Source organism: Oryza brachyantha, chromosome 1 (assembly GCF_000231095.2).
Source record: "Oryza brachyantha chromosome 1, ObraRS2, whole genome shotgun sequence".
Taxonomy (NCBI): Eukaryota; Viridiplantae; Streptophyta; class Magnoliopsida; order Poales; family Poaceae; genus Oryza; species Oryza brachyantha.
In genome coordinates this window covers 21,629,612-21,698,988 of record NC_023163.2, presented here as the reverse complement: position 1 = coordinate 21,698,988, position 69,377 = coordinate 21,629,612, and the positions used below count along the sequence as shown (strand labels likewise).

At 39.5% G+C, this 69,377-nt stretch overlaps 8 protein-coding genes and 1 long non-coding RNA gene across 12 annotated transcripts; 4 read left to right on the top strand and 5 right to left on the bottom strand.

Annotated features, from left to right (window-relative positions):
* Positions 1-2,764: 2,764 nt before the first annotated feature.
* Positions 2,765-4,596, top strand: LOC102720373 (two-pore potassium channel 2-like). Its single transcript, XM_006644499.3, has 2 exons — positions 2,765-3,820; positions 4,201-4,596. Exons 1-2 carry the CDS (start codon positions 2,769-2,771, stop codon positions 4,343-4,345), a joined length of 1,197 nt encoding a protein of 398 aa, XP_006644562.3. The 5' UTR covers positions 2,765-2,768; the 3' UTR covers positions 4,346-4,596.
* A 19-nt stretch (positions 4,597-4,615) lies between these two features.
* On the bottom strand, positions 4,616-6,527 carry LOC102706990. Its single transcript, XM_015834181.2, has 4 exons — positions 6,295-6,527; positions 5,786-5,985; positions 5,009-5,466; positions 4,616-4,884 (listed from the first exon to the last, which is right to left on the bottom strand). Exons 1-4 carry the CDS (start codon positions 6,494-6,496, stop codon positions 4,824-4,826), a joined length of 921 nt encoding a protein of 306 aa, XP_015689667.2. The 5' UTR covers positions 6,497-6,527; the 3' UTR covers positions 4,616-4,823.
* A 1,670-nt stretch (positions 6,528-8,197) lies between these two features.
* LOC107305056 (transcription repressor MYB5-like) lies at positions 8,198-9,565 on the bottom strand. The gene is made up of 2 exons (XM_040519896.1): positions 9,156-9,565; positions 8,198-9,042 (listed from the first exon to the last, which is right to left on the bottom strand). The coding sequence occupies exons 1-2, from the start codon at positions 9,464-9,466 to the stop codon at positions 8,526-8,528; spliced, it is 828 nt and encodes a 275-aa protein (XP_040375830.1). The 5' UTR covers positions 9,467-9,565; the 3' UTR covers positions 8,198-8,525.
* A 6,311-nt stretch (positions 9,566-15,876) lies between these two features.
* On the top strand, positions 15,877-22,629 carry LOC102711652 (ABC transporter B family member 4-like). 2 transcript variants are annotated; one of them, XM_040519895.1, is made up of 13 exons: positions 15,877-16,096; positions 16,193-16,247; positions 17,021-17,196; positions 17,744-17,965; positions 18,059-18,096; positions 18,196-18,297; positions 19,003-19,528; positions 19,620-19,893; positions 19,994-20,627; positions 20,719-20,947; positions 21,041-21,307; positions 21,400-21,663; positions 21,926-22,629. In XM_040519895.1, the coding sequence occupies exons 1-13, from the start codon at positions 15,932-15,934 to the stop codon at positions 22,568-22,570; spliced, it is 3,597 nt and encodes a 1,198-aa protein (XP_040375829.1). In that variant the 5' UTR covers positions 15,877-15,931; the 3' UTR covers positions 22,571-22,629. The 2 variants fall into 2 exon arrangements, with proteins under 2 accessions (XP_040375829.1, XP_006644533.3); XM_006644470.3 differs by having other exon boundaries at positions 18,059-18,297.
* Positions 16,082-23,492, bottom strand: LOC107303463. Of its 2 annotated transcripts, none has more exons than XR_001549437.2 (3): positions 23,210-23,492; positions 17,006-17,091; positions 16,082-16,349 (listed from the first exon to the last, which is right to left on the bottom strand). It is a non-coding gene; the product is annotated as an uncharacterized LOC107303463 (long non-coding RNA). The 2 variants fall into 2 exon arrangements; XR_005810975.1 differs by having other exon boundaries at positions 17,006-17,079.
* Positions 23,493-32,093: 8,601 nt separating this feature from the next.
* LOC102711924 (ABC transporter B family member 5-like) lies at positions 32,094-39,609 on the top strand. Its single transcript, XM_040521672.1, is given in 12 exon segments — positions 32,094-32,589; positions 32,677-32,731; positions 33,899-34,074; positions 34,489-34,710; positions 34,809-35,047; positions 35,950-36,008; positions 36,011-36,474; positions 36,553-36,826; positions 36,927-37,849; positions 37,966-38,232; positions 38,319-38,582; positions 38,860-39,609. Coding segments are annotated over 12 exon segments (3,840 nt in total). The 5' UTR covers positions 32,094-32,337; the 3' UTR covers positions 39,505-39,609.
* On the bottom strand, positions 38,565-49,283 carry LOC102712400 (ABC transporter B family member 9-like). Of its 2 annotated transcripts, none has more exons than XM_015842039.2 (12): positions 48,757-49,283; positions 47,202-47,256; positions 46,681-46,856; positions 46,018-46,239; positions 45,698-45,936; positions 44,400-44,925; positions 44,032-44,305; positions 43,261-43,894; positions 42,950-43,178; positions 42,463-42,729; positions 42,117-42,380; positions 38,565-38,640 (listed from the first exon to the last, which is right to left on the bottom strand). In XM_015842039.2, exons 1-12 carry the CDS (start codon positions 49,039-49,041, stop codon positions 38,620-38,622), a joined length of 3,192 nt encoding a protein of 1,063 aa, XP_015697525.2. In that variant the 5' UTR covers positions 49,042-49,283; the 3' UTR covers positions 38,565-38,619. The 2 variants fall into 2 exon arrangements, with proteins under 2 accessions (XP_015697525.2, XP_006644534.3); XM_006644471.3 differs by lacking the exon at positions 38,565-38,640 and adding an exon at positions 40,779-41,696 and having other exon boundaries at positions 48,757-49,217.
* Positions 49,284-56,435: 7,152 nt separating this feature from the next.
* LOC102712672 (putative D-cysteine desulfhydrase 2, mitochondrial) lies at positions 56,436-63,751 on the top strand. The gene is made up of 19 exons (XM_040526940.1): positions 56,436-56,833; positions 56,917-56,959; positions 57,206-57,517; positions 57,818-57,947; positions 58,356-58,532; positions 58,965-59,183; positions 59,541-59,603; positions 60,213-60,390; positions 60,547-60,571; positions 60,673-60,794; positions 60,894-60,980; positions 61,300-61,416; positions 61,502-61,590; positions 61,842-61,893; positions 62,374-62,469; positions 62,582-62,626; positions 62,720-62,809; positions 62,886-62,957; positions 63,374-63,751. Exons 1-19 carry the CDS (start codon positions 56,516-56,518, stop codon positions 63,500-63,502), a joined length of 2,364 nt encoding a protein of 787 aa, XP_040382874.1. The 5' UTR covers positions 56,436-56,515; the 3' UTR covers positions 63,503-63,751.
* A 187-nt stretch (positions 63,752-63,938) lies between these two features.
* On the bottom strand, positions 63,939-69,107 carry LOC102706434 (glycosyltransferase BC10-like). Its single transcript, XM_015842172.2, has 11 exons — positions 68,728-69,107; positions 68,510-68,626; positions 68,290-68,390; positions 67,627-67,698; positions 67,438-67,519; positions 67,262-67,342; positions 65,899-65,940; positions 65,431-65,469; positions 65,166-65,231; positions 64,925-65,071; positions 63,939-64,480 (listed from the first exon to the last, which is right to left on the bottom strand). Exons 1-11 carry the CDS (start codon positions 68,986-68,988, stop codon positions 64,313-64,315), a joined length of 1,176 nt encoding a protein of 391 aa, XP_015697658.2. The 5' UTR covers positions 68,989-69,107; the 3' UTR covers positions 63,939-64,312.
* Positions 69,108-69,377: the final 270 nt, after the last annotated feature.

The following is a 69,377-nucleotide window of genomic DNA, read 5'->3' as shown; positions in this document are numbered from 1 at the left end:
CAAGCTGCCGTCGATCGATCGATCGATCGAGCTCATAGCCAACAGTTGAAAAGTTTTGGTAGGGTTTACGGGGGGTGTCATGTGCTCGTGTTTATGGTTTAGTACTTTCTACAACATAGATACGACGCCGACACACAAGAGATACTCAAGCATATAGATGATTACACCCTCCGGTTTTTTCATGTAAGTTGAATTTTATATGTACGTTTTTACCATTTGTTATACTAACATACATAATTATTAATTATTTTACTATATTTGTATTTGATTTACTAAAAAGAAAACTTTAAGCCTAATTTATAATTTTACATATTTAAAAATATTACATAAAATAAATAGTCAAACTTAGATTTAAAAGCCAACGACGTTAAAAAAATCAAAGTAAGTAACACAGAAAAGCAAACTTTTTCTGCCGGGTAGGCCCGAGAACAACCAACCGAATTTCATTAAAATTAGGAAAAATGTACAGGCAGAAAAGAAAACTTAGTAGGCAAAACTGGAACAAAGTTCACTGAATGGTACCCCGTACCACGTTACCACAGAGAGACGTGACATGCTCCAAACTTCTCGGCCAGAATACGCAAGTCGCGCGTGTGAGTGACGGCGCAGGGATCGCAAGGGCATCGATCGCCATCGCCCATCGGCGAGACGCTGACGTCTAGCTAGCCCGCCGGGCCAGCCTACAGCTTTGGTCGCTTGCTTCCTCCCTCGGCGGCCAGGCGGCCCAGGCCCGCCGTGCGGAGGGCCGACGCAAGGCCTGACGCACTAGCCCGCAACGACGCGTAAGCTCAGGCTGCCGTGCCGTGTCGTGGGCTTGCTTGCTGTGTAAACTTCGGCATTGGAGAAGCTGCAGCTGCAGCTTCGTACAAAATCTCCACAAAAGCTTCTCTCAATAACACTTACTCCCTCCGGTGATACTTGAGATTAAGCAAATTATATCCTTTTATCTTACAGGCTTTGAAATCATGTATTGTCCTAGGGAGTGTAATAGGGTTGCACATGCATGTGCGGAGGTGGGATCTAATTTGAACTCGTTTGAGATGTCCAGCTGGGAGGGAATACCTCCGGGCTTGGAGTGTCTCGTATCCGGCGGTTCAGCTAGATCTATGAATTAATGAAAGTTTTGTTTCAAAAAAAAATAGCACTTACTCCCTCCGATAAAAAAACAATAAAAAATATTTGTCCTTTAGGATAAATTTTGATCAAATTTCTAAAAACACGATAAGCAATTATTTCTAAAATGCTAAATTTAAATACAAGAGAAATAACATATATAGATTATTTTCAAAAAGTAAATATCATAAACATATTAGGTTTTATAAAGTTACTTAACACAAAATTGCTTATCGGAATTTTATAGGTTTATTCAAATCTTGTTCTAAACAATAAATTTTTTTTTACCAGAGAGAGTAGCTTTTAAGAATTTGCGGTTGTAGATCAAAATTTTCTTTTTCAGATTCTCATCCTAGCTACTTCCCATAACCTTAAGCTCCCCAAACAAAACATTCGCCTAAGTCTGCTGTGTGAGACGACCGTAGCCTGACTGGCAACTGGCAAGCTTTAGGCCCCCATAAACACCAACAGTCTTGCCAGGCCCATCCTTACCCATGGCCACGAAATGATCAATACCAATCAGATGTAATGTAATGCCGGATTGCCGCTCTAGCAAACAACGTGAAGATCTGGTGATGGTAAAAGTATTACAGCCTCTGATTAAGTACCAGATTGAGGATCCCAGCAATCAGTCATACGGACTGTATCTCAATCAACCAGATAGATGATCAAGCTAGATAAGTTTGATAGTGGCTAACAGAGATCCATGGCGACTAATTCATCTACATTTATGCCAGGAAGCTTGAAGAATGCTTGCTTGGTCTGGGCTCTCTTCAGTCTGCTGTTAAATTCGAGAGAAGGCCTTACAGTTTCATATGCATCCTTTTCTTCAGACGTATCATGCACAGACTGATCATCAGGGTCAGAGCTACTTCACTCAAGATCCATCAGATAATGACAGATCGAGGATACATAGATGGCACGGAAACAGGCTTGATCTCCAGCTTGAGAGGCTTTCAGTATGTGCGGTATATACCTCCGTCGGCGGCAATAAGATATCATCGCCACAACTTGACATGTTCCCATCCATGAAAAGGCAATCCCCAACTTGTAGAACAGAGTCCTGCAGAATATGGCATTGTCTTGATGCCAATGGATCATCCCACCGAAGGTAAGTCCAACTCGCAAAATCAGAATGCTAATAAGACATTGTCAATCTTGATATCTGCAACATAAAATGTAACATGATATTTATTTCAGGAACACCTATTAGTGCACGTGCACGAATAGTGAGTCGGTGCAAGATTATCCCTGCTACAACACAGGTAACTACGACAATAACACCTTTTAGCCAACATACTGATGTGGACAGCATATGTGAAATGAATTGTTACAAATGAGCATTGGCAGCATAGTTATTCCAATTTAATTTGGTGATCAATCAAGTAATTCTGTTTCAGATATCGAAAAAGAGAATATGCCCATCTTTTCCTTCCCTTTCATCAGTTGCCTCTTGTATCAGCTACGATGCAAGGTACTGGAAACTACATGATATAAGTGTTGCAATAAATAGGAAAGATATGCTTGTAGATTTGATACACCCTTTCATCCCAGAAGCAGGGAAGTGTACATCCTTGATTGACCGTCTCATGGTTACCAATATCATCACCAAGATCACAGCAGAGACACCATGGATATAAATGGGTGAGTACACCATGAGAACTTCAAGCTGTCAGCTCATGAATCCAAGATCTAACATGTCATCCATGGAAGAGCACCTGCTGCCTTTAGTCCACCGCGATCAAATATACTCTTCAAGACAAGACAGGAGATCCTCTGATGTCCCAGACAGGTGCGCAACTTCCTTCCACCCAAAGAGCAAAGGTAACCCCAACACTCCCAATCATCCATCACCAACTAGCAGAAATGCCAATACAGTACCCACACAAAATTTCCAGCGGGTGCATTCTTCTCCTTCTATGTTCACACCAATCAAAGAAACTCCTTGTGCGAATGAGTTTGATGAGCAAAGCCATACTGCAGAACAAGTACCATCATTTGCAAGGCAGGCTATTGTTAGCGTCATCTTGTACATCTCAATAGGAGTCCTTGTATACATCACAAATGTTGAGGGCTTCAAGGGGAGATCCACACTGAAGTTAGTGGATGGCCTTTACTTCACCATCATAAGCTTGTGCACCATAGGATACGGTGACATAGTCCCTTGCACTACCTTCACAAAAGTGTTCACATGCTTGTTTCTACTGATCGGTGTTCGCTTTGTTGACATTGTGCTAAATGGGCTGTTGACAAACGTACTTGACAAACAGAGAACAGTCTTACTTAGCACAATGGATGATAACAAACTTAATAAGGTATTTGATACCTATATGATCGATGCTGAAAAGAAAAGGTCAAGAGGGAAGATGAAAGTACTACTTGCATTAGGGGTTGTTGCAGGCACTATCTCAATTTGTACAATCATAGTGCATGAGGTGGAGGGTCTAAATTGGATTGACAGCTTCTATTTATCAGTCATTTCTGTGACAACAGTTGGTTATGGGGATTATGGCTTCTCAACACCAGCAGGAAGGCTCTCTGCAACTGTGTGCTTGCTAGTGAGCACTTTGGCAGTTGCCAAGGCCTTCATGTTCCTAACAGATTTAAGGATGGATAGAAGGAACCGCAGAACTACAAAATGGATCCTCCAAAAGAAAATGGACAATGAGCCACTGGCTGCAGACCTGGATCATGATGCTTCTGTAAGGTATTGCACAATTTTCCATGAAACCATACCTGATATATTGTTTAACATGTTTTCATGTTTTGCAACAAGAATCAAGAATTGAATTACCAAAATGTAAGAATAATTTTCTCTGCTAGTGATGAAGCTGGGTATGGAGTATTTTATTTAGTTGTGTATATATATAGATAGGACACTGGGACACATGCCTGTGATGCAGGTGACATCATGAAAATTAAAACCTCACAGATCTTCATGAAACTTACTATTGCTACCTTTTGTTTTTTTCCTTATTGTATAAATCCAAATGAAAGTTATTATGTTGAATTACAGTGAGACTCTCTTTGGTATTTAAGTCAATTATTTACTCCTAACTCTGTGCTATGTTTCTTCTTATGCCAAAGCAAATCAGACTTTCTGATCTACAAACTCAAAGAGATAGGAAAGATCGATGACAAAGACATTGAAATGATCTCAGACCAGTTTGATCAGCTTGGCCTTGCAAAGTGTGGAAAGATCACTCTTGCTGATATTATTGGAAAATTATAAGTATGACTTATTGATTTGTACAACGCATATGAATAGATAGAATAGTGATAGTTGTTGTCTGGTACTTGGTACTTTGTAAACAGACACTAAAGCATTCACATGTGTGGGTAACCTATTAAATACCCACTCTATAATTAGTACTCAGAAGTTCAATTATGTATTAAAGTTAAACTCAAAGTCCCATATTATTGTACCATATTTGAATAAATAAGTCCTTGTTCTGGTTGAATGAATTCAATCATAACTTCAGGTTCAGGATTTCTTTCATATATTTTTTCAGATTGTATGGTACTTAGGTATTCTGGCAGAGAAACAGGTACAAAATAAACAATCAATAATAAAGAATCATAAGTTCATCCCATACAATCAATAGGGGATAATCTAAACTATGTGCAGTGAAATCAAAATAATGAAACAACTTACTAAGTTACAAATGAAAGAAACAGGGTGCCATCGATACATTGTTTTATATACTTTGCTATGACCTCAGGTCCTCAGATCCAGTCTCCTTCACTGCATTATCCACAATCTTTGCAATCCTGAAACCATTGATGGTAATGAAGCTTAAGCATGCAGTAGCCATGCAACAAATGCATAATTAAAAAAAATCATGCCCTTTGAACACACTACACACTGTGTTCCTCTTCCTCCTCCAAAACTCACCTTTCTCTAGTTTCAGATATAAGCTTCAATATGCCAGACAATTTCTGCCATTTGCCATCGATTGGCTTCTGAATGTCCACCTGTTTTGCTAGTTGGGAACTGATATATTGTTCAATTTCACATTCTAACGAATTCAGCTGCAAACCAATATGTTCTAGAAAATCATCGTAAGAAGAATGGTTTGTTGTGCCATTTGGTGGATCATGCTCACTAGAAAATTTGAACTTATCGGATGTCTGAAGTTTGCTTTGTTCCAATTGGCCAGCCATGCTTGAAAGCGCCACATGTTTCAGATCAACTGCCTTTTCAGATGATTTCGCAGGAGAGACAGTAGTCTCATCAGCCTCGTCACCAACTTTGCCAGAAAAAACTCTTATGTTGTCATTTGATTCTTTGCCATTAGACATCCCTGGATGCAATGCATGTTCAATTAACATGTTCTGCTTCATTGAAATTGCCTGAATCCAACAAAGTAACAAATAGGAGGACCATTTACATCATCTCATTTCAAATGCATAGAAGAAAATGAATATGAAATTTTGGTTCCTTAGTGGGAATGGTCTATGTGATCGTTAATGGTATTATTCTTTAAAGGGAAAAAAATGTAACTTTTCATACTTAACACAATCAGGAGAATTACCAATATAGCATAGCAATATTATGACAAGTTAATGCTGAGTAATGGTTTGCACTGGCTAGGTATCATGAGCTTTTGGCACAAACTGTCATTTGTGTTTAAGAAATAAATTCGGTACATAGTAATAAAAATGACATCACCTCACTGATCTTTGTGGAAAGCTTATCAAACACCTCAATCCGCTGTTTTATGCTCTCGAGAGCTCTGGTCAACTTCTTCTTTTGCACAAGTAAATCCACTGCCTCATTCTCTTTGCCCATCCGGATACTGACCGCGGCTCTTTTCTTCAGATTCTCAGCAGCCTCAGTCAACCGCACAAGCCTTACCCTCGCACTATTTGCTACAAGAACAAACCACGAATTTGAGTGCGGCAGGTGCTACAGTGATGTCCACTCAATTAGCATGCATATACCCAAACAATCTCATCATGTCACTCTAAAATCATCATTTCCGAACTGAATCGATTTGACATGGAGCATACTGTAATTTAGGTATCACACTTATTATTTGTAATGCACTAGCACAAGTCTGGAGCCTATAATAGATAAATTCGCCTCAGTCCCCGACGGATTCATCATTCCAATCCCCGAGCTACTGAAATAGTAAATCCAGTGCGAGCAACAGCCACGGGACGCTGGAATAGGTATACCTTTGGATTGAGTGAGGTCGGCTTCTGCGTGGAGCTGTAGGAGCTGCTCGCGTAGCTGCTCGAACGTCCGCGGGGCCGGGTCGCCGTCGCTGGTTGATACAGCCAGGGCGAATCGCGGAGGTGTTTCCCTCGTGCGCCTACCCCATGCCGCCGCGGGCGAAGGTGGAGGCGGCGCTAGCGGCGGCGCGACGGCGAAGGCCATCTCCGGTGAGTGAGCGCCACGGTAAGCGAGATGGCTGTCACCAAAAGCGGCAAGCTGGGAACTACAGCAACCTCCTTAAGGCCTGTACCTGATGGGCTGGGATTTCGGCCCATTACACGACGTCTCTCTCTCGCGCCCGCCTTAATTGTTTCCAAGATTTTTCGAGATCTTTTTATGGGTGGATTTGAAATGAGCATACTCATCTGGTTCCAAACTAAATTTATTTTTTATTTTATAGATATAATATTTGACTTTTCGTCTTATTTAAATTTTTTATTAATGTTTTTTATTAGATGATAAAACATACTATTTTACACGTGACTAATTTTTTTAGTTTTCTTATAGTTTTTTTAAATATGAATAATCAAACGTTTGACACTTTACACATTAAAAAAAGTTTTTTTTGGACGGATGTAGTAGCATTTTTCTTCGGTTATAGGCGTCTTACACTTTTAAATTTTAAGTAGATCGTGTATAGTGCAAGTGCTATTTCACTCAATTTTTTTCGCTGTTGCTTATATTTATAAGCCAAAATTTAAATTTTCAACGTTAAATTTAGAGTTATTTTTGGGGATTTTTTTACCAAAGTTTATTTTTGTTAGCATTGTCTTTTAGATCACTAATAATATTTATATAAAAGAATTATTTTTTATTTGCAAATATAACATTTGACTTTTTGAATAAAACGTATAAAAGTTTTATATTCACATTTCAGAGAGTAAAATGTTTGTTTCAGAAACTGCAAGTTGGTAGCTACCGGTCAATCCAACTGAACAAATTAATATACGGAGTAGCTTTGATACCTGGAAATCAGCAATCGAACACATTACTGTCCAGATATAACGAGAACAATGAGTTGCCTGAAATTCATGGTCCAGTCCAACCTGACAGTCCATTTCTACCTCGACCAGAGTATCCTCTATACATCATCCACACGCCCCTCAGCGTACAGTGCCCTGGCTGCTAGTGTGATCCGTCCCTCAAAACTCCACAAGGTCACGTACTCGCATCCTTGTCTTGCAAACTTGTTGAAGGGATTTTGCATGCCCAGGAGGAGAAGCACGCATGCAGCAGCAACGCAAAGCTGGACGCACGAACGCCGATTCTTGCATGATTGATTGATTCAAAAGGTGATCATCTCCTGATCTCTCTGTTCATCGTCTACCTCTACTAGCTTCATTTCAAGTTTGAAGCTGTTGTTGGCTGTGAGCCTGTGATTGATGTTCGTTCACTTGTGTTCTAGATGCTAGTATAAGATGTAGGGCACTCCGTACATATATTAACTTCATGTTTTTCAGTTCAGCGTTATCCTTGTCGTACATTTGAATGCTCCTATTTCCTGCTTGCAATTGACATTATTGTGGGCACCGCACGCGCTGTTATGTTAATGTGATGTATGTACTCCTCCATCCATTTTATGTTATAAGGTGTTTTGGTTTTCCATTGATTCAAATATTCATCTATGAGTTAATGTATATGTTATATATATAGATTTATTAGTAGTCATATGAATACAGAGAAAACCAAAATATATTGTAACTTGAAATGGAGGCAATATTGTAATACATGGAAACCTGAAATGAGGTGGTAGTTAATCCTCATTGTGTTATCTCCTGGTAGGTGTTTTCTGTTCACTGAATCCACTCAACAGTTGGATGACAACTAATCAACTATGGAACTATGTTCTGGGATAAGAATAGATATGGCAAACTGCAAACAGAATAATAACCAAAAAAAAAAAAAGGAGCTGTGGATACGCGCATATATAGACAGACAAACCTGCAGGATTGTGAGCTGCAAATGCTCAAATTGATCACCCAAATAACGCACACATCAATAGTAGGTTCAGGCATTAAATCGCACTTACGTGTTCTTCCATCTTATACACATCATGCGTCATGACTCAGCACTCGGCATAGAGAAGCTCTTCTTACATGTTTGCTCATGATCAATTTTATTCACTGATCTCTGATCAATTGATGGTGGATATGATAAAACATTCCAAACGATCGAAGGATTACTGTTTTGATTATTCTGCAGCGTTTCCCTGGCCAATCTCACCATTGCCATGCTCGTGATCATTACCCTCGATGACAAAGCAATCGAGGAACTGCTCGTCGTTGATCAAAGAATTCAGAAACGAGGTGAACTCGTCGTCACCCGCCATGGCGGAAGCGGAACCCATGTCGTCGAAGCCACCACGAGCTGCATCCTCGCCACGGAGCTGATCGCCAAATCCTCTGAAGCCCTCAGCAGCATCGGCGGCACTCACCATCGCTGCAAAGTCGCCGCCAACGTCGGCCGGTCGGGCACGACCGTCGTCGCCGCACCCGATGCCAGCGGGCGCCGGCGAGGATGGTCGCGCTGGCGGCGGCTTGGCCGGCACCGCCGTCTTGGGAGGAGTGACGGCGGCGGGTGCTGTCAGCGGCTTGTGCGTCCGCGGGTCGATGCCCTGCGCGATGAGCTTCCTGCTAAGGTGCGTGTTCCAGTAGTTCTTGATCTCGTTGTCCGTGCGCCCCGGCAGCCTCCCGGCGATCAGCGACCACCTGCACGTACACCGCCGACGACGGTCACCGGAGCAGTTCTTGCACCACCAGCGATCGCTGAAATGCACGTACGTAGCTAGCTAGCTAGCTAGGCGTATCATGAATAGCCTAACCGGTTGCCGAGGAGGCGGTGGAGGCGGAGGATGAGGTCCTCCTCGTCGCCGGTGATGGGGCTGCGCTTGATGTCGGGCCGGAGGTAGTTCATCCACCGGAGGCGGCAGCTCTTGCCGCAGCGCAGCAGCCCGGCGCGCCGCGGCAGCGTGCGCCACCTCTCGCACCCCTCCCGCGCCACGAACCGCGCCAGCACCTCGTCCTCCTCGGGCGTCCACGGCCCCCGCTTCAGCGGCGGCGCCGCCGCCGCTGCCGCGGCCTCCTCATGATCAGTACCAGTACCACCACGCCGCGCCGGCCGCTTCCGCTTCATCGATCGATCGATCTCTCTCCGCTCACGGTTTGGATGGCCTCCTCGAGATGGAGAGGAAAGGCGACAGTGTCATGACTCAGAGAGGAGGCCATGCCGCCATGGTCGCCTTCTTTTTTTTCTTCTCTCGCCGTGCACCGCAGCGGCACCTCCCCGGAGAGGCAACGGTCGGTGGGGGTGGTTCGTTTCCTTCGGCGCGCGGTCCGTGGCGTTTTCCTGGAAACGGAAAGAATTCATTGGGTTGGGCTACATCCTGTCACGCTTTATCCGTAAAAAGCACTGCAATGGATTATGCAAAGTGTATGTGAGGTGATTGGTCACTGGAAACAAAATTTCTGCAGGATTAGAGCAGGTACAATAGCAGCTATAAGCCAGCTATAAGCATATTTTAAAGAGATAAAAGGTGAGAGAGAAGAGAGGTGTGCTATTAATTTGTAGCCAGCTGCACACGGGCTCCAAGACAAAATGTGTGTATGATATGTGAGACCATGTATTGATGTTTTGTAGCTAACTATTATATGCATTGGCTATTAGATTGAGTATAGATAAATTGGAGTCAGTAGTTAGCTATACTATTGAACTTGCTCTTAGAGCAAGTTCAATTAGGGCAAGTTCAATAGTATAGTCAACTACTAGCTCTAATTAATCTATAGTTAATCTAATATCTAATTCATACAATAGATGCCTACAAAACATTAATACATGGTCCCACATGTCATACACACACGATGTCTTGGAGCCCGTGCTGTAGCTAGCGACAAATTAGTAGCCTACTCTCTTCCCTCTCTCCTCTTATCTCTTTAAAATATATTTATAGCTGGTTTATAGTCTACTATTGTATCTGCTCTAGCATGAGACCTAATCTAAGATGTTACCATAGAATTTGGACTAAACTGAATAAATGTAAATATGAACATCTATGCATAAATGTTTCACATTCTATCTCTTTTCGCAAACAAATTTTACAAATAGACTCCTCCAAAAACATTATCCAAAAATTAATTCATTTCACGGCCCCAAGTAACATGGTGCTGGTGTATAAAAGCTCGACGCCATGATGCGTATTAGATCACAATCAACTCCACCTCAGCACCACGCATCGTGGCGTCAAACTGTTATACCTCGGCACCGTGAAACGGACCATTATTGATAATGTTTTTAAAGATGTTCATTTGTAAGATTCTTTTTATAAAATAGGCTAAAATATGAAAAAAAATCAGTAACCTAATACTTAGCACCACCGTCTGCTGATAACTCCACTAGCCGCCTTCTTTTTCTTATGCAGTTAAGGGGGTAAAATCAGAATTCCACCTATAGTTAACGGGCTAACATGGACTTCCGTGTTCATTTCGGCCCCATCCCAACGGATGATTCTTGATGTTCCTAATAGGCAACAGTCTATCCCAACGGTTTTAAACTGTAACTGAGTTGGAGATGGTTTTTGAAAAAAAATTTAAAAAACTAACAAGGTGAATTAATATGAAATATATCACTCTACATGTATGCAAACTCAAATTTGACTTTTACAAGTTGTAATAAAACAACAAATTAATTAAACTGAAACTGATATGTGCACATTAATAATTAAATTTATTATTTTTATTATAACTTATAGAAGTCAAATTTGAACTTGTATATTTGTGAAGTGATACATCTCATATTAATCATCTTTTTTTAAAAAATAATAATTATTTAAGTCATATGCAATAAATAAATGCATATACAACCGAGTGATGAAAATGCTTTTCCAAAATGAACTGTTAGTATAGATTAAGTTTGAAGCTATCGCTCGATCTCGGTAACTATACATAAACGCCTCCTAAAACCAGATCATTTTTTCTCCTTCAATTGTTTTCATCATGATTTTATCCTACGTGGTGCTTGTGTAGTGTTAGATTCCATGGTTTTGTTTGATGTGGCACATTTGAGGTTGGTGTACACATGCTGACGTGGCCCTTTTCCATGGTGATTCTACAAAAAGAAAACAACCGTGGACCCACATATTAGTTATAAGAAGAAAACATGTCCCCATGTGTCAAGCTCCTACCCCTCTCTCCGACAAATATTGAACATTCTCTCCCTAGAACTCCCTCTGCCTTCTCTTCCTTCTTCTTCTTTTCTCCTCTCTTCCCCCTCTCTCTCTCCTGTAAGTGGAGAGTGGCGAGCGGGAGGCAGAGTTTTAGCAGTGTGGAGAGAAGGAGACTGCCGTTGACACTAGGGACCTAGTTGTCTTCGCCATGACCTCTATAGCAGCCAATAAGGCTAACACGGACCCCACATGCGACGACGAAGCTGGAGCTCTCCGTGGCTCATGTCGGGATGACATCAAGGAGGCAGTAATAAATCATGCACCAGCCTTTGTCTACCCCTATCACTCATGCCGCCGATTTATGATCAGGTGCTCGGTATCATTGTGGGAAGTTGTCGCGTTTGTGAGGTTTTTATGTGAAACCACCACCACCTATACCTTAAGGCTGCCATGTAAAGCCATCGAGCTTTGCTTCCTCCATCGGACATCGGCGTCATAGGGTATCAAGGCACAATGTGTCGCCACTAGCTCCAGCGAGTGCACGCTGCCTCAATCCGCCGACGGCAAGGCCTCATCCTCGCCACCTTGCCAGAGCTGCACCTCCCGCTAGGTCGTCTTTGCCCGCCTTCCCCACTTACAGGAGTGAGGAAAGAGAAGCTTGAAGGAGCTAGAGAGAGAGAAGGGGGAGAGAGAAGGATGGAGGGATGACACCTGGGCCCATGCAAGGGTGAAGCTAGACTAAAATGTTGTTGGTGTTATCTTTATTACTTGATAATATCAATACACGTAAAAACAACATGATACACCAAGTTATAATATGGTTTTTAAACTTTCTTTGGTATAACGTGACACCATAAAAAGCCCCCCGCTCTGCCCCTAGGGCCATGTTTTTTTTCTTCTTATGACAAACATGTGAGTCTATGATTGTTTTTTTTAAAAAAATTGTCTTGTTAGTGTGTAGACCAATGTATTTATTCACTTATTCTTATGCTTATAAACTTAAAGTTAAAATTTTAACTTTAAATTTGAAGTTGATTTTGAGGTTCTTTCATCAAAGTTTATTTTTAGCATTACTTTTAGATCGCTAAGAATACATATGTAAAATTTTTATTTTTTGTTAGGAAATATGCCGTGAAAAAGCCAAACAAATCACCCCTATGTCATTTCAAACAAAAACTATTAACACCCTTATCTTTTCGTTTATGTTATATTTATAAGCCAAAATTTTAATTTTTAATCTTAAATTTGGAGTTGACTTTGGGTTTTTTAACCGAAGTTTATTTTTTAATCTTGGTTTTTAGATCAATAGGAATACATATATAAAATTTTTATTTACAAGTTATTTTTCTTTTGCAAATATGTTATTTGGCAATCACCCCTGAATGTAATACCACACAAACACCGCATAGGATAAAACCTAGCTGAAAATTGTCAAAGGAGATAAATTGCTCTGGTTTTAAGAATCAGGGGAGATGTTACATCTGTTTTTCCACGAGGATTTTGTTGCTTGCTTCTGTTGTTCAGCGGCTCGGGTACTAGCAAGTAGCGACGGCAGCCTCTGGTATCCACTCGTTCTCTCTTGACTTGTCTCCACCTCGAGTCGCATATTCTCAGCTTCCCTGCCGGTCAAAGTTGACGCGATGAGGCCTACTCAAACCAGTCTTGCCGGCTTGGTGAGGAAGCCACGTACGTAATAAGGTGTGTTTAGGTTGATAAAATTTTTAAGAGAAATATCACGTTAAATATTTATCAGATGTCGGAAGGGATTTTTGACACGAATAAAAAAATAAATTTTATGGCTAGCCTGGAATCCGCGAGACGAATCTTTTGAGCCTAATTAATCCGTCATTAGCACATGTTGGTTACTGTAGCACTTATGGCTAATTATGGACTAATTAGGCTTAAAAGATTCGTCTCAAGATTTCTTCCGTAACTGTGCGATTAGTTTTTTCGTTCATCTCTATTTAATACTTTATTTAGATGTCCAAAAATTTGATATGATGTTTTTAGAAAAAAATTTAGAAACTAAACAATGCCTAAATACATGACCACAGATGGCGCACACGTACAACATCCTCACGGCCGTTTCCAAAATTTTTTTTCGTAAAAACATCGTATTGAATATTTGAACACCTAAATAAAACTTTAAATATATGTAAACAATAAAATTAATTATATAGTTACAAGAGAATCTTCTTAGCCTAATTAATACATGATTAACCGTAAGTGCTACAGTAATCAATCTATGCTAATGATAGATTAATTAGACTCAAAAGATTCGTCTCATGGTTTTCAGACGGAATCTAAAATTTCAAATTTTATAATTAGACTACGTTTAATATTTTAAATATGTGACCGTGACCTCCCTCTACATATGATATGACCTTCCTCCTAAAAATTTTTAGGAACTGAACGCACACTTAGCTAAAAGCCTAAAAAGAACATGCACGGTCACTGGTGCAGGTGCTACGCGCACCCTCTCTTATCTTTATAAGCCAAAATTTATTTCTTTTACCAAATTTTATTTTTCAGTATTAGTTTTTAGATAAATATATATATAATTTTTATTACAAATATATTATCCCTAGCATGGAAAACGTAATAATAGATTAGTATATGATTATTTAATTATTAATTATTAAAAAATATAAGATAGATTAATATGATTTTTAAAACAACTTTCCTATAGAATTTTTTTACAAAAAATACACCGTTTAGTAGTTTAGGAAGCGTGCGCGCAAAAAATGATAGGGCTTAGTTAACTACTGTCCCCGTCCGAAAACAAATCAACTTTTCAGTTTTTGATACAATATTTAACTCTTCGTCTTATTAAAAAATTTACGATTAATAATTTTATTTTTATTAGATGATAAAACATGAATAGTACTTTATGTGTGACTAATTTTTTAAAATTCTTAAAAATTTTTTAAATAAAATGGATGATCAAATGTTTAACAAAAAAATCTAAAAGTTGGTTTTTTAGACAGAGGGACTACTTGGCTAGGACGAACGCGGCCTCAATCAACTGCGCTATCTGCATATACTGTGTTGCCCTCAGCCAGCCTCGATCACCGGTATATGGCCGTACGTGCCCCGGAGGCCGCGAGGAAGCTAGGGTGTTCATCATTTGTTTTTTTTGGAAAAAAACAAAACCATATATTTATAAAAAATAGTTTATAAAGAAACTTTTATATAAATGTCCTTAGCGATCTACTGATCTAAAATCAATTATAAATTTAAGATTAAAAAATCAAAATTTGTTTCATAGCTCAAACAGAAACAAAAAGATAAAGAATATAAAATTTTGAGCCAGTCGACAATTCAGCAGCAATGGTTTTGCAGAAAAGTAGCACAAATGCTGAAGAAAATTAACACAACTCCTGGTCCTCGCCGACTCATGCACGTACCTGTGTAGGAACGGTAGTTCTTAGGCCCCATTTTGGCTCCTTTAGATTGCAAAACATTTTTACAAAAACATCATATCAATTTTTTGACGTATATTTAAAGTATTAAACGTAGTCTAATTATAAAACAAATTTCAGATTCCGACTGGAAACCGTGAGACAATCTTTTGAGTCAAATTAATCTGTCATTAGCATATATTGTTACTGTAGCACTTATGGCTAATCACGTCTTAATTGTTCAAAAGATTCGTCTCACGATTTTCTCCATAACTGTATAATTAGTTTTAATGTTCATGTATATTTAATGCTTCATTTATGTATCCAAAGATTCGATGTGATGTTTTTGAGAAAAGTTTTTGAAACTTAGTTTCTAATTTTTTTTCCAAAAACATCGCATCGAATCTTTACACACATAAATAGAGCATTAAACTTAGATGAAATAAAAATTAATTGCACAATTATGAGAGAAATGTGAGACGAATCTTTTGAGCCTAATTAGTGTATGATTAGCCATAAGTGCCACATTATCTAGATATGTTAATGACGAATTAATTAAGCTCAAAAGATTCGCCTCACTATGAAATTCGTTTTTTCATTTGTATCCGAAAACCTATTCCGACATTCGATCAAACGCCTGATATAACATCTAAATTTTTTTCTTTTCACCGACTAAAGACACCCTAATCACTTGACGTGGTGTAAGCGGTACCACAGTGGTCTGCGCCTTTTTCTCCCCCATCACCTTCATCTCGCCGCCTTCCCCGTCGTTTCCATTTTCCCAGCATCATAATTCTGTAGTGAGTGAAGTGGTGGTAACAGGAGCACGAGTAAAGGTCAAAAGTTCGGAACAGAAAATGTCTATATAATCCGGTTACCTCCACCACCACCCAATGATTCTCATACAGTAGCTCGAGGCATAGCTAGATGATGGCCAGCGAGAAAATGGACGAGCCAGGCAGAGGCAGAGATGGCCGGGAGACGAAGGATCCTGCTGCTGCCGCGGCGGCGAAGAAGAAGAAGGTGCCGCTGCTCGGCATGTTCCGGTACGCCGACCGCCTCGACGTGCTGCTGATGGCGCTCGGCACGGTGGGCGCGCTTGGCAACGGCTTGTCGGAGCCGCTCATGTCGGTGCTCTTCGGCAACGTCATCAACTCCTTCGGCGAGAACACCAGCCGCACCGTCCTCCGCAGCGTGACCAAGGTGAGTGTGTGTGCCGTGCCGGTGCCGGTGCCGCTCGATCAGTGATGGCGTGACAAATTTAACGCTGGATCTTCTTCTTCCTCTGGCCTCCTCCAGGTTGTCCTGAACTTCGTATATCTGGGCATTGGAACGTCAGTTGCCTCCTTCCTCCGTAAGTAAAATTGTAAAAAAGAGAGATATATGGTCATGTCCTGTTTCTGAATATTGATTGCAACCCTTTTCTTTATTGTTTAGACTCTTCCTGCCCCTTTTGCTGAAAAAGAAAAAAAAATAGAGGAGCCTGTAGATTCATATTATAGTACTCAGGAAGGAGATTAATAGGGAAAAAGTTCTGAGAAGTCTTTGAATATCTATTTTTCCTATTCCTTCCTTAGCATCCACAATATTCATCATAACATCCTACTTGTCAGTTGTTACTGAATGTTAGAATTAGGCATTTCATAGTGGTGTGATTCTCAACTGTGATACACTAGCACAGTAAACATCATTATGAACTCATCCCGTGGGAAGTACCGATTGCATTCCCTACTATATAATTCTCAGAATCTTCGATCTAATATGTTCAGTTAAATACTCCCTCTGATACCAAATATGGGTCGTTTTAGACTTGGGTACAGTAATTAAGAAAACTATCAGATGGCTTCATTGCCCTTCGTGGACAAGGTTAGATGGAATATGACAATCCATGTTTTATTGAATGTTATAATGGGAAAGATGGATCACTTTATTTGTATGATAGATATCATTTATTACCAAGGGTAAACAAGAAAGAATAGTTGAAAAGTTGCTTAGAAGTCCTAAAACGTCTTATATTTAGCAAAGAGTTGGGAAGGCTAAAATGACCTATATTTAGAATCAGAGTGAGTATACCTTATGCTAATGCTACAACTGCCAGTAAAAGGGGCTCACCTTGATTTGTCCCAGAGGTGTCATGCTGGACGATGGCAGGAGAAAGGCAGTCTGCCCGCATCCGTTCTTTATACCTGAAAGCAGTTCTGAGGCAGGATATCTCATTCTTCGACACAGAGATGACAACCGGCGAAGCAATTTCTAGAATGTCTAGTGATACCCTCCTAATTCAAGGTGCTCTTGGCGATAAGGTAATACTAAATACCTAGTGGCTCCCTTGTAAGTAACACAGTATAAGCTGCTACTAAAGAAACATATATTTTCATCGCCGCGAAGAAAAAAGTATGCACAGACATAAGTTGATGGCAGGCATAATTATTTGCATATTTAGGAAAATATAACATGGATATAGTTTTCATATTAGCAAGGTGTATTATTTCATATATTCAACTATTAAGAGCATCTCGAAGAGTAATCTAAAATTAATCCTTAAAACTGAATTTTAGAAACTAAGCCAGAAAACATATCTCCAACAAATTCCCAAAATCTATTTTCAATATTTACGCATACCTAATATCAGCTCTCTCGTATTAGATTTGAGGCATATATATGCGTTCCCGATATATGGTATTCAATTTTGGACTTCTTTTAAGGGAGGGGATAATTTTTAGGCCCAATATATTTTTGGGTGGACCTTATACAGGGTTTTGGGAAGTCAAGTATATGAGTTCTCTTCGAGATGCTATAACATGCACCTTGTGTTGCTGTTCCTGATGTGTTTAAACCTGCGCTTTACAGGCAGGGAAGCTTGTGCGACTGTTATCAAGCTTTATTGGCAGCTTTATCATAGCATTCGCACAAGGATGGCTTCTCACTCTTGTCATGCTAACATCACTACCACTAATTGCTATTGCCGGAGCAATTTCTGCACAGGCCCTAACTAGAGTTTCTAGCAAGAGACAAACATCATATAGTGATGCTGCCGACACAGTTGAACAGACCATTGGATCTATAAGAACAGTGAGTTCACGTTATATGACTTGTTTAATACTATAATGCACTCTTTTTTTGGAGTAGAAGGCAGCAAGTTTGATAAATATCTCGTGTTAACAGGTTGTGTCCTTCAACGGTGAGAAGAAAGCAATAGCAATGTACAGTAAGTTCATAAAAAAGGCATACAAGACTACCATTGAGGAAGGCATTATCACTGGTTTTGGCATGGGTTCTACGTTGAGCATCTTGTTTTGCAGCTATGGATTAGCCTTCTGGTATGGTGGAAAGCTAATAATCGAGAAAGGTTACACTGGAGGAAAGATCATTACTATCTTGTTTGCCGTGTTAACTGGTGCAACGTAAGTTTCGACAATCTTGTCAGTGAAAACTTCACTGTTTATACATGCCCATTAGTATAATAATGAGCCTCCAATATATTCATGTGTTATTTGAATTGACAAAAATATAATAAGACATTTCAATTTCTTCAAAATCAAGAAGGCCGTTTTCTATAAGCATGCAACATTTAGAAGTGCAATGGCTTTTGTATTCCTTTCTAAGGTATTTTTAAGAATACCTTTCAGGCTTTCAAGATGATTTACAGAATTACCTTGAATTTTTTCAATATCTTAATTACCATTTACAAGAAAGAAAATGCTAATTGTCAATGAGTAAAATGGACATGTTTCTTGTAAACACTTAAAGTTTGACAGTCAAGTCGATTGCATTACTATAAGCTCAAAATTGCTCGGCCCTGTTACCATTTTAGGCAGACATATATACTAGTTATTTATTCCAGATAATAAAAGGGACCATGAAGTAAGAAATAGAAGCAAGTACTTAATGGCTAAAACATGGTATACCAATTGTAACCCCCCCAATCGTTAAATGTGAATTGCTTTCTTGCTATAACAGTTTACTCAACAAAAAGACATACACGAGTTGAATCAACATCTTTGAAAGACATTTATCGGTGTGAAACAAGAAAATGGTCATTATAATTTTATCATTGGATATGATATGGTAATGTTCTGAACATGGCACTTTCCAATTGTTTGTGACAGCTCATTAGGTAATGCAACACCTACAGTTGCTGCAGTTGTGGAAGGTCAATCTGCAGCATACAACTTGTTCAAAACAATTGAGAGGAAACCAGAGATAGATTCAGATGATAACAGTGGCATGGTTTTAGAAGATATGAATGGGGATATTGAGCTAAAGGATGTGTACTTTCGCTACCCAGCAAGACCTGAGCAATTGATATTGGATGGATTGTCATTACAAGTAGAGAGTGGAACAACAATGGCTATAGTTGGAGAGAGTGGAAGTGGCAAGTCAACAGTAATCAGCCTAGTTGAAAGATTCTATGATCCACAGTCTGGCGAAGTTTTGATAGATGGAATTAACATCAAGAAACTGAGACTTGATTGGATAAGAGGGAAGATCGGTCTTGTTAGCCAAGAGCCTCTGCTTTTTATGACCTCCATTAAAGATAACATAATATATGGTAAAGAAGATGCAACATTTGAAGAGATCAAAAGAGCAGCCGAGCTTGCAAATGCAGCAAATTTCATTGACAAGTTACCTAATGTAAGAAAGTAAAGATCGACTGCTTCAAGTCCTCGAAATAAAGTTTAGGTTACTGAAATAATCAACTAACTATGTTTTCATGTCATATCAGGGTTACGATACATTAGTTGGCCAGCGTGGTGCTCAGCTTTCTGGAGGACAAAAACAGAGAATTGCAATTGCAAGAGCCATCCTTAAAAATCCAAAAATCCTTTTGCTAGATGAAGCAACAAGTGCACTTGATGTGGAGTCTGAGAGGATAGTTCAGGAGGCACTAAATAGAATGATGGTACAAAGAACCACACTCGTCGTTGCTCATCGCTTGAGCACTGTGAGGAATGTAGATTGCATCACAGTCGTCCAGCAAGGAAAAATAGTTGAACAAGGTTGAATTAACTTGAAAATGCACTAATTTTTTAATTACATAAGTTTTCTATTATCAAACTTAAATGATTCATTATCCCAAAACATATCCTGTATACACAGGTCGTCATGATGCACTGGTGAAGCATCCCAATGGGGCTTACTCCCAGCTGGTTAGGCTGCAAGAGACTACTGGTGGTGAAAGGCATACACTACCAGATTCTGGAGTGCCAGATTCTAGATCAAAAAGTACTAGTCTGTCATTCAAGAGGTCAAGGACTAAAGATTCTCTCAGCAAAAGCAACAGGTATTCTTTCAAGAACCCCTTAGGATTGCCTGTCGATATACATGAGGACAGAATAACAAGCGAACAAGAAAAGGATGACCACTCAGACAGTGAGGCCATTAAGAAAACACCATTTGGACGACTATTTAATCTTAACAGGCCAGAAGTGCCAGTTCTTCTGTTAGGTTCCATAGCAGCTTCAGTGCATGGAGTCCTTTTCCCAATATTTGGTCTAATAATGCCAGGTGTTCTAAAATCTTTCTATGAACCGCCTGATAAGCTGCAAAAAGATTCTAGATTTTGGGCATTGATGTCGGTTGTTCTGGGAGTTGCTTGTTTGATTTCAATCCCAGCAGAATATTTTTTGTTTGGAATTGCTGGGGGAAAGCTTATAGAGCGTGTCCGCACTCTGTCATTTCAAAGCATTATGCACCAAGAGGTTGCTTGGTTTGACAACCCCTCAAATTCCAGGTGTGCTACTTAGATGCACTTTTACCAGTTTATCTTTTATAATCGTGTTTATATTTACTCCAATGCTCAGAGGCCCTTTTAATTCTTACAGTGGGGCACTTGGAACAAGGCTTTCAGTAGATGCATTAAATATTCGGCGTTTAGTAGGAGATAACCTGGCCCTTATAGTCCAGGCTGTAGCTTCATTAATCACCGGCCTTGTCATAGCTTTTACAGCAGATTGGAGGCTTGCATTGATCATCATGTGTGTAATTCCTTTAGTGGGTGCACAGGGTTATGCTCAAGTTAAGTTCTTGGAGGGATTTAGCAAAGAATCTAAGGTAAAAATATGCTTACTTGTTTATTGAAAATGATCTACCCAAGTGATCCTTGAATTAAATTGATTGCCATGATAATATGATCTTATTATACAGGACATGTATGAGGACGCAAACCAAGTTGCAGCAGATGCTGTAGGTGGCATCAGAACTATAGCATCTTTCGGTTCAGAGAAAAGAGTGGTGGAAATATTCAACAATAAATGTGAAGCTTTAAGAAAACAGGGAATTCGAAGCGGAATTGTTGGAGGGATTGGCTTTGGTTTCTCATACTTGATGTTATTTCTGACGTATGGTCTTTGCTTCTACGTTGGTGCAAAGTTTGTAAGCCAGGGAAAAACTACTTTTCCAGATGTTTTCAAAGTAAGAAATCCTAAAGTATTTCAAGTAAGAGTAACAGTTATCTATGAATATTAATTTTATTATAATTCACAAATGGGCTGAATGCTTTTCAGGTTTTCTTTGCTTTAGTTTTGGCAGCTGTTGGTGTTTCACAGTCAAGTGCATTGTCTTCTGATGCAACAAAGGCAAGGGATTCTGCCATTTCCATTTTTAGTATTCTAGATCGGAAGTCCAGGATTGATTCAAGTAGCGATGAGGGAAGGATAATGGAGAACGTCACTGGGAGCATTGATTTCAATAACGTCATTTTCAAGTACCCATTGCGTCCTGATGTTCAAATATTCAGTGACTTTACCCTGCACATTCCATCCCAAAAGGTGATCCTACAAGCATCTATTGTCTTCCTTTTTCCTATTTCTCACAATTAGTGCATGCCCAAAATTTCCATCAGAAAATCAACTTGATTATTGAACTATTTACATAAAACTAATAGCATATGGTTCAAAATGGATGTGACCCATCCACTTCCGTGACATCATATGTGCTGATACACAACTTTGGCCACTTTATTTTTAGCATCTCAGCATTTTCGTGCACTAAAATAGTTATGATTAAAGGATTTTCCTTTCTTTTGTACAGACCATAGCACTTGTTGGAGAGAGCGGTAGTGGGAAGTCCACAATAGTTGCTTTATTACAGCGTTTCTATGATCCTGATTCTGGTAATATCTCACTAGATGGAGTCGAAATTAGAAGCTTAAAAGTCAGCTGGTTGAGGGATCAGATGGGGCTTGTAGGCCAAGAGCCAGTGCTTTTCAATGACACAATCCACGCCAACATAACATATGGAAAACACGGCGAGGTAACAGAGGAAGAGGTCATGGCTGTTGCCAAGGCAGCAAACGCCCATCAGTTCATATCGAGCCTGCCACAAGGATATGACACAGTGGTAGGTGAGAAAGGGGTGCAATTATCAGGTGGGCAAAAGCAGAGGGTAGCAATTGCAAGGGCCATCATCAAGGACCCTAAGATATTGCTACTTGATGAGGCAACCAGTGCTCTGGATGCAGAATCAGAGCACATTGTTCAAGATGCATTGGATCGAATAATGGTCAGCAGGACCACCATTGTAGTGGCACACCGCCTCTCCACAATCAAAGGGGCTGATATAATTGCAGTCCTCAAGGAAGGGAAAATCGTAGAAAAGGGAAAGCATGAAGCACTGATGCGGATCAAGGATGGAGCATATGCTTCACTTGTACAACTCCGCTCTAGTTCCGAGTAAAATGATGTATATTTTGACTATTTATTGATCTGTACAATTCATTTGGCCATAAATTCTAGTTGTTACTAGAGGTCTTGGTGTTCTTTCCGGTAGTTTGTTGCATGAAAGACCAATGATTCTGAATTTCTGATCATGGTAGCCACGTACAGTAAATGATGAAGTGTTTTCCTCAAAATCACAAGATTGAGCAAGTGAACAGCATAATCTTACATTGTCCCTCTTAATGAATGCATAGAGAAGAGACCAAATTTCACTAGCTCCATATAGTTCCCCTAAATCTAGGTTAGTCGCCTGTCGCCTACAAATCTGCAGGTGGCAATGAGCAACTGCTGTCTCTTGGATTCTTAAAGAAGATGACATGCGTTCGAAAAGATGCAATCATATGGGGAAGGGGCGATATGGGCTAAACTGCTAGACACGCCTACAGTACCAAATACTCCTACATTAACCTGATGCAGTTTTAAGAAGCATTATTTTTGCATTATTCTCTTATTTATTTTTGCATTATTGCAGAGAAGGCAGTTTAGAAGTCAGAAGCCCCTGCTTGCTTCCAACAAACCAATCAATTTAACTTCTAACCATGCCAAATAGCAAATCAAGCACACAATAAACATCCAAATGGCCAAGGTCCCCACTTACTTGCACATTTTGAGGTCGGTATTGTGTTCATGCCGGGTCTCCTCACTGCCTCCACCAGCATCTCCCTCCGGCTCCACACGGTCCACGCCACCAGCAGCCGCTGCCGCCGCCGGCGTTCGCGCTGGAGCTCGACCCGCGCTGGAGGCAGTGGCAGCCGCCGCAGCCACCGTCGCCCCTTGTAGCCATGTGTAGGGGCTAGGCAGAGTAGTAGGCGGCGCGTGCGATTGCACGTCCCCAGCCCGTCACTGCCGCCGCTCGCCGCTCGCCCAGTCGCCCCTCGTCCGGCGTCGCCGCGCTCGGGCCTCGGCTGATTGACAGATTGCCCAACCCAGCAGGTTGATTAATGTGCGAAGCCCACAGTCACACACACGCTCCAACAGACGCCAGGTTAGCTAATGGGCCAGGCCGCCAGGGAGACGCGACTCGACCAGTCCGAACTCGTCCGAGTCGCCGCCGGCCGCACGACCGCGTCCATGGGCCCATGGCGGCTTCGTTTCGTTTCCCCGGCAGGTCGGGGTCGATCGGGGACGAGGCTCTTTGTACGGGCACGCCGCACGCGCCAGGAGGCTGGTTACGTTTTCGGTTTTCCTCGTATTTTTTCTCGATTTTTACGAATATATTTTCTGAGTCATTAAACAGTGTATCTTTTAAAAAATTATATTAAAGAACATCTTTATAAAGTAAATTTTAGCTTTATAGTAGTTAATTACACTATTGATATATATCATTAAATAGCTATAAAAATAGAGAATATTTATCTGCATAAAAAAAAGTGACCTTCGCACGTGCTATGGCACGTTAAACCCTCACATTGTGTCTCCTAATATAATCGTATTAATTATTTTCTATAATAAAATAGTAAATAAATATTAGAGTTGAAAGTTTCAAATTTTAGGTAGAGTTTTTAAAATTCTCATACCAAAGTTTTCAAATTTGAGTAGAAGGTTTCAAAATTATAATTGAAAGTTCCTAAATTTGAGTTGCAATTTTTATATCTTTAGATCATCCTTAGGAAATACTTCATCCCATCCTCAATCATGAACATAAAGTATGTGAGGGGAAAATTGTTACTCCAGCACATAATACATCAATCCTCAAATATCATCTATATTGAAAAGAAAAACTTTAAATATAGATGTTATCTCTCGTCCCTCCATATTTCGACATCCAATCACAAGAGGATAAAACAATAATAACATGAGAAAATGTGATTGTAAATATTAACAAAAAATATATAAATGATGTAATATGGATGTTTTGTTGGAGTGATAATCGATATGAATCGAGAATATATTTTGGATGGTTATTTAAATAATAATAAGTATGGTCAAATTTGGATGGATTGTTAGGAATGCTGATAGTAGAAAATTTACTCGAACTTCCAGTTGAAAAGATGGTTCACTCAACTTTCAAAAATCATTTATTTATTATCCAATCGAATTGTTGAAAACACATAAAAAGGGGAAAAGGTCTAACACCCTTATTATTTTGCTTTTGTTTATTCTTATAAGCCAAAATTTAAATTTTAACCTTAAACTAAGTTGATTTTTGAGTTTTTTCTTTCAAGATTATTTTTCAGCCTTAGATTTTAGTTCCATACAAATACGGATGTAAAAAAATCATTCATAACTTATTTCTCATTTACAAATATATTGTTTAGTCTTTTCACAAATAAAAAAACTAAACAATCGCTCCATCTCAACATTACTTGCATACGCCATTAATGTGGACACGGACGCATGTAACGTACGCAAGTCCTGTTCCCAAACGGCCTCGATCGCCCGTAAGCCCGAGCCCGTACATGCACCGGGACTCCGGGAGGGGATGGCGACGACGATCTCGAGACTGCTGATAAATTCAGCTAGCTAACGATCACGCAATCATCAAAAAGAGCTGAAGAAAATTAACACGTACAGCTCTCGTGGCAACTACTACTAGCAAAGGTATTTCTCTCTTTTTCTTTGGAGAAAAAAAGGACCTTGGAGTGAGTAATGACGTAATCGCCTAATTTCCGTTTTCCAACCACCAGTTAGTGGTGATAAACAGTAGCGCGCGTAACAGCCAAAATTCTGTATACAGAAATGCCAGCATATACATGTATACATGTATAATGTTCGTGGAATCTTTGTCCACCTCGTGCGAGGACTCAATCAGATCGGCCATGGAAAAAGAAAATCCGGAAACGTTATAAACGTGACATCCAATCAACGTCACGGCCCTTGTGTCCACCTGTCCTCTCCACAGTCGAAGCACTTGAGACATATTTATAAATAAAAAATAATTTATAAATAAAATTTAGATATATATATATTTTATCGGTAATATTGAAAACAAACTATCATACGAAACTTTAAAATTAACACAACAAGATTAAAAATTTAAATTTTATCAAATAGATATAAACAGAAATGAAAAGATAAGGGTTACCCGAAAATGATTTGGGTTGGACACTCGATCTAGTCAGAAATCCAAATACACTGTGTTTTCAAGTTGATTTTTTTAATCATATTCTTAAACGCAATAACGCATGCGTGAGAACCGAGCATAAAAAAGTATTATTATGTAAAATATAAAACCAAAACATAGAATATAGTGAATTTTAGAGGACTCGGCCTAGCCAATTGCCAACCTCTCTGATTCTCCACATCTGTTTCCCCAATCGTCGTTGTAGCATACACGCACGACCCAACCGGCGCCATCGTTCAAACCTCTTCACCAAGCATCTAACGCACACCCGGCGAAAACGAAGACAGAAGGATGATCAAACAACATATTTGTAAATAAAAAATAATTTATAAATAAAATTTTATATAAGTGTTTTTAGTGATTTAAAAATTAAGGATAAAAAATAAAAAAAATCAAAATTAACTTTAGATTTAAGATAAAAAATTTAAATTTTAACTTATAAATATAAATATAAGTAAAGTGAAGCGAAAAGATGAAGGCAAGATTTGTTATAAATTTGCAGCTCCTTGCCGACCTGCCGCACGCCGATGTATTTAGCAAATGCTCTGCGGCATTCTTATTTCTTCCTGCCTCTCTGTCTCTTGAGTCTCGAGAAGCCGATGCACACCACAACTCATATTGAATTTTTCGACACCTAAATAAAGTTTCCAAAATTTATTTTTAAAAACATCATATCGAATTTTTTGACATCTAAATAAAGTATTAAATATAGATGAACCAAAAAACTAATTGCACAGTTACTGAAGAAATATTGAGACAAATCTTTTGAGCCTAATTAGTCCATGATTAGCCATAAGTGCTATAGTAACTAACATGTGGTAATGACGGATTAATTAAGCTCAAAAGATTCATCTCACGGTTTTCAGGCTAGCCGTGAAATTCGTTTTTTTATTCGTATCCGAAAATCCCTTCCGACATTCGGTCAAAGATTTGACGTAACACTTCTCCCAAAAATTCTCTCAATCTAAACACCCCTCAATGTTGCATGCGATCAGTGCTGCATGCGAAAATGTACATCTTCAGACTCAGTGCATAGACATAAAAGTTCAGACCTTGTCAGTGTGAAGCTGTGACCTGTGAGGTTTCCTGAACCCTGACATGATTACTCATATGATATTGTTGATATATCCAGGCTATGTGACAATTCAATTGGCAGCTATATAGTAACTTGCAAGTGTCAAATGTCAAATGCACTCTTTTTTCTTAGAAATCCCATGGCGTCATTAGCAACTTAAAACGATTCCAATCTATGAAGATAATTATCATCATGAATTCCAACCTACAAGGCTACTTCAGACAACTCTGTGAAGGCTCTGAGAGGACAAATCTGGACTGGCTAACTCAGCCGGTCACAAAAGAGGAGCTTTTCTCGGCAATAAAAGGAATGGATGCAAACAGCTCCCCCGGTCCAGACGGTTTCGGACCGGGTTTCTGCAAAACTTTGTGGCCGAGAATAGCCTCCCCTCTGCTCGATTTTGTTAACCAGATCCTGACTGGCTACCCAGACCTGGAGAGAATCAACGGAGCTTAGAACTACTGGCTCTAATTCATCTATAGTCAATCTAATAGCCAATTTATACAATAGTTATCTATAAAATATCAATACATGATCCCACATGTCATACACACATTTTGTCTTGGAGCCCGTGTGCAGCTTACTACAAATTAGTAGCCCACATCTCTTCTTTCTCTCATCTTATCTCTTTAAAATATGCTTATAGTTGGCTTATTGCCAACTATTGTACCTGCTCTAATTACATCGTCCTCGTCCAAAAGCCCGGAAAAGAAAACACACCGGAAGGCTTTAGACCGATCTCACTCCAGGACTGCTCCCTAAAATTGATAACCAAGTGCTTGGCCAACCGTCTTAAAGCAGAGCTACCGTGTCTCATTGACCGGCACCAAACGGGATTCTTGCAAGGGAGAAGTATAACGGAAAACTTCATCCTTGCGTCAGAGCTTGTGCAGGCCTGCCACAAACGGAAGAGAAAGGCAATCATCTGAAGCTGCCCCTGGATCAACTGCAGGAAAGGACTACGTCAGGGCGACCCATTATCGCCCTACCTCTTCATCTTGGTGGCAGACGTCCTTCAGAGGATGATTGCAACAGACGGCTCTGTCCGATGCCCACTCGACAACTGCTCCTGCTGCTTAACCATGCAATATGCAGATGACACCCTAATAGTGTGCGAGGCAGAAACAACCGGAGTAGCAGCTCTCAAAGAAATCCTGCACAGATTTGCAACAGTGACGGGGTTGACAATAAACTTCAGCAAAAGTTCCATGGTTCCGATCAACGTAGGTGAAAGGGAAACCGCAGAGTTCCAAAGAATTCTTCAATGTAAGGTAGAAAGCTTCCCCCAAAACTACCTCGGCCTTCCGCTGTCCACAGGAAAACTAAAAATCTCATAACTACAACCTCTAGTTCAAAAGGTGGAGAAGTTTCTCCCGGGTTGGAAAGCCAAGCTACTGAATTACGCAGGGAGAACGGTGCTGGTCAATGCGGTTCTAGACAGTGTACCGGTGTACTTAATGTCAGTCCTAGACTTGCCACAGGGCATAATTGAGAAAATTGAGCAGCGTCGCAGAGCTTTTTTATGGACGGGAGAAGACAAGGTTTCGGGAGCAAACTGTCTTGTGGCTTGGGACAACGTCTGCAAATCAAAAGAAGAAGGTGGGTTGGGGCTAAAAAAGCTTCGCCTTCGGAACAAAAGCTTGCTCCTAAATTGGTTGCACAACCTTCATCAATCAGATTCACCGTGGGCCGACTGGGTCTGGAAACAGCTGACAAATGAAGCCCCTTGCCGCTCGGAAAATTTGGGAAATCACTGGAATTCTCTGGCAAAATTACTTCCAGAATACCGAAATTTCACCAACTCCTCGGTTATGGACGGACGTTGCACATCCTTCTGGTTCGACAAATGGCTGGATCATCTCCCTCTAGCTGTCAAATACAAAGCTCTACTATCACACAGCACGACAAAACACACGACGGTGAGGCAAGCAATCCGTTTGGGACCGGGACAGCAACTAGTCCACAGGCTATCCTCGGTCGCTCAAGCACAGCTGCAAGAACTTCTCCAACATCTTCAGACTTTCCAGCTACGAGAGGGAGCAGACATCAGGAGTCATAACCTAGGCAAGCCGGAAACAAAACTGACAACATCACAATGCTACAAAAGCCTACAAGCGGGAGATAAAGGCCCAAACTACGGTTTTATTTGGAAAAACAGAGCCCCACCGAGAGTGCGCTTCTTCACCTGGCTTCTTTCAAAGGACAGGCTGCCGACAAGGAACAACCTAATCGTCAACAAAATTGTAGACTCGGCCTCGTGCCCAATTTGCGACTCAACCTGGGAAGACGGGGATCATCTCTTCCTCCAATGCCCGTTTGCGGTTGCGCTCTGGTCAGCTCTGGGCTTCGCCCCCACAACCTCATCTGTCCGGGAACTACACAGCATCTCAAAACCGTCGGGTCTGATCGCAAGAGAATTCAAAACTTTCTTCATCCTGTGCTTCTGGAGAATCTGGACGCACCGAAACGATGTTGTTTTTAACAAGCTTCAACCATGCAAGAAGCGACTACTACAACAGTGTGTGCAGGATGTTACACTCTAGGCAGCAGACTCAAGACAGATGTCTGTAAATGGCTTAAATATATAAAGAGCAGTACCTGACAAAATGTCTCCGTTCAAAAAAAAAAAAGTACCTGACAAAATGACATTCAAGTGGGAATTTGATCACCTTGGTGACTTCCCGTGAAAAAGTTGTGATGCCTGACTGACCTAAGTTTTTTTTTTCAACTACATTAAGGGGTGTTTAGATGGCAAAATTTTTTTTCTAGAAATGTCACATCGAACGTTTGATCGGATGTCGGAAGGAGTTTTTGGACATGAATGAAAAAACGAATTTCACAGCTCGCCTGGAAACCGCGAGACGAATCTTTTGAGCATAAATATGCTGTCATTAGCGCATATTGGTTAGCACTTATGGCTAATCATGGACTAATTAGTCTCAAAAAATTCGTCTCACGATTTCTCACATAACTGTACAATTAGTTTTTTGATTCATCTATGTTTAATGCTTTATTTAGATGTTCAAAGATTCGATGTGATGTTTTTGAAAAAAAAATTTAGGAACTAAACAAGACCTAAACTCTGAAGATGATGTACGCCAGGCCAATGGAGAGTACACGGTGCCAACAAAACATAGATGATGCAATCAATAATCACTTCTGTTGCATAGTGAGGCTAGCCTTGAGGTTGTCCTGTTTAAGCCAGCCTTTTTTCCGTTAACTTTTGCACACATTTCTAAAGCTGTGTTCTTCGAGTCAGCCTATTCTCACTTGTTTCTCGACTTTTGTGTGCACAATCTTAAATTACTAAACAGTCTGTTTTTCGTAAAAGGGTTTTCTAAAGTAGAGTTTTTAACTTTATATTAGTTAATTCCATCGTTTACGCCATTAAATAGTTATCACAAGAATAAAAAATCTTTCATCGATAAAGAACACAACTTAAGGTTGTGCAACTTGTTCTTTGCCTTTTACCCATGCTTTCTGAACTATTTTTAGAAAAACTTTTATATAGAAGTTTATTATCTCATATTTCTAAAGTATAATTTTTAACTTTACAGTAGTTAATTTTATCGTTAAAACTATTAAATAGCTATTAAAAATCGGATAATCTTAGTTGCATTCGTTCCACTGGATTAACCATAGATTTTTTCTCAGCTTTTGTGTGCATGCCGCCTGAACTACTAAATGGTATTATTTTACAAAAAGTTTTTATACAAAAGCTCATTATCTTACCTTTCTAAAGTAAATTTTTTAACTTTGTAATAATTAATTCTATCATTTATACTATTAAATAACTATTAAAAATTAGATAACTTTTCATACTTCATTTGTCATACACAAAAGAACACAACTATTATCTATCATCTAGAAAAACACAAAATGATGATTTTTTGTAAAAAATTATGTATAGAAGTTAATCATCTCATATTTGTAGTAAATTTTATCGTTTATATAATTAAATAGCTATAAAAAATTAAAAAATATTTCATCTTTCATCGAGAAAGAACACAACCCTATTGACCATAAATGAAGCTCAAAGTATCGTGAAAACACGAAATATCTAGTAGAAACTTAAAATCCAGGAAAAAACAGAATGAAGCTAACCCTGAAGTTTACTGTCATGACGGTGAAATAACTGAAAATAAAAACTGCATCACGGAGAGATGTGACGATCTTTTAAGTGTATATGCGTATAAACTGGTAGCGGAGCAAGATCTTAGATAACTTGATACTTACAAGTTGTAGGACCATCGAAATATGATTCCTTCCATCTAGGATTGATGCTTGCACTGAAAAAGCCAAGAAAACACACTTTAGATACCCTAAACAGGCTAGCTGTAGCAAAAATTTCTTTCACACAACCAGTTGCGAAGGATGGATCTAGTGTGGGAGCGGCCAGGACCTGAGTTCCAACTATCCCCATTAAAACTATGGGAGCCTATACTAAAACCTCTATAAAATTTTATGGTAAAAATCAATTAAAAAGAAGAGCTGAAAATCTATTTAACTTATTCAGACCTCTCTAACCTCATTGGCTTGATCCAACGCTGTACGTAACCGTTCAATGAACTGGTAATAATAGTAATAAATATGGCCCATGCGGATACTCATAAACTGAAGTTTTCATGCAAAGCGATACCAATTACCAATTGATTCGACAAAAGCAGTTGAGCAAAAAGAGCAATGCAAAGTGCAGTATACACTGGCGTGTATTTTCACTATTTTAATGGATAATTAACCCCATCTCAGATTCCCACATAACATTTTTAGATAGAGAATTCCCACATACATAACCTCAATATGACACCCACGTAACCTTTTTAGCAATTTTACGATTCTTAAGTAGCTACTGAAAAATATCAAAATTTTAATGTACAATTTGGTACCTCCTTAGTTGAGATACCAAATTTTACGTTAAAATTTTAGTACTTCCTGGTAACTTCTCAAATATCATAAAATTACTCAACCTTTTGAGAGCTTTTTAGAGAGAGAATATCCACGTAACCTTGATGTGATGCAAAGCCAGTAGAGGATACCAATGGAGCACAAGTTTAAAATCACTTGTTTCATGTCATCTGAATTAAAAGGAGATAAAATTCAAAAGGATTTATTTGTGGGCCATTTGAATTTGAAGATGAATTCAAATGGACTCTATGGAGTTGTGGAACCCTGGCATTATTTTTAAAAGGGAATTCAAGCATCTTTGAATTTTAAAAAAAAAGATCAAAAGAGAAACTTCTTAAAGAGCTCAGATTTTTAAAAGAACCAAGGAGGACCAAATATAAAATATCTCGAGAACTTTTCACTAAAATTTTGGATATTTTCTCGTACATTATAGGAGAGAGGACGGTGCCCAATCTTCTCCATGGAGAGGGAGAGAAAGGTGGTACCGATTGTAGGGGGAGGGCAGCACTTAGACCCCACTTAGCATGATCTCAGCTTACGTGGTCTTGAGACCACTCAAATTGAGTGGCTTACATTGTGAATACCGTTATATATGCAGCAGTACACTCCACCACCCAATGATTTTCATATAGCAGCTAGCTAGAGCGAGCGAGCGAGCTAGAGCTAGCCGGCCGGCGAGAAAATGGACGATACAGGCAGAGGCAGAGATGGCCGGGAGACCAAGGATGCGGCAGCGACGGCGATGACGAAGAAGGTGCCGCTGCTCGGCATGTTCCGGTACGCCGACCGCCTCGACGTGCTGCTGATGGTGCTCGGCACGGTGGGCGCGGTTGCCAACGGCATGTCGGAGCCGCTCATGTCGGTCTTCTTCGGCAACGTCATCAACTCCTTCGGCGACAGCAGCAGCAGCACCGTCCTCCGCAGCGTGACCAAGGTGAGTGACTGTGCCGTGCCGGTGCCGCTCGATCAGTGATGGTGTGACAAATTTAACGCTGGATCTTCTTCTTCCTCTGGCCTCCAGGTTGTCTTGAACTTCATATATCTGGGCATTGGAACGTTAGTTGCCTCCTTTCTCCGTAAGTAAAAGAGAGATGTATGGTCCTACAGCCTCGTCATTTGGCTTTTAAGAAGTATAAGGAAAACCACCTATTAACAATTTTAAAAAATAATTTATGGATAGAATTTTTATATACATGTTATTAGACCTAAAAGAAAATGCTGATAAATAAACTACGATAAAAAATCTCAAAAACAAACTCTAAATTTAAATTTTGGCTTATAAGTATAAGCATAACTGAAAAGACGAGACGCCTATTCTATTTTTGATTGATTGTAAGTTTGTAATAATCTAATGCATTTGACAATTCCTGCCCCTTTCGCTGAAAAAGAGAAAAAAGACTGGAACCTGTAGCTTAGAATCTTAGATTATGGATGTGAAAAATACATAGTACCCAGAAAGGGAATTTATAGGAAAACAGTATTCAGAAGTCTTTCAATATCTATTTTTTTCCTATTCCTTCATTAGACTCCAAAGCATAAAGTAAGACTTCTATTAATAGGATTTCAGAGTATCCACAAGTCAATAAGAATTTTGTAGGATATATCGTGTGTAATTAGGACAAGTAATTACTCTGTTCTTGCATGGATGGGCGATCACCAAAACACAATATTCATTATTAACATCCTACTTTTCAGTTAATAAATAAGATCATTCTTATCCCATGCTGTTTTGTCCAAAATAAGTTTCATCTTTGATCAACCGTTGCACTAGCATTTGTGAAAAAAAGGAAACAAGTGCATTGAAATTTGGTAAAGTTCAAGACAATTGTATTATGACTTGATAAAGTAGAGGATATTCTAGTCTTTTTGCTTTTATATTGGTATGAATATGATAGGTGAAAAATACAGTTCTTTGGGTGGAAGGGAGGGCATTCCAAGTGGTGCAATTCTCAACTGTGATACACTAGCATAGTAAAACATCATCATGAACTCATCCCTTGAGAAGTACCAACTTCATTCCCTAACCATATAATTCTCAGAATCTTTGATCTAATATGTTCAGTTAAAACCTTCTGATCCCAAATATATGTCGTTTTAGATTTTGGCACAATAATTGAAAACAACTATTTATATTTATCAAAGAATTAAGAAGGCTAAAATGACATTCATTTAGGATCAGAGTGAGTATATCACACTCTACTGCTACAACTGCAAGTAAAAGGGCTCACCTTGATTTGTCCCAGAGATGTCATGCTGGACGATGGCAGGAGAAAGGCAGTCTGCCCGCATCCGTTCTTTATACCTGAAAGCAGTTCTGAGGCAGGATATTGCATTCTTTGACACAGAGATGACAACCGGCGAAGCAGTTTCTAGAATGTCTAGTGATACCCTCATGATTCAAGGTGGTCTTGGTGAGAAGGTAATATTAGCTCCGTTTAACATTATAAGATGTTCTAGATTTTTCACAAATTCAAATGAAAACTAATGAATATAAACACAAATATAAAATATAGACATTGATCCAGGGATAAAAATAGACATGGCAAAAAAAAGGTGTACAATATAGAATGGAGTACTGGATACCTAACTCCTTGTAAGGAACATAATATTTACTAAACTGCTACTGAAAAACATATATTTTCATCACAGTGAAGACAAAAGTGTGGAGACACATAAGTTGATGGCACGCATAATTATTTGCATATTTAGGAAAATATATATAACAAGGATAAGTTTTCATATTAACGAAGTGTATTATCTCTTATAATCAGGCAGTAAGGTGCATCTTGTGGTTGCTGATGTGTTCTTGGATTCTTAAACTTGCCCTTTACAGGCAGGGAAGCTTGTACAACTGTCGTCAAGCTTCATTGGCAGCTTTATCATAGCATTCGCAAGAGGATGGCTGCTCACTCTTGTCATGCTAACATCGCTACCATTAATTGCTATTGCCGGAGCAGTTTTTGCACAGGCCCTAACTAGAGTTTCTGGCAAGAGACAAACATCATATAGTGATGCTGGGGACACAGTTCAACAGACCATTGGATCTATAAGAACAGTGAGTTCACAATATATTAATTGTTTAATAATATTACAGGACAGTCTCCTTTTTTCTTGGATTAGCAGACAAGTTTGATAAATATCTCGTGTTAGCAGGTTGTGTCCTTCAACAGTGAGAAGAAGGCGATAGCAATGTACAGTAATTTCATAAAAAAGGCATACAAGACTACCATCGAGGAAGGCATTATCACAGGCTTTGGCATGGGCTGTATGTTGTTCATCACATTTGGCAGCTATGGATTAGCCTTCTGGTACGGTGGAAAGCTAATCGTTGAGAAAGGTTACACGGGAGGAAGGATCATTACCATCATGTTTACCGTGTTAACCGGTGCAACGTAAGTTTCGGCAATCCTGTCAGTGAAAACTCCACTGGTGATACCAAAATACATGCCCATTAGTATAATCATGAGCCTCAAATCTATTCATGTATAATTTGAATTGAAGGAAATATAACAAGATAATTCCATTACTTCATAATCAAGAAGGCCGTTTTCTATAACCATGCAATTTCTATAAGTGCACACGGCGCTTGTGTTCCTTTCTAAGTTTTTTTTAGTAATAAATTTCAGGCTTTCAAGATGATTTACAGTATTACCTTGAATTACTTTCAATATATTAATTACTATTTACAAAATGCTAATTGTCGGTGCATGAAATTAATATGTTTCTTGTAAACAGTATGGACTGAAATTAAAGTTTGATTATAAGCTCAAATCACTTGGTTCCATAACCATTTTAGGCAGACATATCTACTAGTTATTTATCCAGTTACTAAAAGGCATAATGAAGTAAGAATAGACGTATGTACCTAATATATAAAGCAGGGTACCATTAGCAATTGCAAGAGTGGGTTTAATCGATATGTTCTGCGCTAACAGCAAAACTATACAAATGCTATATTGACCTGAGAAGTACATTATATATCATATGTATACAATTGCATTGGATTTCATTGACTTACCTGCATAACTTGCTATTTGTCCTAAATAACACATTAAGCTGAAAGATGTACGTTTCGCACATGCGTATAACCCACCAACTAACTAGCTATGAATTGTAAGACCTCAATAGTTAAATGTGAATTGCTTTCTTTCTATAACTGTTTACTCAACAAACTGGACGTGCAAGAGTTCAATCAGCATCTTTGTGTGAAACAACAAAGGGATCATTATAATTTTATCATTGGATATGGTATGATAATATTCTGAAAATGGCACTTTTGAATTGTTTGTGACAGCTCATTAGGTGATGCAATACCTGCATTCGCTGCAGTAGTTGAAGGTCAATCTGCAGCATACACTTGTTCAAAACAATTGAGAGGAAGCCAGATATAGATTCAGATGATAACATTGGGATGGTTTTAGAAGATATGAATGGGGATATTGAGCTAAAGGATGTGTACTTTCACTACCCTGCAAGACCTGAGAAGTTGATATTGGATGGATTGTCATTACAAGTAGCGAGTGGAACAACAATGGCTATAGTTGGAGAGAGTGGAAGTGGCAAGTCAACAGTAATCAGCCTAGTTGAAAGATTCTATGATCCACAGTCAGGCGAAGTTTTGATAGATGGAATTAGCATCAAGAAACTTAGACTTGACTGGATAAGAGGGAAGATCGGTCTTGTTAGCCAAGAACCTCTGCTTTTTATGACCTCCATTAAAGATAACATAACATATGGTAAAGAGGATGCAACACTTGAAGAGATCAAGAGAGCTGCCAAGCTTGCAAATGCAGCAAATTTCATTGACAAGTTACCTAATGTAAGAAAGGAAACAGTAACTGAATTAAACTGTATGTTACTGAAATAATCAACTAAAAATGTTTGCATGTCATACCAGGGTTATGATACATTAGTTGGCCAGCGCGGTGCTCAGCTTTCTGGAGGACAAAAACAGAGAATTGCAATTGCAAGAGCCATCCTTAAAAATCCAAAAATACTTTTGCTAGATGAAGCAACAAGTGCACTTGATGTGGAGTCTGAGAGGATAGTTCAGGAGGCACTAAATAGAATGATGGTACAAAGAACCAAACTCGTTGTCGCTCATCGCTTGAGCACTGTGAGGAATGTAGATTGCATCACAGTCGTCCAGCAAGGAAAAATAGTTGAACAAGGTTGAATTAACTTGAAAATGCACTAATTTTTTAATTACATAAGTTTTCTATTATCAAACTTAAATGATTCATTATCCCAAAACATATCCTGTATACACAGGTCATCATGATGCACTGGTGAAGGATCCCAATGGGGCTTACTCCCAGCTGGTTAGGCTGCGTGGTGAAAGGCATAAACTACCACATTCCAGATCAAAAAGTACTAGTGTGTCATTCAGACGGTCAAGAACTAAAGATTCTCTCAGCAAGAGCAGTACGTATTCCTTGAAGAATTCCTTAGGATTGCCTGTAGATATAGATGAGGACAAAATCACAAGCGAACAACAAAAGGTAGAGCACTCGGACAGTGAGGCCGTTAAGAAAACACCAATTGGATGGCTTTTTAATCTTAATAGGCCAGAAGTGCCAGTTCTTCTGCTAGGTTCCATAGCAGCTTCAGTGCATGGAGTCATTTTCCCATTATTTGGTATAATAATGCCAGGTGTTCTAAAATCTTTCTATGAACCACCAGATAAGCTGCAAAAAGATTCTAGATTTTGGGCATTGATGTTTGTTGTTCTGGGGGTTGCTTGTTTTATTTCAATACCAGTAGAATATTATTTTTTTGGAATTGCTGGTGGAAAGCTTATAGAGCGTGTCTGCACACTGTCATTTCAAAGGATTATGCACCAAGAGGTCGCTTGGTTTGACAACCCATCAAATTCCAGGTGTGATACTCAGATGCACTTTTACCATTTTATCTTCTATAAACATATATTTACTCCAGTGCTCAGAGGCCATTTTATTTTTTACAGTGGGGCACTTGGAACAAGGCTCTCAGTCGATGCATTGAATGTCCGGCATTTAGTAGGAGATAACCTGGCCCTTATAGTCCAGGCTACAGCTACATTAATCACTGGCTTTGTCATAGCTTTTGCAGCAGATTGGAGGCTTGCACTGATCATCACATGTGTAATTCCTTTAATGGGTGCACAGGGCTATGCCCAGGTTAAGTTCTTGAAGGGATTTAGCAAGCAATCTAAGGTGATATATTAAAACTTACAACTGTAAAAATGTGCTTGTTATTTTATTGAGAAAGATCTCCACAAGTGATTCTTGAATTAAATTGATTGCCTTGATAATAAGATCTTATTATACAGGAGATGTATGAGGATGCAAACCAAGTTGCCGCAGAAGCAGTAGGTAGCATCAGAACTATAGCATCTTTCTGCTCAGAGAAAAAAGTGGTTGCAATGTACAACAATAAGTGTGAAGCTTTAAGAAAACAGGGAATTCGAAGTGGAATTGTTGGAGGGATTGGCTTTGGTTTCTCATCCTTGATGTTATTTCTGACTTTCAGTATTTGCTTCTATGTTGGTGCAAAGTTCATAAGTCAGGGAAAATCTACTTTTTCAGATGTTTTCAAAGTAAGAAATCCTAAAGTATTTCAAGTAGCAGTAACCTAGGAATTTTAATTTTATTATCATTCATAAATGAGCTGGATACTTTTCAGGTTTTCTTTGCTTTAGGTTTGGCAGCTAAAAGTGTTTCACAGTCAAGTGCATTGTCTTCTGATGCAACAAAGGCAAGGGATTCTGCCATTTCCATTTTTAATATTCTAAACCGGAAGTCCAAGATTGACTCAAATAGCGAGGAGGGAATGATAATGGAGAATGTCACTGGCAGCATTGATTTCAATAATGTCAGTTTCAAGTACCCATCACGCCCTGATGTTCAAATATTCAGTGACTTTACCTTGCACATTCCTTCCCAAAAGGTATGATCCTACAAGCACCTATTTGTCTTCCTTTTTCCTATTTCTTGGCTTCTCGCAACTATTGCCATGCCCAAAATTTCCATCAGAAAATCAACTTGATTATTGAACTATTTACATAAAACTAATAGCAGATGGTTCAAAATGGATGTGACCCATCCACTTCCATGACATCATATATATGCTGATACACAACTTTGGCCACTTTATTTTTAGCATCTCAGCATTTTTAGTGCACTAAAATAGTTATGATTAAAGGATTTTTCTTCCTTTTGGACAGACCATAGCACTTGTTGGAGAGAGCGGTAGTGGGAAGTCCACGATAATTGCTTTATTAGAGCGTTTCTATGATCCTGATTCTGGTATTATCTCACTAGATGGAGTCGAAATTAGATGCTTAAAAGTCAGCTGGTTGAGGGATCAGATGGGGCTTGTAGGCCAAGAGCCAGTGCTTTTCAATGACACAATCCGTAAAAACATAACATATGGGAAACACGGCGAGGTAACTGAGGAAGAGGTCATGGCCGTGGCCAAGGCAGCAAACGCCCATGAGTTCATATCAAGCCTGCCACAAGGATATGACACAATGGTAGGTGAGAAAGGGATGCAACTATCCGGTGGGCAAAAACAGCGGGTAGCAATTGCAAGGGCCATCATAAAGGACCCTAAGATACTGCTACTTGATGAGGCAACCAGTGCTCTGGATGCAGAATCGGAGCGCATTGTTCAAGATGCACTGGATCGAGTCATGGTCAGCAGGACTACCATTGTAGTGGCACACCGCCTCTCCACAATCAAAGGGGCTGATATGATTGCAGTCCTCAAGGAAGGAATAATTGCAGAAAAGGGAAAGCATGAAGCACTGATGCAGATCAAGGATGGAGCATATGCTTCACTTGTACAACTCCGCTCTAGTTCCGAGTAAAATGATGTACCCATTTATTTCTACTATCTGTACAACCCATCTGGCCAGACATTCTAGCTGCTTGTGATTTGAGAGGTGGATGCAAGACTAGGGTGTTTTTTGGTAGATTGTTGCATTGGCTTTGTAGTACTTATTTTCAGTGTGTGCCTTATTAAGGGTCGATATTTGTTCTTACTCCTGATTCATTTCTAAAGCATTGCACACAAGGCCATTTTTTACTTGTCAATATTTGTTCTTAGACTCTTGACCCATCTCTACATTGTTGCAGACGAGGCAGTTCCACCATAGCCACTACTCCCAATTGACCAAACAATTTATCTCATACTCTGTTCTAGCCAACCAATCACGCAATCAATATCCAAATGCCCAAATCCGCTACTTACTTGCAGGTTTTTTTGGTCCTTTTTGTCGTCGGTATTGTCTTCATGCCGGCGTCTCCTCGCTGCATCCAGCGTCTCCCACCGGCTGCCACACGGCCCACGCCACCGGCCGCCACCGGCGCCGCCCCCTCGTGGCCTTGTGTAGGGCTAGGAGAGGTAGACGGCGCCGGTGCCGGCGCCGCTCGCCCAGTCGGCCCTAACCCCTCCTCGGCTCCTCGCCTCGCCGCCTTGTGGCTGGTTGTGCTTGTCGCCGCGGTTGAGCAGGTCAGTTAATGGGCCAGGCCTACAAGCCCACAGCCCGAGGGGCCCAGGACAGATAATGGGCCACGGAGACGCGCCTCCCCCCAACATGCCGGCCGGCGCGGCGGAGCGTACCATCGACGCCGCAGCCATGGCCGCTTCCTTTCCTCGGCGGCTCGGGGAGGAGGGACGACGAAGAAGAAGGCGGTGCTCTCGCGCCACGGGATGTCGGGATAGCTACGGCGGGCGCCATAGCCTGCCGCAAGGGAAGGTCCGCCATTCTCCTCGACGTACCAACGGTAACCCCCCCCCCCTACTGAATCTTCTCTCTTAAAATCTAAATCGCAAGTTGGTGGCACCTGCACTTTGATGTGGGATTTATTGCTTTCTCGCAAATCTAGTTGGGAAAATTGCTTTGAAGTTTTCCTTCTTGTAGCTTAAACTTAGGGCGTCTGGTGTGATTATTTGTCGTCTGGTGGAACATTTGTAGTCGGTAGAAATATCGCTGCTCATCATTTCCGTGGAATTTTTCCTTGTAGATAGTGATTGAAGTAGTAAACTCAAGGGTTAATTGGATCTATATCATTATAAGTTTGTCTGTTATGAAAAATATCATTGTAGGGCATCCTTCCAATTATTTGAATAGTAATGGTATTTTCAAAACATGCAAATTTATAATGGTATGGATCTAATTAATCCTAAGGGAATGCGTGATATGTTCTTTTTTGGTACTATATGCATCTATCTTCTAATGCCCTGAAACCACGAAAACAAATTATTGCGCAATCTTAACTGTGCTGTTTTAGGCCTAACAGAACCCGAAGTATAGGCGATTCATGGCGTTCCATACATCTTTAATGCAAAATATTGTATGCATTTTTCCACGTTGTAGATGAACTGCTCTAGGGAAGAAAAAAGATACATATCTTATGCCGTCTTTGAGTGTAGTTCTACCAGTGATGCATAGACTCCACCGTTGATCCTTATGAGGGAGTCATGCTTTCCCTTTTCAGCGATTGAACCATCTTTGATGACTGCAATCATATCTGCCCCTTTAATCGTGGACAGGCGATGTGCTACCACAATGGTGGTCCTGCTTACCATAACTTGATCCAGTGCATCTTGAACAATGCGCTCTGATTCGGCATCTAGGGCACTTGTAGCCTCATCCAGTAGAAGTATTCTTGGGTCCTTCAATATGGCCCTTGCTATAGCTATCCGTTGCTTTTGCCCACCAGATAGTTGTGTTCCTCTCTCTCCAACAGTAGTCCTGTATCCCTGAGGTAAACTCGATATGAACTCATGAGCATTGGCTGCCTTAGCAACAGCTATAATCTCTTCTTCGGTTGCTTGTCCTTTACTTCCATATGCTATGTTGGCATGAATTGTGTCATTGAAAAGCACTGGTTCTTGGCTTACCAGTCCCATTTGGTCCCTTAACCAACTCAATTTTAAGTTTTTAAGCTCTACTCCATCTAGTGAGATTGTGCCAAAATCTGGGTCATAGAATCGCTCCAGCAAAGCAATTACTGTAGACTTGCCACTGCCACTCTCTCCAACAAGTGCGACAGTCTGCAAATGAAAATTGGTTTATAACTTGCCACTCTGTCAGTACAAGTTTAACTGTAAAGGGAAATATGGATACAAAGAAATTTATATTATTGTTAGTTTTCATTGGAAAGACATTTGGTGCTCCTGTCCTGCTCAATGAAATTTAGAAGGCAAGATCGGAGCAATCTAACATACTGCAGGAACTACCAAGCCTAAAGTGTCCATGTCTGTTTTTAGTCTGTGATAACAAATTTTGTGAAAATTTATGTTAGATTTGAGTAGACACCCTACATTAAAAAGCATATAGATGCAGTATTTGTACGAAGCACAAGATTTTCCTCCTAAAATAAAGCACTCCAACATTGCCTTTTTAGCACAATATCTGTGATTTTTCCTTGTAAATAAAGAAAACACAACTAGAAGTATCAAATTAACTCTTACCTTTCCAGAGGGGATGCTCAAAGTAAAATCACAGAAAACTTGGACATCTGGGCGGGATGGGTACTTGAAGTTCACATGGTTCAAATCTATTTTGCCATCAACCTTTTCTAGTATTATGCCTTCATCCTTGCTTGAGTCAATTTTGGACTCTCTGTCTATGACAGCTAATATGGAAGCCGCAGATTCGTGGGCTCTTGCTGAATCCGATGCCATCCCACTTGTTTGGGAAATTCCAAAAGCTGTGAAAATCAAAGCAAAGTAAACCTGCAAAGCAAGTACCCGAGCAACATATTGTCATCGAATAAGAGCAGCCTTATATAAGTGATACCAAATGTGTATCTCTTACCCTGAAGACATCTTTAAAGGTGGATTTTCCCCCATGTACAAACTGTGCACCAACATAGAAACAAAGAGCATATGTCAGATACACCATTAGTTGTGAGAAGCTGAAACCCAAGCCTCCAACCATTCCACTTCTAATACTCTGTTTCATTGAAGCTTGGCATTTTTGGTTGTATGTTTTAATTACTCTCTTCTCTGCACAGAAAGACGCTACAGTCCTAATGCTACCAATTGCTTCAGTTACAACTTGACTTGCATCTTCATACATCACCTGTAGAAATACTAGCAGTTAGGGAAACAAACATTTACTAATATTTTGGGGGGAAAACTTATTTTGTTGATGGCAATCCTGGAATATCAGTTGTAATGCCAAATGGCATCCCATCTAACAAAACACACATCAAATGTGAAAAAAAATATTAGGATTGTCTGTGGGTTTTATATATGAAAAGCAGAAATGTCTCTGTTCATAATGGGAACTTTGTCTTAACCTTAGCATCTTCACTGAACCCTTTCAAGAACTTCACTTGTGCATAATTCTGCAAACCCACCAAAGGAATCGGACACATGATGATCAGCGTGAGCTTCCAGTCAGAAGCAAATGCTATGGAAAATCCAGCAATAAGTGTTACTGTGCACTGCACTAGTATGGCCAAGTTATCTCCCACGAGGCGTCGGATGTTCAAAGCATCAATATACAGCTTTGCTCCAAGTGACCCGCTGTAAATTTAGAAGGGTAACTTTATATTCAAAAAGTGTTAGATATAAGAAAGTAACATGTAAATCCATTTGAGTAGCAAACCTAGAATTAGAAGGATCATCAAACCAAGCAACTTCTTGATGGACGATGCTTTGAAAAGACAAACAACGGACACGTTCGATAAGTTTTCCACCAGCCATTCCAAATAAGAAAAATTCTAGTTGAATCGATCCCAGAGAAATTATTGCCATCAGAATGCACATCAATGCCCAGAACCTAGAATCTTTTCGAAGTTGGTGTGGTGGATTATAGAAACTTCTTATACCACCAGACATCATTATACTAAATAACGGGAAAAGAAGTCCATGCACAAAAGCAGCTATAATGGCTAATAGGAGAATAGGTGCTTCTGGCTTGTTAAGATTAAAAAGGCGTTTGATTGGTGCTTTCTTAAGATACTGTCTGTCACCAAATTCTTTATCTTCCTGTTCATCTCTAAGAACATGCTTGTGTGATCCATCAGATCCAGATGAGCCAACGTATTTTGTGGAGTTCTTTCTTCTGTTTCTAGGAGAATCTTTGATCATTGAGTGTTCCAAAGACAAACTTTTACTTTTAAGTCTTGAACTTGACACATTGTGTTGCACGTCATGGCTTTCTTCACTATGGTTCTGTTGTAACTGAATAAGCTGAGAGTAAGCTCCATCAGGATCCTTTATCAACTCATCGTGGGAACCTGTGTGGCATGCATAGTGTAGAAACAAAATCCTTGGTGAACTACCAGAAACAAATTCATTTGTGTGATCAATTCTGATTGACATTGATTATTTAGTTCAGATAAAACCAAGTAATGTGTATGGAAGTATGACCTACCTTGGTCAACTATTTTTCCTTGGTGAACCACTGCTATGCAGTCAGCATTCCTGATGGTACTCAAACGGTGGGCAACAATGAGTGTAGTTCTCCCTACCATGACCCTATTTAGTGCCTCTTGAACTACCCTCTCAGACTCTACATCCAGTGCGCTAGTAGCTTCATCCAACAGGAGGACTTTTGGATTTTTAAGGATTGCTCTTGCAATAGCAATCCTTTGCTTCTGCCCCCCAGAAAGCTGAGCACCATGTTGACCCACCATTGTGTCATATGCCTGTACCATGTGAACAATGAATATAAGATGAGCAGCTAATTGCAATAAACTATAAAAGCTACTTTTGAAAACAAATGGTGTTTCTAGGAACTACATTAGGCAACTTATCAATGAAGTTTGCTGCATTGGCAAGCTCAGCTGCTCTCTTGATATCTTCGTCGGTAGCATTTTCTTTACCATAGGTTATGTTATCTTTGATGGAGGTCATAAAAAGCAATGGTTCTTGGCTAACAAGACTCGTTTTTCCTCTTATCCAGTTTAGTTTCAAGGTATTGATGTTGATTCCGTCTATCAACACTTCACCAGCCTGTGGATCATAGAATCTCTCTACCAGACTAATTACTGTTGATTTGCCGCTTCCACTCTGCCCAACTATTGCCATTGTAGTACCATTAGGTACTTGTAGACTTAAGCCATCAAGTATCAGCTGTTCAGGCCTTGCAGGGTAGCTAAAACACACGTCCTTGAGTTCAACATCCCCCTTGATATCTTCTAACATTATTCCAGAAGTGTCAGTGATCTCAATCTTTGGTTTTCTGTTGATTATTTCGAATAACCTGTGAGCTGCAGATTGACCTTCTGCAATAGCAGAAATAGAGGGTGATGCATTACCTATAGCCCTGTTGAGATCAAAAGATGCGTTAGTGTCAAAAAAAAACGTCAAAAAAATGCCTCAGTTACTTTCACAGTTTACCAAATAATAAACTGTATTTTAGGACCATCCTCACTATATTGTTATCTTAGTCACGAAGCTTTAGGTTCATTTTGAGTTGAACAAGTTTCATATTTTCTTGTGCCACAAAAGTAATATCGTTGAGAATATTGGTATTTAGGATAATAGCAGGTTAACATTGTAAATTCGTAATAGTTTGATAATTGCATGAAAAAATAGTTGTATCCATAAAAGGAAATCTCTATAAAGAGAACTGTAGTAGCTCTTATCTATACGTAGGCATGGAGTCCTCCATCTGTGATGACAATTATAAAGCTTTACCAAATCTATACTTATAACAAAATAGTTGTGACATGTAGTTTGATTTAATTTTTTTTTTTTTTGGTTTAACATTAGTCGCCTTGACTTCTACATATGGCAACTCTAATTATTGTAGAAGTAGGCATAGAGTACCTAGCATACCTTAGTTTTTTACATGACAATAACATGGTAGCTCAGAAACTAAATCAATATAGCTAGTAAAAGGTTCTACTGTAGTTGCTTCTCAACTTAATCACAAAAAAGGAAAAGATGTTCCCACTTCCCAACCTCTGAACATAAGAAAGAAATACTATTCGTTCCAATCAATAAAAGATGTTACACCCCCACCCTGTTTTCTAGTCTAAGTACTGGTGTGACCTAGCATATCATGTCACACAGTCGACTATTAGGAAACTTACATTGAACCAGTCAAAATTGCAAATACGACATTGATGATCTGCCCTCCAGTATAGCCTTTGCTGATGATTAACTTAGCGCCATACCAAAATGCAAGAGAGTAACTGCAGTAGACAACAAAAAAGATGCAGCCTACGCCAAAACCACTGACAATCCCTTCCATGATAGTAGCCTTGTATGCCTTTTTTATGAGATTGTTGTACATTGCAATTGCTCTCTTCTCTCCATTGAAGGAGACAACCTGTTTTTTACATGTTTCCTATGTTAAATAGTTGCAACTAACCATTGTTATTTGTCATAATTTGAAAACATTAGAGCATACCGTTCGTATAGATCCAATGGTCTGCTCAACAACATTCCCTGCTTTGCTATATGATGCTTGTGTCCTTCCAGATACTTGAGCCCGTAATCGAGAGACTATTGCAAAAGAGAAAATACTTGGAGGTATACAAGCCATCACGACAAGGGCCAACATCCATCCTCTTATGAATCCGATGATAAAACCACCAGCGAAGGCTGTCAAAACCTCTATGTACTTTCCTACCTGGACATGAGAAGTAAAGATTTTACTTTTTTACATTAGATCTTTGCATTGTGTCGTGAGCATGAAAATCCATTTACCGGAAACTAGACAATTCTTGTTTGCCATTAGAAAACATTGTGTCTTGCCGCTAATTAATTACACAGTATCACTAAAGACCCATCTTTATAGTGAATGCTACTTTTGAGGAGAAAAAGAGGTTTTTGCACATTTGCTACTGTTTTTTCTATATTGCAAGGGTGACGCTATAATAAAAGTTCGGGTTGGCATTGTTGTAATTTTTTAGTGGTAATAACTATTTAAACTACCAACAAATTTACAATTTACCCAAAGAAATGGGCTTTTCAAACAGTGGTCGAAAGGAAGTTTTCGTACGTTTTTTTGTTCCTTTTTTTTCTTTTTGAAGAGATCTTTTGGTTTCATTTCGACCTATTGTCTTGTTACCTTCTCACCGAGGGCATCTTGGATCAGTACAGTGTCTGCAGACATTCGGGCAGCAGCTTCTCCAGTTGTCATCTCCACATCAAAGAATGCAATGTCTTGTCTGAGAACAGATTCAAGGTATAACGATCGAATGCGTGCTGACTGCCTTTCTCCAGCCATTGTCCAACATGACACCTCTGGAATAGGTAAATGTGGAGCACTCATATGAGATTCTGCTATATGTGAATGTTTAACCCAACTAAACATCTTTTTTTTTTCATTTCTTAACTTTTCCAAATGGTAGTAGAAAATTTATAAATAGAATACTTCTGGTAAAATTGCTTTCTGATTGCAGGCATATGCAAGAGACAGATAATACAAGTAGTGTCACTCAATTGTAGTCTGTTCTCATTACATACTTGTGCATGTGTCCTTTCTCTCTCACCCTTCTCTTATCTACGTCAGTAAGATGTACTATGAGGCACCTTGTTAATTGGTGTTTTACATACCCCAACATATAGTCTGAGATTAAGCATTCTTACGGAGAAAAGAAGCAATTGATGTTCCCACTCCCAAGTAGATGTAATACAGAACAACCTGGATATATAAAAGGATAATGTTAGGGTAAAAAACAAGAAAAGATAATGTTAGTGAAAGTTAGTCTTATAGAGGCACAAACTGGAATCAGAGAGCTCTTTTGTTTCTATACCAATCTGAAGGTCACAAGGGAAACTCGTTTCACATCTTAATATTTGGACATATACCGTGTTTTATGCATGTCATCTAAATTATTTAGTTAGAAGAAGTCAACTAATTATCATACCATATTTAACTTTCTTGAACATTTAGTGTGACTAAATTTGTCGATAGAATTTAGCCTTCCATATTTGTTGGGTGAAATATAATACCATAACCCATTGTAGGTTGAAATATGAAATCATAATATAATTCACCATTCCGTATTCAATTCTTTATAACAGTTTAGTGGTGTCTATGAAACGAGGTTATACGTTCCCAAGGTATTCAACCCCCTCATCCCACGCACACCCCTCTCTCACAAAGATTTAGATTAAACATAGAAAAATTTTCATCCACTTAAACCGTTTGGAGAAATTTCTATTCGTTTATGTGGGCAAACATACGAGCGTACCAGAGCGTGCCCCAGGATCTATCAGAGTTGCCATAACTATCATGTGTGTGTTTTGATCGGTGATCGGCACCACATTGGATATTTTATGGTACACCAAATATATTTTAAACCATCCATTGTCTATTGATCCAAGGTCTACAATTGCTTTTACTCCATGGTTAAACATCATTTATTGAAATTTTAATGCTATCGAAGGTAACTATTGTAGACTGATAATGAATACATTGATGTTTTCTTAATTGAATATTGAAATTCATAGTTCTATAAAATAAAAATAAATGCACCCATTTTGAATTAAAATTTTAATATATTTAACTACTATAAATCTGAATTATATTTAATATTTAAATATGGTTGTCTTCTTTTTCAAATTAGTATTATTGTGTGTAAAAGGTAATTTTAAATCTTCAAAGTTATATGCACTTACATTACTTAGACATGTGCAATTCAAATTAATATTGTACTATCAATTTTTTGACAAAAAGATTCAAATATATCAAAATTCAAAAAAAAATATTTTTTTATTTCATGTATAATTTTCTGTATTTAAAACCACGGTCTATTTACTATATAAAGTTCAATAATTGTTGCACATTCTATGCTTGCATGCTTTAAATTTAAAAAGCATGATTATGCATATTAATTCTTTCCTTGTATGTTGTCTTTAATTAATTAAGATGTGAAAATAAATAAAATGAATCAATGGTCAAAGATTGATTGATGATTAGAGATAGAGCACCTTAAAAGAGCTCCATATATATGATTTAGACAGTTTATTTTTCAATTCAAAAAACTATATCTATTTATAATGCCACATCAGTAAAATATTTTTTTCTACTCTTAGTAAAACTCTAAATCAATGGCCAAGATTTCCCAGATACACTTTAGTAGAATATACTAACACTAAAAGAGCACAGTAGAAAAGCCCAACGGCTATATATGCGTACCTTGCTGACCCGGTGGAGGACGGTGCTGGCGTCGGCGCCGCCGAAGCAATCGATGACCGCCGCGAAGACGACGGTCATGAGCGGCTGCGACATGCCGTTCGCCATCGCCGCCACGGTGCCGACCGCCATCAGCGCCTTGTCCGCGCCGTCGGCGTACCTGAACATGCGCAGGAACGGCAGCTTATTCCCGGCGCCGGCGCCGGCGTCGTCGCCGCTGCTGCTGCTTCTTCCTTCCTTCTTCTCAGCATCATGCTGCTCTCCTCCTCCAGCCCCCGGCGCCGCCATCAACTGTGCTTCCCTCAGCTGTGCTCGCTCTCGCTCTCCTAAGCCTGAGTGGCTACTGATCCATCGATCTCTGCCCGGTCCCCGTTTCAGCTTCGTTTTTATAATTTCTCGGCTCGCTCTCTCACTCTTCGCGCGCACTCGTGGTGCGTGGCCGACAACGACGCAACCCCGAGCGGTGGCGTGTGATCGATCGATCGACACCGATGCGCCCTCGAATCAAATGGTTTCCGAGTCTACCTCTCCCTCTCTCTATCCGCAGGTACGATGTGGAGCGTCATGGTGGGATATATACAGTGTTAAAGGAGATGTTTATTCATTTCGTGTGCAATGCCCACCGCCACTAGTAAAATAACAGAAAAGATGTTTTATGTGTGATACTCTCTCCGTTTCGTAATGTAAGACTTTTTAACCTTGTCTAGATTCATATGGATGCTAATGAATCTAGACATAAATATAAATTATATGTATCCATCAATTGATGAATTTAGACAAGACTGAAAAATCTTATAATATGAAACGAATGTAGTATTTTTAAAAAAAGGTAAAATGATGATGACCACCCATTAGTTAACCTTAATACAATTTGGATTTGCTATACACACTATGTTGTAGTAAATGATTGCGGATGTGGTCCATGTAATTATGGAGAGCGGCGTGTAACTAATGAAGCTGTTTTTTTAATTATTATAGCCTACTCTCTCTTTTTCCTTCTTACACTATTGTACACATCATCTAGTCACACCAACTTTTAGTTTGTTTTTTCTTGATCTCTTGGTAAGTTTGGTAAAGATATATTCTCGAAGTACCAGTGCATGCATATATAGGTGGATCGTCTAATGCCGCCAACTACAATGGTTGGTAAGAGTAAGACGTGGCCTCTTATTTATTTGCTCCCTGTAAATTTTTAGCCGACAAGTGAGTAATATCAGATGACGTGGACGGGTTATAAGAATTGGTGCGTCAGATTTATTATTAGCGGATGAGAGAGAAGAGGAGATAATGAAAATGAGCTATATATCAATTTATAGCTAGCCATAGTATAAACTCCAACCAACGATGATTGTGTAAGAGAGATGAGGACGTAGCAGTACGTATGGCTAACTATGGTATGAGTTAATTATAGATAATGTGTTAATTTAGTTGTACTATTGATTTTGCTATAAGGTTATGATCAGCAAGATAAGATATGAACGGGTTCCCTCGTGTACACAAAATGAGCTGACTCACTAGCTAAAAAACTTGAAAAACGTGTTAATATAATTTTTAAGCATCTTTTCTATAATACTTTCTAAAAATATATATCGTTTAATAGTTATAAAGTTGGTACGCATAGAAATAAGAAGTATACGTTGGGGAGGAGATTCGAACGTTGCCTATAAGTAGTCGTATTTGTCCTCACCATCTCTGTCAGAGTAAGATCAATAGAAGAGCTAACTACTGACTTTAAAATCTTTCCATGTCACTCAAAACTAATATAGAGTCAATTTGTATAATAGTTACACATAAGCATATGTTATATCATCAATACATTAGTTCACCTCTCGTACACATATAGTGTCTTAGAGCTTATATTGTAGTTGGCTGTAAATCTGTTGCCCACTTTTCTTCTCTTTATTTTCTTCAATTCTTTATCTAAGCATAAATATGCTATGGTAGTTTTTAGAGCACGTTACATATTGTACTCGCTCTTAAACGAAATGTTTTCTTAACCATGATGATGTGCTGACGCTGGTGTGATGTTGCCTATATTAGCAGCTGTAGTGATTAGCACTAGGCATCTCGATCTCTGAATGACGGATATAGTACAATTAGGTGGTCATGAACATTTTGATAGGGTGTTGTTTTCGATTGGTCGGTTGATACATGTATGGTTGCTTTGCGGTGAAGACGAAGAGATGTCTGTCAAATTAAGGGCCTTGTTTAGTTTTCAATTTTTTTTTCAACAACATCACATCAAATTTTTAGACGTCTAAATAAAGTATTAAACATAGATGAACCAAAAAACTAATCGTACAGTTATGGAAGAAATTTTGAGACGAATCTTTTGAGCCTAATTAGTCCATAATTAGTCATAAGTGCTACAGTAACCAACATGTGCTAATGACGAATTAATTAGGCTCAAAAGATTCGTCTCGCGGTTTTCAGGCTAGCCGTGAAATTCGTTTTTACATTCGTGTCCAAAAACCCCTTCCGATATCCGGTCAAACATTTAATGTGACACATCTTTCAAAAATTTTCTCAATCTAAACACCTTCTAACTTTGATTGCACGCTGATGCCTTTTTGTTTCTTTCCATCTTGTCTTCGCCTTGCTGGCTGTCGATCGACCAACCACCGATCTGTTCTTCTTGCAACTGAAGCTTACTGCTTGACCAGAACAGAAGCATATTAATTAAACAGACAGCGACGAAGGCTGTGAATCGATTGATCAGTTGGAGCCGAGTTCAGAGTTCACACGTCAGAGATTAGGCTCAATTGGAGTCAGGATTAGTCTGGTGAGGCGCAAACATCAGTGGCTCCATCAGGCATCATCATCGTCAGTGCTGTACTACCAACCTCGGGCTAGTCGATTATGCAGAGATAATTGTTCAGATCGATCTCGTTTCAACTGTTTGTACATTCTTTTTTTCCTACTTAGGCCTTGTTTAGTTTCTAATTTTTTTCCAAAAACGTCGCATCGAATTTTTAAACATATAAATAAAGCATTAAACATAGATGAATCAAAAAACTAATTACACAGTTACGGAAGAAATGTTGAGACGAATCTTTTGAGCCTAATTAATCCATGATTAGCCATAAGTGCTACAGTAACCAACATGTGCTAATGACGGATTAATTAAGCTCAAAAGATTCGTCTCACGGTTTCCAGGCTAGCCGTGAAATTCATTTTTTCATTCGTGTCCGAAAACCCCTTTCGACATTCGGTCAAACATTTGACGTGATACTTTTCTCAAAAATTTTCTCAATCTAAACACTACCTTAATGAAAATCTGGTCGGCCACTTTTCGACCGACCCGATAAAAAAAGATCTCGTTTTAACTGTAATATTTATAAAATAATGGTTTATATCAACCCGTTACATGGTTGTAGAACACGGGATAAGATCAACCTGCTACATTTTCATATAAATTTGATTAAGCTTTAAAAAATAACTTTGAAAAAAAGTTAAAATGTCTTACAATTAGGTTTTCACTTATTACGATAACAGAGATAATTGTGAAAGCCACTAGGACACCATAACGATATGCCATGGTTTTGTTTGGCCAGTATCACGACAATTCAAAATTTTGAAAAAAAAAACCATGCTGGTGTACCACGATAACTTTGGTGTTTATTGCGACATATTGCGTGATAATTGTGACATATCCCGTGGTTTCTACATCAAAACCATAATTATCAATGTCGTGAAAATCACCATGATTATCGTCCTAGATGTTGTGATTATCGTGGCTGCCAAAACCGAACGATAATCGCCGGATATCACGTGATTATCACTCAATATCACGCGGTTTGACCACCTAAACCGTAACGATTTTTCTTAAAAAAAATTAAATCTAATGCATTTCTCCATGATTTATCGCCGATAATCGTTTCTCCATCGCTGCATGGTTTTAAGGGGGAAACCGATAAGTGAAACCGTGCGTACAATATAATTTCACATATTTTTAGCCGGCATGGCCGAAGACAGACTCACCTAGATTCTCATTAAGCGGCAGCTGAAACCGGCAAAGCTTCTCTCCACCAAAAGCAGAAAAACACACTCAGCCGGCATCTTCGGGTATACTGAAGAAGCCTATCAACCTCGAAGCCTCAATCTCATCTCTGATCGCCTGGAAACAAACCAAAGATGCATTGCTTCGCTGGTTGAATACCCTCGAATTTTCTCTCTTTTCATACCATCCACGAGACCAACAGCACCAGCGAATCAAAATTAGCCCTGTAGCATTCCCGACGACCTTTACTGACCTTCGTCGGAGCATGTATCTTCCGTATGATTTTCCACGTCTCGACTTAATTGATGATAGCTGATGTTCTATGCTTTTAATAAATTATCTTGTTCTAAAAAAAAGACACTAAACACCCTGTTTCATGATAGCTTTCAATATGTTTTCATCCCTATCTTTTCACCTATGATTATGCTTATAGGCTAAAATTTAAATTTTCAAACTTTATATTTAGGCCAAAATTTAAACTTTCAAACTTTATATTTAGGCCAAAATTTAAATTTTCAAACTTTATATTTAGAGTTGATTTTGGGGTTTTTAACTGAAGTTTGTTTTTTAGTTTTGACGTTTAGATCGCTCCGAATATGTATGTAAAATTTCTACTCACAAATTATTTTTCGTTTACAAATATGTCACCCTCTACCAAACCTTAAGAAAATCACTTATCGCTCTTATTGATGGAGCTCCTTTGATCTCTCTAACCCATCTGTTATTGATCAATGCATTCTCTACTGATAAACCGATTTTATCCATGAAGATAAACGAAAGCGAGTGTTACGAAGCTTATACTCCCTCCTCCCCCACCCACCCACCCCCAGCCAATCTGCTCTTCAAAAGTCGCTCATTTCCCCCTCCCCCACTGAGCATTTAGTTGATGCCCAGAACATATTCTATAGATCTGTCGACTCGTTTCTTTTTGAGAGTGTTCAAACATATTCATATCTCTTTTGCCTAGTCCACCATTATTAATTGGCATACAAATCGATCGCCGCGCTACCAAACAATGCCCCCCTTCCTTCTCCCTGTCCCTGAGAAAACCTCTACACTTCCTCTCGATCTAACTTGATTGCCCTTTGGGTTAGTTGTAGAACTGACAGCAGATGGAATAGTAATGCCAGCAACACCGACTTAATTTGGTCAGGCCGATCCCCTATTAAAAGTAGTTAGGGTTTTCACCCTACAATCTTCTTTGTGAAGCGATCTATCGGTGGCTGGACGTATAATTTCACTTCCATAGTTTTAGATTGAAATTCTACAGTAAAACATATTGTTGAACCTGTGAGATGTGTCCAAGAGTCCAAACATATTGTTTTCATGCCAACGTATTAATTGTTTTATGTCCACAGGATTTATGGCGGACTACATGCAACGATTAGATAAATCCAATGGCGTGTGACTATTCTTAATTTCTTATAGCTCCAAATAATTAATTGCCCACCACTGATGGTGAATACCATAGTGGAGCATATAATTAAGCATATATGAAAAATCTTTGCTAGGACGTAAAATAGCTCTTAGGTTAACGTAGGAATCTGCTGCTCGTAATGCACGAACCCAAGCAACTGGATCTTGATAGGGTTTAGGACCACTAGTTTTTGTCGCATAGTAATAATGCAATTAAGAGTGGACACCACCTAGACACTGGCTTGGCAAAGATAAAAAAAACACTAACAAAGTTGGAAATATACAAGGAACAAAATGTACCTTTCGAAGATGCAGCCGCGCATATATAGGGTATATAAAGCATAAGTAATATCTTTATTTTCTAATACATGAGACATCATTGACTTTTAACATAACACTGGATCCTCTGTCTTACGAAAAATATAGGCTAATGTCGTTTACTTTGTTGGGACCTGTTTATCAATCACTAATTAAACTAACTTTAAATATTAGTTATTTTTTCTATATTTATACTATTTTTTAATACACCGAATAGTTAAACATCACACCAAAAGTAAAATGGAGGGAGCACGTTTGTTAGGTATCAATCCGTCGATAAGAATAATTTTGGTGCGTTCTTTTGTTGTCGGTATCTCTTAATTTTCTTCTCTTTATGAATTCCTTAGTAATATTGCTGCCCCATCATGCTGTTCTCAGTCAAATAAAAGTATTCTCCTTTCTTTTTCTTCGAAATTGTTTGATAGGGATATCTTGCTTTTGTAATATATTCTCACTCGCAATACTAAATTTTGTATAGGTGACAATCACCTGCAGGCGCATTTGTAGATTCAGGCCTTCAATCCCATCAAAAGCTCCTGAATGTGATAGCGAATTAGTATTTATTCGTTGGGAATTACACCATTAAGGTTCCTTTGAACATGGAATTTGTAGAGGGTCATATATAATATTTAGTTCAATTGTGTAATAATTCCTCCTAGTTTACTCTATGGCCTAAGATGGTTGCAAGACATAATTAACCTGCATGTTTCAGCCGAGTAAATCCTTTTTCTTCTGGAAAAAAAAAGTCTCTCTCAATATTGATTGCCTTTCACTTGGCTGTGAGGTGATTGCCATAGTGCCATCAAGGCATGGCAATCACTTGCGTATCTGATGGGAACAAGACATCGTGGCAATAGGTATGTTTCCATCGCTAGTTGTTGTCTCCAAGTGGCGATTTGTTCTCCCATTTATTCTTCTCTACTAAATAGTTAGAACTGGAGCTCGAATCCTTATCGTTAGAACATATTATTAAAATTTGTCAGTTACTATCTTCGTTTTATAATATAAGATATTTAACTTTTTTAAGCAACATTTGACCATTCGTCTAATTCAATATTTTAGTACAAATATAAAAAATGACAAGTTGTACTTAAAGTTCTTTTGATAATAAAATAAGTAAAATAAATGATATTTCTATAATTTTTTGAATAAAACAAATGGTCAAACATAAAAAAAATCAAACATCTTACATTATAAAACGGAGGGAGTAGTAAGTATTTTCTCCGAGTTATCTTTAGCATTTAAAATTTATCCTAAAATATGGCTACTTCATCTTAACCAATCATAAACTTGTTTAACTTTTTTACATGTTTTCTCACTTCAACTCGATCATCATAATTATTCTTCATCTAATTTTACATTTTTCCTTAATTTTGACTAAAAATCCAAAGGTAATTTAGAATAGATGGAATGCTCACTTGAATTGCCGCATGTCACATGCATGATGCCATCACGTCACTAAAATTTTGATTGCCGTCTCCCGCAAAGTTCACTTCACTGTTTTGTGTATGTAAATATAAGTTAGGAACGTGTTTGTTAGACGAAAGACGATATATTAATTATTTTTTATTATAGTTATTTCATGATATAAAATAATGGATTAACCACTATAAAGTTAAAAATATAATTTAGAAATATGATATAATTAACTTTTATATAAGTTTTTTTAAAACATATATACTGATTAGTAATTTATAAAATGCTAAAAGCTGACAACTAATATGGTCAGAAAGAAAAAAAAAGACAATTACAAATTTATTACTGGTTTAAAATATTATTAAAAAATTATCACTAAAAGTTATAAAAATGATACTAGATGGATCATTATAATTTAGAAAAAATCAATGACATTTTTTTTAAATAAACAAAGAAAAAACGCCGCTTTACCATCGGTATGCACGAAGAACGGCGGTGGGACTTGTTCTGTTTCGCTCTCCGCCAACGCCACATGAAGGCGTACTTTGCCTTTACGTGACCCCGCGAGCTGTAGACTGCGGCCGTCTCCCGCCGCCGCCATCTGCCCATCTCATGCGGCCAGCGCCGGCGCTCGCCGCCGGCGTTGCGAACCTTCTCTCCGCCACGGAGTGGATGCTTCCTTCTCCGGCCACCCAAGTCCACACCATCTCCGTCCGCCCCTCCCACTCGCTGCCGTCCCCTCCTCACCACCTCGCCTTCTCCAACCTCACCACCGCGCCTAAGCGCCACGGAGGTAAGGGGGAAGAGGAGGGGAGCCCAAGGTTCGAGGTGGTGCGCGACGACCTCCTCCACCCGCTCGCCAATGGCAACAAGGCCCGCAAGCTCGACGCCCTCCTGCCGCTCCTGCGCCGCCGTGGCGCTACTGACGTTGTCCGTACTCGCCGCCCGCATTCCCCTTCACCATCTTGCTTTTCAATCAGATAATCTTCATTGTTCTGGACTTCGGATTGCAGGTGACATGTGGGGGTTGCCAGAGCGCCCATGCTGCGGCCACTGGTGATTACTGCTCCTTTTGCTATCTTCTTTCCACTTGAATCTGTCTGTTTATTCCAAGTTGTTTCGTTACATGGGTTAGGATCATATAAACTTCCGCAAGATACCATTCCGCTAAATGTGTGCAAAATTGATCTCTTGGTCCTGCAAATTTGTCTCTTGATTAAGCTTTCCTTTCTTGAATTCGTATGTCTGACATAAATGTTGCTTTTCTCATAGCATTCACTTTTTTTTTATTTGCTGCATTAGCGGTCCACTGTGCTGAGTGGGGAATGAGGCCACACATACTCTTGAGAGGTGAACAGCCAGATGTCCCGACAGGCTACAATCTGATCTCTTTGATGTTCGGCAATGTGACATATGTGTCTCGGTCAGTGTATGCACACAGAGATGAAATGCTTTACGACCATGCCAGAAAAGTTGCAGGTACAGGTGGTACAGTGTTATGGGCTGATGATATTGGCAGAGAGGATTTTGTTTTAGATGAAGACAATTGTGAAATTGGTTCGAGAAGAGTTGTTATTATTAAGGAAGGGGCTGGTAATGTCCAAGCATTGCTAGGTAAGTAATGAACTGTTTTTTTTCTTCAACTCCTGAGTTCAAGTTATGTTCATCAATAGAAATTACTTTTCAACAACAGAATAATTTAATACGCTAACTTTGAATGCATATGTGTCCTTTTATTGCTATATTTGCTTTGTGGTCGAAAATTTCACTTTGAGTATTAGGATCAGTGCAGTCAATTTTGCTTCTACAGTGTGTTCTTTTCTTTTCACTTGTTAATCGGCAACCTTTAGCTTGGGTCCAGAAGAAAAGTAAAGGAAATCTTGCATGTTTTACCTTGCTTTCTTGTACCTTCAGGTGTTATTCGGCTAGTGGAATACCTTTACAATCTGTCGTCATTTCAGAAACATGAGAATGTTCATGTCGTGGTAGATGCTGGGACAGGCACAACGGCTGTGGGGTTAGCTCTTGGAGCGGTATGTCTAGGGTGCGTTTGTTAATACTACCTGCATATACTGACTTTACATCATGTCAGAATAAATTGAGAATTATCATTTCAGCTTTTGTACACTTTGAACTTTTGTGATTACCTAATGGTATGAGAGGTATGATGATTCTCCATATCTTTAATATAAAGGCTTTCTTAATGTTGGAGATACTTTTGGAATATCTAAAGCACAACAATGACAGCAGTTCTTACACTTGATCTATCATAGAGAAAAAGGGATACATTAATGTCTGGTACATATTTGGTGTATTTTAACTTGGTTAAGCAATACTAATTAAAAACCATGTCAATCAAAATGTTCATCTCCTAGTATTCCCTTGTCTATGATGTTGCTTTTTCCATGCGTCTTTGCTATAGATCACAGTTTTTTTTTCATGATTCTTGCAGATTGCCTTGGAGAGTAACTGCTGTCATGCTTGCTGACACACTTGAAAGATATAAAGAACGAGAGAAGGCTTTAATATCTGACTTTAAGAAGCTTTGCCATAACTGCCATGAAATGGTGGGAGAAAATGATATTGGTGACAATTTAGTTGAATGGGTGGAACGATTTTCACCAAGAAGGTATGCTTCAATCAATTAATTAAAATATGCAGCATTTTACTGAGAATTCATTTTATTGAATAATAAATATTTGCTGCTTTCTCAAGTGTTCGATGCAATACAATGCTGGGTCATTTTCAAGGCATTTCCATACCAAAAAAATGTGTTGTGCAGTTGGATGCTTATGGCTTGCTTGATATGTTCTGTAATTTATTCTGAGTGTGTTAACATTTGGGATATATTCATGATTTGTGATTTGGGGGTGTTCATTTACTAAGTAATAATTTTCTTGTTAGTATTTAGTAATTTATTTACTCGGTAGTAACATTTAATCTGCAATTGAAGTGCACTTGATATTCTGGTTCTTATCCGTTTTGGTGAATAATTATGTCCTCATGCCTTTAGAACTTGCGCTCAACTATTGGCTTCCATTGGGACATTTTCCTTTTTCAGATTTGGCAAGGTGCTGAACGGTGAAATTGCATTATGCCGCCAGATTGCGCAGCAAACTGGTGTCCTGCTGGATCCAATGTACACCTTAGCTGGTTGGGAGCAAGCTGTGGATCTGTGCGTTGGAGACAGTAAAACCAAAGTGGTGATGATCCATACGGGCGGTACCCTTGGCCTATGCGGATTGGCGCAGCGGTACTCACAGCACTTCTCCGCGGATGAGCAAGCTTAACCAGGGCAACCCTTACTGCAAGCATGCAATTGTCCTCTGCCGCTGTTGGTTCTCGAGAGTTAGAAGCTAGAATCGCCACAGTAGTCTGAAGTTTTGCAACTCATCTTTCCGCTTCTGTTTACGTTCATAAGCCAAAATTTAAAATTTTAATCTTACATTTAAAATTGATTTTAGGGTTTTTACTGTAGTTTATTTTCCAGTCTAACTTTCAGATCACTAATAAAACATATTTTTTTCACAAATTATTTTTTGTTTTAAATATGTTGTTTGTTTGTGTTTGTTTTTTTTTTTTTGAAAAAGGCAAACGATCATCCCTGACTCTGAAACTCTGGATTGCTCTTGTATAGCTATAAGTCCAGCGTCAAGTGCCCATGGTTCATCAGAAGTTCAGAACCAGTTTTATTTGCTAGGTCAGCCAAGAGCAATTTCATCCTGCTGTTCTACTAGTATATTACCCATCAATTCATGGGCTGCCTCACCTGTTCCCAAGTTCGAATTTTTTGGATGAATCTTCATCCCTTTCTACCTGGAGATTGAACGTACGCACGCCTGAAATGCTGTAACTCGACACTCGACAGTGTTGCAAGTCTGAAATACCTTTTTGAGTCCTTCACGGCCTCAGGATCGAAGGAGCGGCGGAGAGATGCGGGAGAAATTTCCCGTGAGACACGTGCCGATCCTTCAGGCGGGGACGACAAACCACGTCGCCGTCTGATCGCGGCGTCGAGGAGGAGGAGGACGACGACGACGACCCCACGAGAGCGCCTCCCCACTCCCGCCCCCCGCGGCGGCCGCCGGTGTCGCTCCGCGCACACATGCGCTGCGCGCACCGCATTCATAGTAAGCAGCAAATCGAAGAAGCCGCCAAAACAAAAACAAAAGTTCTCGACGCAGCACGACCACCACACCACAGGAGATCGATTGGCCGCGCGTGCACCGGCCGCGATCGCCATCGGTTTGGGCGGGCCGCACGCTCTTCGATCGTCTCTCCTCTGCTCCGCTCTGCCCGCCGCTGCTTGACAACCACACGCGGGGCGGCGGAGGGGGTCTATGGCCGCCGAGGGGGCTGGGGCGAGCGAACCGCCGGCTGAGACGGCGGCCGCGACGTTCCGGCGGGTGTACGACACCCTCAAGGCCGAGCTTCTCCAGGACCCGTCATTCGACTTCAACGACGACGCCGTCCAGTGGATCGAGAGCGTCAGTGCTACTCGTAACTCCTCTAGGTTTTTTCGCACTGTCCTTAATTAGACTACAGTTTATGAAATATTGGATCTTTTTTTTCTGTTTAGCTTTGGTACAACTGTTTGTTAAAGTATTCAGCTGAAAATTTTATTGAACCTTCTCTCTCAACAGATGCTGGACTACAACGTGCTTGGTGGTGAGCAACTGAGCAAAACATGATATTTCCTACTACGAGCTAGAGATAATGGCACATTGGTATTTGTGGTTGCCAAGTGATTTAGATCTGCTCCTGTACAGGAAAACTGAACCGTGGCTTAGCTGTTGTTGACAGCTACAAATTACTGAAAGCTGCGGGCAAAACTGAACCGAGCGAGGAGGAATTGTTTCTTGCATGCATCCTTGGTTGGGGCATTGAATGGGTATATGATACTTGTATGATTTAGCGACCTGGGGATTATGAAACGGCCATACTAGCAAGATTGTTTTCTAAACTGAATTGTTCTTTGAGTAACATGCAGCTTCAGGCCTATTTCCTGGTTCTTGATGATATTATGGATAACTCACAAACTCGACGAGGAAAACCCTGCTGGTTTAGGCTTCCCAAGGTTTGTGAAGTAGGAGTAACTTGTTACCCCCACGTAGAATGGCCTTATGTATACTTTAGATGCTCAAGTGTTCATTAGAATATTGTACTTTTATACTACCAACTAAAGAAAGGGCAACATAATATTGTTCTCAGTCTTAGATATTATTTATGTTGACGAAAGCATGGCGCAATTCCACAATAGGGACAGGTGCGATCATGGTATTTGCCTGATTATCTAGTAAGTAGCACAAGATGCCAGGAATGATGTAGATATGTAGATAAATGTTGTTTATATTTTGCTTAAATGGTGATTAGTTCATATTTTCTACCTTGACCAGGTCGGCCTCATAGCTATAAATGATGGACTCGTTCTTCGCAGCCAAATTTCAAGGATGTTTAGGCGCTATTTTTTTGGGAAAAGTTACTATGTTGATCTGCTAGATTTATTCAACGAGGTAGTTTTACATTCTTAGAATTTCTATCACTGTATTTGAGAACCAACTTCGTTACTGAAGCATTATGCTTTTGCTTCCTCCCTAGGTTGAGTTTCAGACAACTTCAGGCCAGTTATTGGATCAAATTACAACAAATGAAGGAAGGAAAAATCTGAACAAGTATAATGTACATGTGTATGTCACTGGATCATGAATTTCTCAGCGGTGTCATACTGACATTGACATTGCCTGAACTTGCGCCATACTGACATTGACATTGCCTGAACTTGCACCCCTGATCTTAATACAAAGATGCACAATCTGCATATTCCCGAAAAAAAAAAACATTTACATACTGTTCTTGCACAGTGCCCTAGAAGACATTTATTTGTCAGTTTCATATTTAATCTTCTTCCTGGTAATGGTCATTTTGGAATTTTATGCAGATATAGGCGCATTGTGGAATACAAGACAGCTTACTATTCATTTTATCTTCCGGTAAAAAATAACGCCCCCTATGTAATGTTTTGAAATTTTTATAGCATCGCTTCAGGCGATTGCTCGTCAATATCTGCAAACTGAAAATGTTTCTGCTTTTGCTGCCTCTTGGAAATGTTTTCTACCTTCTGTGAATATTACATTGTTAGTGACTACTTTACATTGTTCCAATACTTATCTAATCAAATTAGAATTAGAAACCTAATTCAAATGGTCAGCTTTCACTGTACCATGTGAGCATGGTTTCTCACAAACAGGATAAGTATTTTTTAGATAATGGATGCTCTGGCGGCCTCTACACTCCACAAAAGTGTACACAACCAACAGGAGTACATATAGCTCAAAATGAATGGTTCTATAAACAACAGGCATTTTTCAATTCATATTGTGGAGAAAATGCTATACACTTGTATTGAGGTTGAGTTTGTGGTTGTTTTTGGTTGGTATTCACGAGCAGCAGAATTTTTTTAACCTTACAAGGTTGCCTGTGCACTGCTGTTTTTTGGGGAGAGATTGGACGATTATGTTCAAGTGAAGCACATCCTAGTTGAAATGGGTGTCTACTTTCAAAGCCAGGTAAAGATCATCCTGATGTTTTATACTTTTATTCTCTTTTCCACTTGAGCGCTTTTCTCTTTTTGGTTTTTCTGTTTTCATCCTGGTATCACTAGTAAGATTTTCCTTCCAGGACGATTATTTAGACTGTTTTGGTGAACCAGAAGTTATTGGCAAGGCAAGTACATCACTTGCAGTATCATTACAAATTTCATCACTCTAGTACTATCAAAAGTTCTTCTGAATTGATTCCCAAACAATCTTATCACAGATTGGAAGTGACATTGAAGAGTTCAAGTGTTCTTGGTTATTTGTTCAAGCACTCGAGCGTGCTGATGAGAAGCAAAAAAAAGTCTTGTTTGTAAGGCCCACGCAATACTGCACTATATTGCATAGTTAAGCATGACGTCTTTATTCTTTGAATGGCATGCTTGCAGGAAAATTACGGGAAGTCAGATCCTGCTTGTGTTGCCAAAGTGAAGGATCTATATAACGAACTTGATCTCCAGGTTTCCCTGTTAACTGTTTTGTTTATTTTTGGAGAACAGATTTTTTTATATATAAGATTCTCTCTCTCCTCCACACTATAAGATGTTTTGGTTCTATCTAGATCTATCCATAGATTAATGAATATGTTTTATATATATGTCTAAATTCATTAGCATCTAAAATGTAGTGATGGCTAGACGTATACTTTTGTCTCATTGTTTTTCAATCGTTGCAAAAATATGTTTCTAAAGATGCCATAATCCAGCCACTTTGCATAAGAAAAAAAAAAATACTGCGTTCAAGCGACCAAGATGCTTACTCAGATAATGTTGTGACCTATCTGTTTACTCGTTTCTCTTTCTAACAGTTACCGCATGCTTTCCTGCCATGAGAAATTCATTTACCATGCGTGATATGGTTTGATCTTTTCTTTCAGCGGGTGTTTTCTGAGTATGAAAAGGAGAGCTATGGAAGCCTGATCTCAGCCATTGAAGCGCAACCGAAAGAAGCAGTACGAGAAGTTTTAAAATCTTTTCTGCACAGGATCTACAAGAGGAGTAAGTAGAACACGGCTGGCACAGAGGAGCTTGCCTTATTCATCGAGTTCAGCTGATCTCGACGAAATTCCTAAATCTTCAACATTGTCTCAATCATGGCTCACCTTGCTCTGCGAGGAGATGAACCCGATAAAATTTTTAGCTGGTTTGCCCCTGGGCTGGTATCTTGGCATGCGAAGGTGTCTAGCATAGGTTCGAGTCTGATTAGTTTCTAGCTTATGGAACTTTGCTACGAGGAACGCGTTGAAACATAGTTTCTTGTTACGACCCACGGATCATGTGGCTAGCAGGATATTTCACATTGGACAACATAACCATTAATCAGTGTGCTGAAGGCTTGGCGAGTACATATTTATTCCCCGTTTGCATAAGTTGAATAATACTATGAGATTAAGAACTTGCTTGGGTTTTTTTTCTTGCGGAGGAATGGAATAACAATCATACTTCTTTTCCTCTATAAATTTGGTTAATGTCTATATGATCATTTATCAATATATTGTTACAGCTTTCCTATCCTGTAATCAGTATGTAAACACCATTTGGGAGAAGGGTTGAGCATGCTTCATCATTCCTCACAAGATACTGATCCTTCCTCCATATGTCGAAATGTAGCCGAGCTGACAAGTTTCAAAACTGATGCTCTGTACATCAAACCTCTTCTTTCCCAGTAGTGGTCTATGCACAAATCTGAACACTACCAATACACTATGGTACTCGGATGACCCCGCAGATTCAGCTGCAGATGATACTGAACCTAATGGTGCTGATGGACTATAAACTAAAAACGAGAACTCGTATGACCAAAATTTTGTTAATAGTTAAGCCAATAGAGCAGATTTTAGTGGACCGACCGTCCCATCCTCTAATAGATGCATGGCTGCACTATAGGAGAACTTCCTGGCAAATAGAAAACATGGAACGGACGTGGCATTGCATTGGCACCACTCAGTTCTGCGCTCCATCTGATAATTCACATGATCGATGCCCTGCAAAGTGTAAACAAACTTTGTGAGAATCAATTAACAGAAATAATACACCACATGAGGTTGAGATCCTGTACTACAGGACGAGGTGTCTGTCTTGAGAAGCCAATCAGAGAGCTTTTCTGTTGACAGGATGGAATTTACCATCAGGTACTATCTAAGCCAGGGAAACCAGTCTTAAAACATAAACATGGAAACACTTTCCTTGCAACAAAGGTTTGAACTCGCAAACTGGAAAGGACCTCTACTATGCAGGTAAATGTTGAGTAGATTGCTTATTTATTCAGGACAAATAAAAGGTAATACATTACAGTATCTAAGTTGAATTTCCTGTGTGATCTGCAAATTGGGAGGCAAAAAGACAGAGATAAAACGCTAGACCATTTTTAAGCATTCACAAGCCAATAAAAAAAGAAGATTTGCCAAAACAAAATCTGCAGAGATTACCTTTATCGAATTGATTTGCTCAGGACTTGCTGTCTCGTATTCAAATGTCATTGGATGCCAAGTCATTTTATCTTTAGGATCTGATGACTGGTTCCATGATGTATAGGTCAAAGTTCTTCTTTCCAGTTCATTTTCAAGACCATTGATCTAGAATATTAAAAGAATGAGAAATACTATAAATTGATGTTATGATCATGTCAGCTCTAGCTTGCAAATCGATATTAGCAATAACAAGCCTTACAGAAAATAATGTCTGCACATAGTGTTCATCCGGGATGCAATCATGTTCCATTCGAATAGCTCCTTTCTGCAACGTTTATCATGGATATCATGTCTCAATAACGGCAAGAAACTTTTGCAATGTAAGCAACAGCTTGTGGCTGAGGGTAGCATTTCTTATGAAAATATATGAACAAGTCTGACAATCTGAACTTCCCTTGTCAAATAAATATATGAAAGTTGTTAGCATGCTTGAGAATAAATAGAAGTGACCACTTGAAACTTACCAATATCTGCTTTCGACGAAGTCCAAACCCTAATCTTCGCTGCAAGAGAAGCATAATATTTAATGAGGTTAACAATCAGAGGTATGGATAACTATAATTATGCAGGGAACAACAATAATATTTACTACGTAATGAAACATTTCTTAGAAGGGTATGAAAATGAGATAAATCATTTGATTTTGTTGAACAGGAGAAAACAAAAAAGACCATTCATGTCATATAAAACTACATGTGAGACTGCACAATAAAAACTCACATTAGTATATCATTGAGCGAAGGACAGTATTACATACACAAAGTTGTCTATTACTGCCTATAGTACAAAAAGAGTGTCATTTAAGCTAAGAATTGGAAGACAGCCAATTGCTGTTATTATACATGATATTTGCCTAATGCCTATGTATGTTAAAATGATCCCCTCTTTTCAAACAAGACTGAAAATAAATCCATATTAAACTAAAAACTCACATAATAAGGCTTCTGTCCAAGCAAAGCCTTAGTTACCACCATCTGCAATAAATAGGTCAAATTGAATAGAATCGTTAGTGCTACATGTTGAAGAATATGTAGGAGTAGTGGACCGTAATTAATACACTCAGTTGCCTTAATTCAGCAGAAGAACAATTTAACCCCATTAATATTTTTTTCAGTTTTACTCAACTTATGGGAATTGGATTAATCTAATGAGAAAATAATCAGCTCTCATGGAGCATGAGAACAGTTCTACAAGTAACCAACAATGGGATAAGATAAATATACTAGTAATCATGTATGGGATGATATCGGCTATGAGGAAGAGTATTGCTATCAAAATGTACTCCTCTGTCCCAAAATAAATCAATTACTACCTTCTTATTTAACCCCATTAATATTTTTTTCAGTTTTACACAACTTATGGGAATTTGATTAATCTAATGAGAAAATAATCAGCTCTCATGGAGTATGAGAACAGTTCTACAAGTAACCAACAATGGGATAAGATAAATATACTAGTAATCATGTATTGGATGATATTGGCTATGAGGAAGAGTATTGCTATCAAAATGTACTCCCTCCGTCCCAAAAAAAATCAATTACTACCTTCTTACTTACCCTTGGTCCACAAATCAAGAAGTTCCATCCCTTCAATACCCCTTTACCTACCAACCCACCAATACTGTGTGTCTCTTAATGAGGGGCACTACAGTCTTTTTCCCCCTCACCAGTAAAGTTACCTTGGGATACGAGGATTTGATTCTTTTGGGGTCAAAGGGAATAAATTTATAAAACCAAACCTCAAGTCTAAATATACATATGATAAAGTTTTTCTTAGGCAATTATGCTGCAACTTGCTTGGCATTTTGTCAAATAAATATGTATGTACAAACACATCATTGCCATGGAGGCAGCAGAGAACCAGGTGCTATCATTCTTAATTGATTAGATATGATCATTTGATTATTTAACCCAGTAAGTCCTCAACAATCTGCAAACAAGGGGGTAGAAAACTAGTCTCACTGGCTGTGTACATCTGTGTTGGATGTAGAGGCTGGGTTAACCGTTATCTAAAAGGACAAAAGAAAACTAGTCTATCCATAACCGATATATTCTATAAAGGTAAGCTATGTACTTATATCAACATGTTTGCTAAACTAATTGTAGTTCAAGCCTAAAAGGTTCTAACACTTCCAAAGGATACTGAGGGAATTTGAAAAGGGCACTTGGAAATGCCTATTAACCAGGTTAATAGCTAATTCTTCTTTTAATGGGTTAAAATATGAGGGATTGAAAAGGACTAAATCAAGCTAGGCAAGTATATTCGAGTATCGACAACAATGAAAAAACAATATACCTTGCAATGCCTTCTGAATACTTGCAACACACGTTTGTCACCAACAACTACTTCTGCGTGTCTTCTGATTAATGCTACCCACTGAAATGTGAGGATATTTGGTTCAGGGTAAAGCTTGAATTATGAATACAAATGAAACAATTGTAAGAACAAGAATGGCAAGAAACTAAAGAAACCTGCGACCCTTTCCTCCATTTTCCCCTTGGGATAACTGGCGACATGCTTGGATTGTAACGCTTCTCTGTCTTGTCAACAAAACTGGAAATGATTGACATACAAAATTTGAGAAATAAAAGTTGAAATATGGCATGTAGTTAGGAACAAACAAGGACTTGCAAGATTTCAGATGACCTTTTTACTCTTACCTGTCAACAAAACTTTTAGGCGAAGCCATCAAGTAAGTATATATGTAGCTGAAATTGTACATAGGAACACAGCTGCAGTAGAAAAGGGTGTTTTGAAATGTTGATATTGAAAATACAAAGTTCAACAATAATACAATAAACATTGGTACACAAAAGGAAATCGGAATTCAAACTACAACACAAAGACATCACACATACTGAATATAGAGATGCTGACCATTCATCATGAGGAGTCTGGAAACTCTTCAAGGTGAGCTGTGAGCACCCATAAGGGAAACCAAGAAAAAGGCATTTGCGAAATTGCAGGATGCCTTGACAATTGCAATATTTTTTTTCTTATTTTTTGGCGAACAACACTTATCAGATGCCAAGCAATAGTGAAAGAGCATCTAAGGAAACAGTAGTAGCACCACAACAGGAAACCAAAATCTAAATGCACCACTAAAAAGAATGCCTTTTTCATAGTTCTGCAAAGTACAAATTCCTGGTTTCGTACAAGTTCACTTGACGATTTGCCATTACTAAACCTACCGCTATTAAACCGATCACGAGTCTGACAAGCACAGCTGAACATTTGATCATGTACCAGTGGACCATCCCCAATAAAATCGAACTATGTACGGGCGAAATCAGGGCGATCCCGTGTGGGGGAATGTCCCTTACCTATCCGAGAGCAAAACAAAGCGCTGGTTCGCAGGATCCTCGAGCGCGGCGGCGAACAATATCCTCTCCGCCTCCACCATGGTTGGTTCGCCCCACGCCACCTGCAAGGCAAAACCATATTCCCCGCTACTCAAATCGTACCCAGGTATCCCCGAGAGTGCCCATGTCGATATACCCCAACGCATCAGAAGCAAGAGAAAAACGAAGGGATAAAACGAACCTTCACACTCCTCGCGAGCTGCCGCCCGTAGAAGTACGACGATCCCGTGGTGGTGCGGTCAAGCTTGAACCCGGGCGCCGAGTGGACGTACACCGAGAACTTGCCCTCCTCGCCGTTCTGTCGAACACGCGGTGATCGGAAGTTCAGAACCAATCGAATAGTCCAAACAGGGAAGAACGAACTAGCGAACCGAGAGGAGGAGGAGGCTTGGTGCTCACGCGGAAGAAGGCGTCCCAGAGGAAGTCGAGGGGCACGCCCGCGCGGACGAGGAAGAGGAAGGCGACCTTGGCGGGGCCCGCGGAGGGCGGCGGCGCGGCGGGCGGCGCCGACAGGGGCTGGGAGCGGAGCAGCGCGGCGAGGAGGAGCAGGAACGAGAGCGGCAAGGCGAGGCGGAGGCAGAGGCGGACCCGCGCGGCGCGGCGGCCGCCGGCCACGAGGGCCAGCACGGACGCCGCCGACGCCGACCTCTTCGCGGGCATCGGTGCCGTGCGGTTCAGGCCGCGTGGGCCTCGGTGGCATTTAAGAGCGAGCGCGAGCGCAGACAGAGAGAGAGAGAGAGAGAGAGAGAGAGAGAGAGAGAGAGAGAGAGAGGGGGGGGGGAGGATGAGATCTCCTAGTGATCGCCGCGGCGGCCGCGGCGGCGGAGAAACGGAGACGGGGGGGCGGGCGGTGGTGGTGATTTTGGTGAGGCGATCTTTTGCCTCGTGACGCGCGCGGCGTCTGCGTCGTGCGCGGGGCGGGGGCGAGGCGAAGTGGCTGGCCCGTCGTGGCTGGGGCCGGTGGGGGATTCGCGGCGTGGTGCCCGGTGGGACAGGTCGGATCCGCATGTGTTGTAACGGAGACTTCCGTTAAGGGCGAGGCAAAGCAA

Coding starts and splice junctions, on each gene's coding strand:
- LOC102720373 (XM_006644499.3), top strand. CDS start 2,769: ATGAGAACTTCAAGCTGTCAGCTCATGAATCCAAGATCTAACATGTCA. Junction 3,821..4,200: donor GATCATGATGCTTCTGTAAG/GTATTGCACAAT, acceptor CTTATGCCAAAG/CAAATCAGACTTTCTGATCT.
- LOC102706990 (XM_015834181.2), bottom strand. CDS start 6,496: ATGGCCTTCGCCGTCGCGCCGCCGCTAGCGCCGCCTCCACCTTCGCCC. Junction 5,986..6,294: donor CGACCTCACTCAATCCAAAG/GTATACCTATTC, acceptor TTGTTCTTGTAG/CAAATAGTGCGAGGGTAAGG. Junction 5,467..5,785: donor TTTCCACAAAGATCAGTGAG/GTGATGTCATTT, acceptor TGTTGGATTCAG/GCAATTTCAATGAAGCAGAA.
- LOC107305056 (XM_040519896.1), bottom strand. CDS start 9,466: ATGAAGCGGAAGCGGCCGGCGCGGCGTGGTGGTACTGGTACTGATCAT. Junction 9,043..9,155: donor CACCGCCTCCTCGGCAACCG/GTTAGGCTATTC, acceptor GTGTACGTGCAG/GTGGTCGCTGATCGCCGGGA.
- LOC102711652 (XM_006644470.3), top strand. CDS start 15,932: ATGTTCCGGTACGCCGACCGCCTCGACGTGCTGCTGATGGCGCTCGGC. Junction 20,628..20,718: donor GACAACCCCTCAAATTCCAG/GTGTGCTACTTA, acceptor TAATTCTTACAG/TGGGGCACTTGGAACAAGGC. Junction 20,948..21,040: donor GATTTAGCAAAGAATCTAAG/GTAAAAATATGC, acceptor CTTATTATACAG/GACATGTATGAGGACGCAAA.
- LOC102712400 (XM_006644471.3), bottom strand. CDS start 49,041: ATGGCGGCGCCGGGGGCTGGAGGAGGAGAGCAGCATGATGCTGAGAAG. Junction 47,257..48,756: donor TCCTCCACCGGGTCAGCAAG/GTACGCATATAT, acceptor TTATATATCCAG/GTTGTTCTGTATTACATCTA. Junction 44,306..44,399: donor TCATTGATAAGTTGCCTAAT/GTAGTTCCTAGA, acceptor CACATGGTACAG/GCATATGACACAATGGTGGG.
- LOC102712672 (XM_040526940.1), top strand. CDS start 56,516: ATGCGGCCAGCGCCGGCGCTCGCCGCCGGCGTTGCGAACCTTCTCTCC. Junction 61,894..62,373: donor ACTATTCATTTTATCTTCCG/GTAAAAAATAAC, acceptor TAACCTTACAAG/GTTGCCTGTGCACTGCTGTT. Junction 62,627..62,719: donor AACCAGAAGTTATTGGCAAG/GCAAGTACATCA, acceptor ATCTTATCACAG/ATTGGAAGTGACATTGAAGA.
- LOC102706434 (XM_015842172.2), bottom strand. CDS start 68,988: ATGCCCGCGAAGAGGTCGGCGTCGGCGGCGTCCGTGCTGGCCCTCGTG. Junction 68,391..68,509: donor AGCTCGCGAGGAGTGTGAAG/GTTCGTTTTATC, acceptor TTTGCCTTGCAG/GTGGCGTGGGGCGAACCAAC. Junction 64,481..64,924: donor AGCAAATCAATTCGATAAAG/GTAATCTCTGCA, acceptor TACACTTTGCAG/GGCATCGATCATGTGAATTA.